Source organism: Glycine max, chromosome 19 (assembly GCF_000004515.6).
Source record: "Glycine max cultivar Williams 82 chromosome 19, Glycine_max_v4.0, whole genome shotgun sequence".
NCBI lineage: Eukaryota > Viridiplantae > Streptophyta > Magnoliopsida > Fabales > Fabaceae > Glycine > Glycine max.
The window spans coordinates 28,898,422-28,970,510 of NC_038255.2; the positions used below are offsets into that span (position 1 = coordinate 28,898,422).

At 35.2% G+C, this 72,089-nt stretch overlaps 2 protein-coding genes and 1 pseudogene across 7 annotated transcripts; 2 read left to right on the top strand and 1 right to left on the bottom strand.

Moving 5' to 3' along the window:
- The first annotated feature begins 2,637 nt into the window (after window positions 1-2,637).
- On the top strand, window positions 2,638-3,204 carry LOC100791289 (elongation factor 1-alpha-like; annotated as a pseudogene).
- A 16,046-nt stretch (window positions 3,205-19,250) lies between these two features.
- LOC100305678 (S-adenosyl-L-methionine-dependent methyltransferases superfamily protein) lies at window positions 19,251-20,795 on the top strand. Its single transcript, NM_001248236.2, has 2 exons — window positions 19,251-19,786; window positions 20,299-20,795. The coding sequence occupies exons 1-2, from the start codon at window positions 19,304-19,306 to the stop codon at window positions 20,614-20,616; spliced, it is 801 nt and encodes a 266-aa protein (NP_001235165.2). The 5' UTR covers window positions 19,251-19,303; the 3' UTR covers window positions 20,617-20,795.
- A 3,030-nt stretch (window positions 20,796-23,825) lies between these two features.
- On the bottom strand, window positions 23,826-46,831 carry LOC100791819 (uncharacterized). Of its 6 annotated transcripts, none has more exons than XM_014771845.3 (8): window positions 46,582-46,807; window positions 33,605-33,687; window positions 33,119-33,471; window positions 31,879-32,073; window positions 30,074-30,163; window positions 29,487-29,545; window positions 27,182-27,332; window positions 23,826-24,282 (listed from the first exon to the last, which is right to left on the bottom strand). In XM_014771845.3, exons 3-8 carry the CDS (start codon window positions 33,437-33,439, stop codon window positions 24,199-24,201), a joined length of 900 nt encoding a protein of 299 aa, XP_014627331.1. In that variant the 5' UTR covers window positions 33,440-33,471; window positions 33,605-33,687; window positions 46,582-46,807; the 3' UTR covers window positions 23,826-24,198. The 6 variants fall into 6 exon arrangements, with proteins under 6 accessions (XP_014627331.1, XP_014627330.1, XP_003555135.1 ...); XM_014771844.3 differs by having other exon boundaries at window positions 46,557-46,807; XM_003555087.5 differs by having other exon boundaries at window positions 46,552-46,807.
- Between the last annotated feature and the right edge of the window lie 25,258 nt (window positions 46,832-72,089).

Consider the following 72,089-nt stretch of genomic DNA (forward strand, 5'->3'; position numbering starts at 1 on the left):
CCCCTCTTGATCTTCTCTAGTGATGGGATGTTAGAAAAGAAAATTGATACATATGACTTGGGGACCATAACTTTTTTTTATAATAGTTAAGTATCCTTTCATGAAGAGTTTATCTTTTCATCCTTATACTTATTCACTAAGAGTTGTAACTATTAAATATTCCTTATTTCTATTTCCCTCATCATAATAACAGAAATAAGACTTATGGTATCTACACATTATATATAATTGACCACACCAAATGAGATGTTATATATCCCATTAAATTTATCCTTATAAATCACTTTAATAAGGACAATCAAATCTTATAGATAACATATAATATATAATTTAATATTATATGTAGACTCACATATTAAAAATATCTAATAGTATATAGTTATAGATATTAAAATAGCTAATATTAGAAGAATGTGAATAATGGAAAATAAAGGCCCAAAGTCTTCTATTATACTTTAATTTGTTTGCATTCTCTCTTTGATAGTACAATTTTTCTCAACCTATCCATTGTTCATTATTTATGTCTAACAATTCCAATAAATAGATTCTTTGTTTTTTTTTTGTACTACTCTTCACTAAATATATCAATCTTGTCCATATATATTCATTTTCTTTGGTTTTTTTTATAATTTTACTACAAACTTCTCTAACTTTTTCTGATTTTTTTTTTAAAAAAATTGGGTTGATTAATATGAATTTTTTTATTGACAAATGCTAGTTTGTTAAATTTTGTTAGAAATGTATGTTAGTTGGAGGATTCAAACCCGTGACTTCTCCCTCTCCCCTTTTCCCTTTTCCCTTCACCCTTTCCCAACCATTAGGTCAACCTTATATCTTCGGTCTAATTTTAGCATGATAGGGCAAGGAATTCGGTAAAAAATAATTCAAAAACTAGAAAAAAAAGTTAGAAAATTTAAATGAAATGATTAAATAGAAAAAATAGGAATTTTTTTTTAATCCAAATCTTATATTTGGCTCCCTCAATATTTCTATTCAAGTTCCGCCACGGCAAGCTTAGACAACTTAAAGAAACCAATTTGGAAAGCATAATGAGCCCAACATTTTACACTCAAGATATATCTATGAAATTTATTTGGATGAATATTTGGGTTGAATAGTTAACTGAGCCCATTGCATTTATTATGTCCGAATATATTCAAAGGATATTGAAGATATCATATGTTTAACATTTATTATTAAGATTTAGAGTTTAGAGTTTATATCATTATGATATGTTTTTATCTTGTCTTTGGATTTGTTTCATTTATTAGAACTCTTATTTTGTTAAGATTTGTTTTCTCTTTTAGGATCAAAATCTTATTTTATCATATCTTTAGTTCATATAAGATTATTGTTTTATCTTATCTTTAGGTTAGACACTATTAAAATTTGTTTTCCGTCACTTGTTTTGTATTTCCCTATAAATAGGAAGCCATGTAATGGAAATGAAAACAAATTGAATAAAATTTGAGGATTTACTCCATGTTCTTGATTAAAAACTTTACAATGTTGATTCTACTAGCATGTCATAGTTAAGGTCACTCTTTTTGATAACTTTAGTTTTATCGATAATCATGTGTTATCTATCATTTGTTTGTTTATCTCATTCAATCTTAAAAAAATGTTTTGGTTGTTGCTTTTGTTATTTATTCTATTGTGTCATCTTTCTTTGTTCTATTTCTTTGAATATGTTCATCTTTCTTCGTTCTATTTCTCTGAGTTTGTTCATCTTTCTTTGTTCTATTTCTTTGAGTATGTTCATCTTTGTTTTCTCTATATCAATTAAACAATGGACTAGTATAGAAAAAAGTTACAAGAGTATTCTTCATTTTCTTTATCTTTTTCTCTCAATTCTTTCTTTTTCATGATCCTTTTCTTTCAACTCTTTTTCTCTTATCTCTTTTTCTTTCTACACTTTTTCTATATAAGTTTTCTCTCGTTTTCTCCCAAATTCTTTTTTCCTTCAATGTTTTTTCTCTCATCTCTTTTTCTTTCAACAATGTAAAGCACCCCCAATCAATCAAACATTTTATTATTTTGTAACATCATTTGCTTTCAGTTTGTTATTTGTTACTGTCTGCCATTGTTTTTCAACTTTCAACTTTTATTGTTTACTTTATCCATTTTTTGTTTTCATCGTATCCAAAATTGCAAACTGTCTTTGGAGTAGTGTGAGGACTCATAGTCAAAAGATAGATTTTCTCTTTTGAAGTCTTTGTTTGAATACTATTTTGAAATTGTGTTGGGGAAAAAGGTTAGCGGAATTCCATTTTGGCTAGAAATTTCATTCATGCAACAACAATTATTTTCCATTACATTTATTTAACTCATGATATGATAGCTTTTACAATATGTTTTTTGGTGTACAATGATCCATTGAGGTTGGAACCTATGACCTCATGCATACTATCCCAAATCCCTCACCACTAGGTTTTTACAATATTGTACTAAAATAATAATAAAAATTTAATTCCCCTCAGACAAAAATGGATAAAGTAAACAAAAAATTTAATATTGTTTTAATACCAGATCAATGAGCCCAAAAAACCCTCAGACAAGCCTCTGAGGCTTCCCTTGCAGGATGTCTACAAGATTGGTGGTATTGGGACTGTGCCAGTCGGATGAGTTGAAACAAGTGTCTTGAAGCCCAGTATGGTGGTGACTTTTGCTCCCACTGGCCTAACTACTGAAGTTAAGTTTGTGGAGATGCACCATGAAGCTCTCCAGGAGGCCCTTCCAGGTGACAATGTAGGATTTAATGTGAAGAATGTTGCAGTCAAGGATCTCAAGCGTGGTTTTGTTGCCTCAAACTCTAAGGATGATCCTGCCAAGGAGGCTGCCAACTTCACATCCCAAGTCATTATAATGAATCATCCTGGTTAAATTGGAAATGGTTATGCTCCTGTTCTTGACTGCCACACTTCTCACATTGCTGTCAAGTTTGCCGAACTTGTGACCAAGATTGACAGGCGATCAGGTAAGGAAATTGAGAAGGAACCCAAATTCTTGAAAAATGGAGATGCAGGTTATGTTAAGATGATTCCCACCAAGCCCATGGTGGTCGAAACTTTTTCCGAGTATCCTCCTCTTGGTCGTTTTTCCGTGAGGGACATGCGTCAAACTGTGGCTGTAGGAGTCATCAAGAGTGTGGAGAAGAAGGACCCCACCGGAGCCAAGGTCACCAAGGCTGCAGAGAAGAAGTGAATGCATTTTTGTGTTTCTTCAAGTACATGCGATCATAGTTACAGTTATGATTACACAAAATAGTGGCTCCTTAGTATTTTATCTTTTGAGAGTCTAGGTGCTTTTACTTGTTATAGTTTTATGTGTCAATCGTTCCATTGCTACCATACCTTTAAAAACTGGGTTCTTAATCGGCGGCGGTGAGTTTTCATTATGTGCTGAGTTTTCATTAGTTTTGCTCCTTTGCTGCCGAGGATTTATAAGTGTTAGCCGTTACATTTTATAGGTTTTGTTCAATCTTTTTGTTCTTTCAAAATTTGGTCAGACATCGTGGGTATAGCTGCATGACTTAGACATTGATTTGATTTTGCTCGATTTTACTTAATCAATTTTTGGTTAGGATAGCTTATGAATATAGTGTATAGTCTAAAATTGGTGAATTTTCACTTTCATTTTTTTAACTCATTTGAACTTTTTTTATAGTAAACTCTTCTCAATAACAACACGATGATTAGAAATCTGGTAACTCCTAATAATAATTGTTTCTAAAAAATTTACCTTAAGGCAATTCAATTTTATTTTCAATGAATTTGAAATACTTCTATCATAATTCAATTGTTTGGATATGGGACTTCAAAGAATTTAAATTTATGTCATTTTTAAAGGAATTTTAATAGACTAAAATCATACAAATTGAAATTTCACCTAAATGGTAAGAATTTCAAATTCACTCCTCTCACACTATAGGTGGCCCATACATTCTAACTCGTTCTCTCTCTCATGCTTGTGTCGTGTTCTTTCTCACGGTGATTGTAGGTTTCTCAACTCCTTCAATCTAGATTCTAGGGGTTGAGCCTCAAAAAACCTATCTATCTTTTTCTCTATTTTCATTCTCTTTCTCTAACTATTTAACCATTCAATAAGGATTTCTCTCCAAAATCATCGTTATCATCATCAACAACAACGCTTCAATGATCAAAATCCCAAGTTGGTTCCTCTTCTTATTCTTCTTTTCATTTTTTTTTCTCATTTAATCTCAAATTGCACCTATGATCTTCTATGCTCTCATTTTTTGGTGAGCGAGATACCGAGCGTTTGGTTTCACATTTTGTGCAATTGTGGAATTAGAATTTGATAATTAGAATTATGCATTTTTGCTTTCGTGTGATTTCGAAATTTTGGGTCTCTTTCGATTGAAGTATGAATAATTGAATATAGTGGATCCTTGAGAGGTAATAGCATAGGACTTGTGTTGGTTTTTGTTTCATTTGACATTGATTGAGTTTTTTTTTGTTAATTTTGAATTGGGTGCATGCAATTATAGGTTTTTATGCATTTATTGCCCTTGGCAACATGTTTGTTATTGCTAGAAAGTGAAAAATTTTCAATATTTGGGAAGAGATAGACATAGCAGTGCATATGCTTATCCTTAGAATAGCTTTGTTTCTTCTTTAATGTTTACTATGTTGATTCATGTAGAAGGGATTTGAGGGGTGTGTGGAGAATTTAAGAAGAGAATAAAGATGAGTGAATCATAATGTGGTCTTGGAAACAATTTCATTAGAGAGCATATTTAGAATTTAATAATTATGGTTTCTGCAAGATAGCTTCATTTAGAGATATGTTTGGAAACACTCATTTTAGTTGAATTAATAAATTTCTTTTCAAACATTTCAGGAAGTTACATTAAAAAAAATTTTGTTCTAAAAACCAATTAAACCACAAAGTATAGAAATATTTAACCTTATTTCAGACTTTTTCTAGCTTAGTCTAAGAGCTTAGTAGTAATTATGAAGTATAGTTTCTTGTGTTATAAATCTAACTAGATTTTAACTACTATTCATGCTTTTGACGAATAGAAAAGAAAGAAATAAAAGATGATAAATGAGCGAACACATGCATGATGTTAACAAGTTGCTATATCTTCTCAAACAAGACTAGTAGTTACCAATAATTCATGTTATTATTGGCTTAGATGAATGAGTCTGACACAACTTTGAAGTTATGGAAAGTAGCAAATCACACATTTGATTTCTAGGTCACTTTTTTAATCCATTTTTTTTGTAATATCATATTCGCAGCTTTTTGTATACTGTGTCATTATACAAAAGGAAAAGAACAAGGTTCAACTTCTTTTGACACACATTCTCACAAGATAAAGATTGGAGAAAAAGAAGGAATAGCAATTTCTTTGAATAAAATGACCAACTCTTTTGATCGAATGGTAGAAAAAATGGATGCTAAAATTGATTATGAAGATATTCAAGAAATGTTACGTGAGGTAGCTTTGATATCAAATTTTAATAGACAACAATGAGCTAAACCTATTAAATGGTTAGCTGATGATTCAAAACAATTAGCTATTAATTGTGAAGCCCTTCCAATTGACTAGGAGATAGATGATGTTTTAACACATATTGCAAAATGAAACTTGGTGAGTAACCTTTTCTCTACATTTTTAGTTTCAACTTTCAAATCAGAAAATTGTGTCTTTTTTATGCCTGGTTGAAGTTATATTTTCACTTTTGTAAACCTTTTATTTATGATGGTTTTACTGTATTTTCTGTAATGAAAGATCACTCTGCTAGGGATCTATTTGCAAGAGTGAGAATAGGTGTGGGGGATTAAAGTTTAGCAACACCTGAGAGCAGTGTGTTTTTGTTATGTGCTTCTCATAGTTGGTTTTTTACATTTATGCACTCTTGCTTATATTATAGAAATTTTATTTTATCACCATGCCTCATTATTTGGGTAGAAACTGTCCTACTCTTATTTTATACTTAGATATTGTGTCAAATAATTTAAACAAGTTTTGTTGCAAAACAAGTTGTTCCTCATATTTATGTTGCCATCAATTTTTAGTCCTCTATTGCTTGCTAAAGAGAACGACACATCTCTTTCGCTCAACTTCAACTCATTTGTAGGCATGAAGTACCAAATCACGTGTAGTGTTTTAAATACTTCAACTTCAAAATTCAGAATGAATTCACTTTGAAAAATTATTTACAAGTCTTATCAAAAGCATTTAGAAATGATGAAATATCCAACATAATGAGTAACTGAAATTGAATGCTTAAACTAACAACATTATGAACATATTTGATAGAAGCATTCTCTTACAAAATGGAATGAATTGCCATATTCTAGAGATTGCAAATGGTTAGATATTTAGATCTTTTTAGTGGTTTCCTTGGTATAATTTGTATTGCCATTTTAGTTAATTTTTTTATTAAATGAATCATATGTCATACTAAGTTATTTGTCCTTCCTGCTATGACTTATATTATTTTGTTTCTTCTATGTCAGACTATTGTGAATAATGAATAGAGGAGTTATATTCTTACAAAGCAAGAAAAAAAATTGATTCTTCCAAAATTGTTTGATTATGTTGTTTGTTTTGGATCCTCTAATTTGCAAAATAGTTCGTGAATGATTGAGTATTATTAGTGAAGTGACATCAATGTGGATGATATATGATTTTAGGTCTTAATATGTATTGAAGTATTTTCTTCTCTTACGAACGATGAAATTAATATCAATATTTGAGTTTTGTATAAGATGATTGTCCTTAAATTAAGTAATTATTTATTTCTAATATATTTATAAAAAATATTGTGAGACTACATAATTGAATGTTTTTTAACAAGGTATTAGATTGAACAAGGAATTACATATCATTCATCTTTAATTTTGCAATATTGTTTAATCCAAGTTTTTTTTGGTGTAAGATTCAAAACTGTTTAATCCAATTATTATTATTTATTTATTTTTATGTTTTTAATTATTAAATATTAAAAAAATAATTATTAAATATTGCCTAGCATTAAAATTATTTTGAATATTTAAGTATTTAAAAAATGACTAATATTTATTTTTATTCAATATTGAAATTTTAATTTTTACATAAATATTTTAAAATGAATATTTGAATTTTATTGAAATTGAATTACTTTATCCAAACCAGAAAATTAAAATATAAGAAATTAAATTTCTTCATCCAAATAAAATATTTACAAAATGAAAAAAATTTAAATCAAAATAATTAAAATGTTGTGTATTTGAATTTCCTACAAATTTTTAAATCCTCCGTCCAAACACTTAGTAAGATAATTGTTTGGGCAATTTTCAAAGTATTGTGTGTGAATGTATGAATACGGGATTTTGATGCTGCCAAAAGTAGAATCAAACAAAGTTGCTTCAACAAACATTCAAAGGTTAAGCATTGCTTCAAGATTAATTCAAGGTCAAGAAAAAGATAAAGCCTCAAAGAATCTCACTGGTTGATCAACTTTTGCCTCAAACAAATTGTTTCCAACAAATCAAGGCACTGGTAGTCGATTACCAGACACTATAATTGATTACCAGAAGATAAGTTTGCAAATCAACTTTTCAAAAGGGTTTTGAAATTTAAATTTTGAATCTTCTAATCGATTACCAGATGGTTGTAATCGATTACCAGTGAGAAAATTTCAGAATAACATTTTGAAAAGACACATGTCTTCAAACCATTTTGAAAAGGTTCGATGGACCTATATATGTGTGTGTATAACTTCAAAAAGCAAGAGAGAGATGTTTTAAGAGAACTTAATTGTCAAATGCTCTCTCAACAACTCTTGGTCAAACACTTGCAAATCTATTGAGAATTCTTCTAAGATCTTCAATTTGTATCATCTACTCTAAAGGAGAGAAATCTTTTTGTTCATCTTGAACTCAGTTGTAATCGAGAGGCTGGTTGTCTCTTGGATTGTGAGAATTGTAATCAAGACATTGGTTGTCTCTTGGAGAATCTTGAACACAAGGGTGAGGGATCCCAAGGTGTGTTCAAAGTCTTTAAAAGATTTACAGAGATAGTGGAAAATCTCAAGTGGATTGCTTGAGGACTGGATGTAGGCACGGGAAGTGGCCGAACCAGTATAAATCGAATTTGCAATTCTCTCTTCCCTTATATTATTTATTTTATTGCAATCAATTTTGTCTTCCACGTTTAAAGAATATTATTAAATTGATTGTTGCTTCTTCTTCTGCATTCTGAGCCTATCATTTAAAAAGGGGGTTAAAAGCTTGTTAGTGGGAAATTTTGTAAGACTTAATTCAACCCCCCCCCCCCTCTTAAGTTATTGAGGCCACTTGTCCAACAAGTGGTAACAGAGTAGGTTTCTTGTTTAAAGTTTAAAAACTTCAAGAATAATTATGGCCTCATCTAACTTTCCATTTCCTGAGGGAATTCTATTAATAGGCCTCTTGTTTTCAATAGCGAGGGTTATCACTATTGGAAAACTCGAATGCAGATCTTTATAGAAGCCATAGATTTAAATATATGGGAAGCCATTGAAATTGGTCCCTTCATTCCTACAATGGTAGTGAGAAATGCAACTATAGAAATACCTAGAGAAGAATAGGATGCTGATGAAAAAAGAAAGGTTCAATATAATTTAAAAGTCAAGAACATAATTACTTTTGCATTGGGCATGGATGAGCATTTTAGAGTCTCAAATTGTAAAAATGCAAAAGAAATGTGGGATACATCACAAGTAACCCATGAAGGCACAACTGATGTTAAGAGATCTAGAATAAACAGTCTCACACATGAATATGAACTGTTTAGAATGAATCAAAATGAGACCATACAAGATATGCAAAAGAGATTTACACATATAGTTAATCATTTTGCATCATTGGGAAAAATATTTCCTAATGAAGATCTCATTAACAAAGTGTTGAGATGTTTAAGCAGGCAATGACAACCAAAGGTAACTGCAATTCCAGAATCGAGAGATCTCACTAACATGACTCTTGCAACTCTTTTTGGAAAGCTTCAGGAACAAGAAATGGAACTTATGAGACTAAACCAACATGAAGAAAATGACAAGAAAAAGAAAGGAATTGCATTTAAAGCCTCATCTTCTATTCAAGAAGAAAGTGACAAAAAGGACTTGATTAACATAGAAGAAGATGATGATTTCAGATTCTTTGTAAAGAGATTCAATAAATTTCTGAGAAACAAAGAAAATCAAAGGAGATTAAAATTCAATGCAAAGAAGAAAGGAGAAGATTCCTCCTTAGCCCCAAAATGCTATGAATGTGATCAACTTGGGCACTTGAGATTTGATTGTCCTGTCTTTAAAAGAAGAATGGAAAAATCCGACAAGAAAAGTTTCAAAGATAAGAAAGAAAAGAAAGCATACATCCCTTGGGAAGATAATGACATGGATTCATTAAGTGATTCAGAAAATGAAATCATAAATCTGGGTCTCATGGCCAAAGACTATGAAAGCGGAGAAGAGGTAATGTCTTCTAACTATGACTTATCTATTTCTTTTGATGAACTCCAAGATGCATTCAATGACTTGCATAAAGAATCTGTCAATCTTGCCAAATTAGTTTTATATTCTAAGAAAACTATTTCAAGTTTAGAAAATGAAAATTTGAAATTAAATGTAGAGTTAGAAAATCTTAAATCTGAAATTAAAATTTTAAAATCAGTAGATAAAAACCAATCTTCTACAAAATGCTTGATACAAGAAAACAATAAAGCATCTCATTCATGCGAATGTTGTGATAAATTCAAAGAAAAAATTGTAGATTTAAAAATTGCTCTTGCCAAATTTACTCTTGGTAAAAATAATTTAAATATTATATTAGAGCAAATAAAGATGTGTTTTTGATAAGGCAGAATTAGGATATAATCCTGAATATCAACAAAAGATGCATAAAAATTTCTTTCCCTCCACTCAAAAGGCTAGTTCTCCCTTGTTAACATGTTTTTACTGTGGTAAGAAAGGTCATAGTGCATCAACATGTTATATTAGAAAAAATGGTAGTAACATTGGAAAAATGGTATGGGTTCCAAAAGAATCTTTAGTCAAAACCAACATTCAAGGACCCAAGAAAATTTGGGTACCAAAATCAAAATATGATAATATGAATGATGGACTCCTTGAAGCAAAGTTGGTACATTGATAGCGGTTGCTCCAAACACATGGCGGGAGATGCATCAAAGTTTATTCATATTTCTTCCAAAAATAGTGAATATGTGACCTATGGAGACAACAACAAAGGTAAAACTGTTGGAGTTGAAAAAATAGGTACGAATCCCTCTACCTCCATAGAAAAATATTTTACTTATTGATGGTCCTAAACATAATTTATCAAGTATTCATCAATTATGTGATAAAGGTCTTTTGCTATCATTTGATTCTCATATTTGCTTTTGATGAAATCAATTTGATGGACCTTGGTGAATAATCTAGGATTGTTTTTTAATGTGTTTGGAGAAGTTTTGATAATTAAGGGTTCTTTTATTAATTGATACACTATTAGAAAATACACTTTCAACATCGATTATTTAGAACATTCTACATCGGTTCTAAAACCGATGTTGAAAGTGCCGATGTTGAATGTATCACTGTTAACATCGGTTTTGTAAAACCAATGTTAACATATATATGACAACGTCGGTTCTCTAAATACCCGATGTTAAACACAATGAACAACAACAAAAAAAGTGTACGCATTATGAACGTTGACATCGGTTTTGTAGTAAAACTGATGCTAATATAACATATTAACATCGGTTTTTCTAGAAAACCAATGTCAACGTTGATGATGCATACACTTATTTGGTGTAGTTCTTTGTGTATAACATCGGTTATGTGTAGATAACCGATGCTAATATACAAATGTTTACATCGGTTATTTATAAATAACCGATGTTAATATACAAGCGTTGACATCGGTTATCTACAGATGACCGATGTTAAAATACAAACGCTGACATCGGTTATACACAAATAACCGATGTTAATATACAAACGTTAACATCGGTTTTCTATTACAACCGATGTTAAGGTTCATGTCGACATCGGTTTTTGTAAATAACCGATGTTGTTTATCATATTAACATCGGTTTTTGTTAATAATTGATGTTGTTTTCAAGTATTTTTTTTATATATACTTTCTGTTTTTACAGTAAACCAAAAATTGTACCTGTCAAATGCAATTTCAAGCCCAATTCACAATAAATAAATATTTTATTCTGCTTTCAAGCAGTTTTAATGATAATAAACATCAAATAATTGATTTATCATAAAGAACAATCATCAAATGAATTCAATGTTCATATTACATAGAAAATGTCAAAAATATTAAACCAAAGTAAACTAAAGCTAAAGATAATGTCCCTAAATCCTAGGCCTGATCTCTAACTCGGAGATAAAACTGTGCCCATTGGATTTGCAATGCCTTTAATCTCTCTGGCTCCAATGGTCTAGGATCGTTAAAATACTACATGATGAAATAAATCATAATAAGTTAATAATGTAATACAAATTATAAATAAATCGATTTTGTTTGAAATAAACTTACCGCTTCCCAATTATTCCTAAAAGTTCCTCAAATGATGGTGGGCATCCAGTGCATCACATAGTAGTCGCACTCAGTACTTCCTTTTTGTCTATTACACTAAATACATAATGAAATTTGGATATTAATTAAACAACTAGTGTACAAACACATAAAGAAATATATATAAGTGGAAGTTTTATGTAAATGACGTACCTTGACGACAATCCACCTAGCAGAAGCCTTTGATTTAGGCTGTGGAGCATCATCAAGACCTTTTAAAGCATTGTTCCAGATGAGTAACAATTAAAAACTGGTGTTGTACGTTGAGGTATTTCATTGAAAATGTATTGAAAAGAACACTAACCTATTAATAATCCCCTTAAGGTAGTTGTTTGGCCTGTTATGCAATGAACAAAACCAGACAACTAGGTGTTCCTTGGGCAGGATGACCCCCATCTGCCAGTGTCCACTGCAGTGGAACCTAAAATGGGTTAGTACATTAGTAAACATTAACTAAATTTAGTTATTTTGTGACTTACCCATTTAGGTAGGCTCCAAGATAGACATCGCGTTGTGAACTCTGCATCCAACTCTTTATGTAACTTTCAGACTCAAACTGCGATTGCCTAGACCTCTGAATGGACTGTGGCTCGAGGAATCCATAGATATAAGAATTCCCCACTCGTATACATGTTTTAGTTAGATGTCTGTTTATGTTAAGTCAAAGTTAAATATTTATGAATTGAAAGCAATAACTTAGGTAATTAAAAGTAACATAAAATGACTTACAGAATCCACAACTGTAACACTGATATGCTGAGACATTGACCACCGTGTGCGATTTCAGAGAGGTCTTTGTGCTTTATGTAGAGGGGGAAATCTAGATTAAAGACCCCGAACACGGTGGCATCCCATCTAACCTGATAAGGCCTCAAGAAAAGCTCTGGGATGGTCAATGCCATCAGATAAAGCGGATCATCAACCTCTGGATCGGACTTTGGAGGTGGTTTTGCCAGAGACACAGCTACCTGTTCATGAAACAAAGTTAAATAGCCTAATTTGAGGCACGCTTAATGAATTAATTTTAAAAGAAGAAATATAAAGTAAGGACAATAAGTACCTGTTGTGATAAAGACTTGACCAGATGTGTCGGCCAAGCAAGGAAGGTGTGAAGTGTCTGCCCCACTAAGAAAACCTCATTAGTGGGTACAGGAACTGGAGCATCTGCATCTGTAACCTCCTCCACACTCACCTTTACTTGGCCAGGCAACAAAGGAGTGTTATGAACAACAGTGGATCCCTCATAAACTCTCCCCATGGCAACTAGGCGGGCAGGATCCTACTTCTATGTACAAGCCGCACCTATTTGAGTCACCCGTCTCAGGATCGTTTCCTGAGGGATCAACACAACTCCCCTTTGTGCTCACTCGAGGACCGGAGGGACCAACCAGAGGGTCAGGAGGCACTACAAGTCCCTGAGATTGCATCTGCAACTGAAGTTGGGACTGCATGTGGCTGAAGGATGCCATGACCTGCCGCGTCACTTTCTCTGTGATGGACTCCTCTAGCTGGTCCCTGATTTGCTGGGTCAGCTGCTACAATTCGTCAGGAGGCAGGGAGCAAGAGCTGCGGGACGTCTGTGGAGCCGATCCAAAGTATTGTTTGATGGTGACACCGGCTCCAGCAGCATGGACCCGTCCAGGATGCTCTGGACGTCCAATAACAGCGACGAGAACATCCTGACGTCCATGGGGGATGAAGGATCCCTGCGCGGCCTGCTCCTCAAAGGAATCCTGCACAGAAAACACACAGTGATACATGGCATTCTTAGAATCATGTCCAGGAATTCTTGCACCCTGCATACAGGAATTCTTAACACAGTAGACAACAAGGTTAAGGAATTCTTGCACCCTGCATACAAAAGCTTCTTAGAATCACTCTGCAATCCTTCATACACAGGGGCGTGTGCTTGCTGGAAAGACTCTTGTCCAAGGTCACGAATCATGTCCTCTAACTGATCTCCCATTTCTACATCAAATGATTCAGATTGGGACCCACTCTGCATGTCTGTGACTTCACCATGCCATATCCACGTCGTGTAATTCTTCTTAATTCCCATCACACAATAGATGATCCCGTATGTCATCGAGTAATTGTCGTCTTCCATTCAAACAGTTGATGCAAGGACAATAATATTTTCCTTCTTCATTCGGTCGACCTCTTTCTGAAGCAAATTGCAAGAACTGTTCGACGCCATCCTCATATTCTAGGCTCATGCGACTTTCATTCATCCAACTTCGATCCATCTAAGCAATTCCATGCATAAAAATCTCACTTTTTTATTTATAGGTGTGGCCCTATCCCATTTAGGAAAACTGTCTTTTATGTTAGCTTCAAACGTCAGGGTTACCATTATTTACAAAAATTTGACTAAATTTCGGCAGCATTTCACATTGGTCTCCAAGTACACAACATGACATCGGTCAAATGAATTTCCCAATAATCAAGTATGCACTCAGAGAAAAATATGAAATGCATTGAACTGAAATTTAATCAAATTAATGAAAATAATAACAACCTTCACGAATGAATCTAACATAAAATTACTAGTATCCCCAAACTGTCCAAACAGACAATTCAAGACTAAATACAATGACTAATGCAAACTGTCCACAAGAGTCATTGCATTCAGTCTCAAATGGGAATCTAAGGTTCACTCAGCATGAACAACAATTATTTATATAGCAAATTACACTAATCACATACAAGAACATACAAAAGGTAAAATTCAATTACAGACAAATATAGACATCAGTAGTTGATTATGTAACTAATTTAAAATGTTGGGTTTGAAGCTAAACTCACTAAATGGAATCAGAAAAACTTATCTATGGCTGGCAGGGTCACCTTGATAAATTCTGTTCTTAATGCTTTACCAATTTATCTCCTATCTTTCTTTAAACTACCTCAAAGAATAGCTGATAGATTGGTCTCTCTACAAAGGAACTTCATGTGGGGAGGGGAGCATGATCAAAAGAAGATCCCTTGGGTCAAATGGGATGTCATCTGCCTCAACAAGAAGGAAGGGGGTCTGGGAATCAAGAATCTGCCCAAGTTTAATGCAGCTCTGATGGGAAGATGGATTTGGGATTTATATTCTAATCAGAACCAGTTTTGGGTTAGGGTTCTAAATTCCAAATATGGGGGGTGGTCAGCCTTGCAGAATGGCAGAGTTCATTGTTGGGATTCTCAATGGTGGAGGGACCTTAGGAAGTTATATCAGCACAATGACTTATTGATTTTTCAGGGCATTCCTTTTGTATCTTCCAAAGTGATGGATGATGCCTTATTCCTAGCTTGGTCCTGTCTAAAGCTAGAGATAAAGATTTTAATATCCCTTTTAATCATTGATCTTCCAACCTTATGGAGGCCTTTGCTTAATTTGGGTTGTTTCTGTCTTTTGGTTGGGCTTTGTGTTGGGTTTTAGTTGTGTTTTTGGGAGGCTGGCAGCATAGCTGCTTTGTATATTTTAATCATCAGTACCCCTGGTACTATCGTTCTTATTAATAATACTATATAATTTCTGCCTTAAAAAAAAACAAGGTAAACATTACATGCATGATTTTCCTTTTTTTTTATCAGCAAAGAAGACAAAATTTATTAATGAGGGGTACAAGGGGTACCCAAACCCATACACAAAATAAAGGAAAGATTCCAAGAACTCCTTACACAACCCAACAGAGGTTACACTGTATTTAGACTCAAAAGAAGCATAAATATTGGGTAACCAAGGCAGCATAAGAAAAATCCAAAAAATCTGCTAAACGACAACCCGCACTCCCCACTTATGAAGCTAACAGGCTTTAACAACTACCAAAACCAGTTGTATGCCATTCCACTTAAGGTGTTGTTGTCATGCATACTTTCCCAAAAACACCTTTTACACTAAATTCCCATTCAATAGACCCAATACCTGAATCAACAGCTATACAGACTTCCAAAATTCACATACAACAAATGTCCCTCCATAAGACACGTCATCAAAACCCGTTTCCTCTTTGGTTAGCCTGAACCATAAACAACGATATACACTATAGTACTAGCTAATAACACATAGATAGACAGATAGTAATCAACCTTGCACAAAACCATACAAATACATATATGCCCAGCTAAATACCTTAAGAATATTACTTCACTTTCTGGCAGATTTTCTTGTTCCATCTCATTGAAAACCTTGATTGCTTCTTGTCCTTGACCATGAAATCCATAAGCAAAAGCAATCGTTGAGTTCCACAACTTAAGGGATTGTGTGGCAGCCTATTATAAGGAAGTTTGAAGCCAAACTTGCAAAATGGAAGCAAAGAAGCCTATTTATGGGGGGCAGAATCACTCTCATTAATTCAGTTTTATCAGCCTTACCTATCTATTTACTATCTATGGAGGGGCAAAATGGAAGCAAAGAAGCCTATCTATTGTGTGGCTGGGGGATAATTTAACTCTACAAGCAAAATATCCTACTTTGTATTTAATAAGCAATCAGCAGACCTTTCTATTTCTATTTTTTACACGTTTAAAACTCAAACATATAAAATATATAACAAACTAACAAAGATAAGGACATAAAAAAGGAAATATAAACTCGCCTCACTTTTTCACTAGAAGGAACAGATTGTACGAAGGCATAAGGATTCAATCTTACTTCTGACGCTGATAGAGGTTGAGATATTCCAGTGGTTGTAACCTATGAACAAAGAAGCTATCTGTAAAGCAATAAATAATTATACCCATTTGAGTTTAGTTTAATTTTTTATGACAATATTGAACACAGCTACAAGTAAAAATGTTATTATCATCACAAATAAATATCAATCAAATTTCGTAACTAACTTAAGCAATTTGGTCTTCAAGTTGGTGTGTATCAGGCAACCAAATTGACTGGCTCAGAACTTTATTTTTCAATATTAAGGATAAATTTACCTAAATATTAATTTCTCAAACTAAATTGAAAATTTTAAAAGTTAATGATTAAATTCATTTTTGTAATATGAAAATGATTTAAATTGATTAATAGAACTAGTATCAAAGCCACCAAATTGATGCAGTGCAGCTTCTAGAACAGCACAACAATCTTATAACCTTCACAAATTTTTGCAGCTTCCTTGACAAGTAAAGACGGGCCAAACATCACCATGGATGCTTTGCATTGTGACTCAAGTTGAGGAAACCAACCAAATGATGAAAATGGTTCCGGTTTTGATTACTACATGCATTCCAAGCATCATCATAGCTCAAACCACCACACTTTTTATCAGACAAGGCACCACACTGGACAGGAGAATGGGACCCCATTTTGAAATCCCTCCAGCATGTCTCATAGCACTTGTAAGCAACTATAATGACTTAGTATCGTCTTAGTCTAATTTAAATCTCCAAATTCACAGTAACATGAACGGGTAACAAAACCTATTGTTTGGAAAAATAATCATATTGCCTAGTCTCAACTTAGTCAAATATCAATCATATTAGTTAGTCTAACTAAGGTTTCGAAACATCACAACAGAGACAGACCATTGAACAATGGATTTTCATCATTAACATACAACAGAGACATACCTTCGATGGCTTCCCTGGGAGTCTTAAAGCCAAGCACAATGGACTTCCAAAATAGATTCTCACCCTTTCCGGGACTCTTTCCTTTCCTAGTTTTCTTTGACCTGCGAAAGTGAGCAAATGTTAAAACGAGGAACGCCTAATGTTAAAACGAAAGGACGTACCTCAATCAATAAGTGGCAGACACGAACTCCACAAAGACGAACTCCACAATGTCGTTGCAGTCACGGAAGTGCAGCCCAGTTTGCGACAAAGACGAACTCAGGCAGAAGGAGAAAGAATAAGAACGCCCTGGGAGTACCCTTTCCGGGACTCTTTCCTTTCCTAGTTTTCTTCGACCTGCGAAAGTGAGCAAATGTTAAAACGAGGAATGCCTAATGTTAAAACAAAAGGACGTACCTCAATCGATAAGTGCCAGAGACGAACTCCACCAAGACGAACTCCACAATGTGGTTGCAGTCACGGAAGCGCAGGCCAGTTTGCGACAAAGACGAACTCAGCAGAAGGAGAAAGAAGAAGAACGATAGGGTTCAAGCGCGCGGGTTGTGCAATTTCAGATTTTTAATATATAATGATAACAACATCGGTTTTTTAAAAATAACCGATGTTAACATCAACTAGGTAACATCGGTTTTCTTAAAATCGATGTTAACATCAACTCAATAACATCGGTTTTTCCCAAACCGATGTTAACAACGAGATACTAACATAGGTTTTTCCAAAACCGGTGTTAACTACTCCATAGTAACATCGGTTATTAAAATTACCGATGTTAATATCGAGAAGTTAACATCGGTTTCGAAAAAACCGATGTTAACTAAGTCTACTTATTTACAAAAATGCCACTGCGCTTTTGTTAACATCGGTTTTGTGAATAACCGATGTTAACCGTTCGATGTTATATCTAAAAATTGTAGTAGTGATATGGGGTCATTTAATTTCAAAGTAGAAAGTTTTTGTAAAAGTGTTATTAATGCACTTATTTTAATTTTAAACATATTTCCAATGTGAATTTAAATAAAAGCTTTCTATTAGGGCACCAATACCTAATTCGACAAGGTCAATAAAAGTTAATCAATTTTAATCAACAATATCATAAATTAAAATTTTATTCTAAAATATTTTTAGAATTAATTAGTTTAAGTGATGATTATATATAATGACATTACTCATAATTTAAGGAATAGCCTTTTCAATCCGCAAGCATGATTTATATTATTAATGTTGAATAAATATGTTCACTTTTATGATAAATGAGTGATGTATTATTAATAGACTTCACAATAAATTAAGGAAATAAAAATAAATTAATAATTAATATGTTTGAAAGTAGTCATACATTTTTTACAATTACAAAAAATACTATAATTTCTTTCTTATATAAAAAAATTTAGTTTGTAATTACTATTTTTATATTGCAAAATAGATTTACCTATTTAGTCTTTTATCTTATTTTTTGGTTCAGTTTAGTCTTTTATTTCTTAAAAAGTTCAATTTGTCCTTTATCTTATTTTTATGGTTCAGTTTAGTCTTTTATGGTTCAATTTGTCCTTTATCATTTATATTATTTTTTTGTTCAATTTTCTCTCCTTCCCTCCACTTCATTTTTTTAAAAAAGTTCCTTCTTAAATGATTAACTGCATTAATTTTAAATGGATCAAAGGACTAAAATGAAAAAAATAAGATAAATGATCAAAATAATTTTTTTAAAAGATAAATGATTAAAATGAATTAAAAAAATTAAGATAAATGATCAAATTGAACTATTGAAAAGATAACTGACCAAATTGAATAAAAAAATAAGATAAATGACTAAATAGATCATTTGGCCTACAAAATATTAGTTTTTGGTAAAATAATTGAACAAGTAGGGGTGTGAAAATGAAAGAAAAAAGGGATATTTTGAGAATATTGAAAAAAAAAGGAGAGTGGAGAGCAAAAGAAGGATGTGAATAGCACGGTCTTTTGCTTTCATTTTAGGCCCTAAAACAGTGGGAAAGCTCCATATACTCTCACAACCATTGGTTAGTTATCCACAAGAATATATGGCTGACTATATGTATTATTAATTGTAAATTGTAAAAAGAAATTAGTTTGCTTCTGTTTGATTATATTCATGTCTGCTTTTGAATTTTAACTCCTGTCTTCAATTTTGCAAACCAATATGCAACCTATCTCAGCACCTCATGTCAGAACTTCAATCAAAATTGTTAGCACATTAAACGAAAGCTACCACACCAATCAACCACCCTTGGCAGGCAAAATAAAACGCCTTGTTCTCACCCAGGAAGGTAGAACAAAGCTCAACATTTACCCAGATAGAGAGTTCTATGCATTTCCACGCTTTGTAAAACATGTAGATGATGGTTTTGTTTCTACACTGACCAATCTTTACAGAGAGAGGTTGAGATCTGACATGGAGATTCTTGACCTCATGAGCTCCTGGGTTAGCCATCTACCAAGTGATGTCAAGTACAAAAAGGTGGTGGGGCATGGGTTGAATGGACAAGAGCTTTCAAAGAATCCAAGGTTGGATTTTTTTGTTGTGAAGGATCTCAACAAGGATCAACAGTTTGAATTTGAGAGTTGCAGTTTTGATGCAGTGTTATGCACAGTTAGCGTGCAGTATCTCCAACAACCAGAGAAGGTTTGATACTCTTGAGTCTTGACCTTTTACTAATTTGAAAGGAGTTTTGGTATAACTTTTAGCCTTTAACATGTTTTTGGTCCCATATGTTAAAGTTTTTTCATTTTTTATTTTTTTAATTTTTTTTAATTTTAATTCTGGTAAGTTTACGTCTGTAATTTTAATTGTTGTAAAATGCTTTGTTAATTTTTAATTTATGTAAATTTGTATTTTTCTAATTCTGATAGTTGTAAGATAAAATAAGTTTATGATTGTCCATGCATGTATTATTTTATTTTATTTTAAAAATTAATAAACTAATCATTCTTAATTAAATGACCGTGTCACTACTTATATTATTTATTCTTTTGTTATTTCACTCATCCAAACAGGCAAAGAAAATCTCATAAAACCCACCATAATTATATCCTAACCTGTGAGGTACAAAAAAAAAAAATACCATAACTTGTATTGGATTGTCGAGTTGATTAATATTAATGAAAATCACTATTTTACTATAAAGAGATATGCAGGTATTTGAAGAGGTGTTCCGGGTACTAAAGCCAGGAGGGGCATTCATTGTGAGTTTTAGCAACAGAATGTTCTATGAGAAAGCCATAAGTGCATGGAGGGAAGGGACTGCTTATAGTAGGGTACAACTTGTGGTTCAGTACTTCCAATCCGTGGAAGGTTTCACAGAGCCAGAGGTAGTTCGAAAGCTGCCAAATGCTCAAGAGAACAACATGTCACCAATTGGTTGGATCATGAGGCTTTTTGGATTGCTTTCAGGGTCAGATCCCTTCTATGCAGTGATTGCTTACAGGAATTATAAGCCCATACATGATGCCTGAATTTGAGGCTTGTTGTTAAAGTGGAAGTAGGCTAACATCTGAAGGTAAAAAAATGTGCTATATTGATATTTATCACTCATGAAGTTGAAATTATATATGTTGACACTTCATAGACTTCCGTTTATTTAATTGTTTTAAGACAAATGGTTATAGAAATTGACATTTTTCTGAAATGCTGCAAGTAAATAACATTGTGGAATCAAATTCAGCCTCACTTGCGTTAAACTCAATATTAATGATTGAAGAGTGTGGAGCATCAAATACAAGGTTAGCAACCTTGAAAAGCACAAGAAACAGCAAATATTAGAAGGATTAATAACTGAAGAGCACAAAACCAAGACTCAATAATGTATTTCAGTTCAATCAAGAGGGTTTGCAGCAAAATATTAGCCTTCCCACACAATAAGGATATAAAGAATGTTGGTATGCACTTCAAGTATGATTATCAAACTCTCGAGTTAACTCCTAGCTCTTGTAAGTTTATGAGTTCGCTTAGAGTTAACTTGTGTGCAAATTTTGGGTAAACTCTATACAAATTTGGTAGACTCTTGAGTTTATCATCGAGTTAAAAAATTTAAAACATTAGACCAAAATACACGTTATTTTAGGTCATTTTTATGTGTGCTTAAGATTCAATGTACCTTTATGTGGTGTGTTTTTAAATTAAAGAACTTTCACATCTAATAACATCAAAACCTTATTTTTTAACAACATCAAACCTTCAATGAGAATGTTCTGTTACTATTATCACCTCCGCAAATTACTATCTAGCAATGATATATTATTAGACTTAATTATTTAAATATTATGAAATTTGTAATTTAATAATTTATTTTATTATGTTGTTGAAATGGTTAATTGATATATTATTTATATATATTTTATTATTATTTTTATATGAATAAGACTTTTACAAAGGTATGAATCGAGTCTACTTGCTCAATCTATAAAACTTTCACAAATTTTGAATTTGATAACCTTCCTTCCTAATATAGATACTTATTACATTCCTCGCTAGAGTCAATTCACAAGCCATTTTCTTTGTTTTTCCTTTTCTATACGAAGCAACAAAAAGACTCGAATTAATGTTTCTGCCACAAAGAATTAACGATGAAAGGAATAAGAAAAATCATATAATAATCAATCTGAGCTCAAGTTGGTTGTATCTACATCCAAGGTAGCTTGACTCGCATGGGTCTCGAAGTTCTATTTTAAAAGACACTTGGTGGATTAAGAGAAGACACTTGATTTCGAATGAATGTGATACTTTTTTGTATTTACTGGAATAATAATAATCGCATCATCCACAAGGTTTTACAGCAATCAAATCTTGTGTTTTATTTCCGTGTCCCTTCATCTGTCACTTTGACAATGCCGAAGGAAAAAGAAAATCTTGATTGTACCTTTTGAGAAGTAGGATTTGAGAAGGTAAGGATAAGTTCTTGCTCAACTTGACTTTAAAACCATAACGTATCTGGTAAAAACCACATTAAATATTTATACAATAATCAATCTGAATCTCAAAATTAATTTAATATCTCTTCTATATTAAAAGATGAATTCATGATATCTTTTGTTCTTTTAACCTTGTAATATTAAGTTTAAAGGAAAATTTCGGGTTTCAGCTGATAGAAAAGTATTAATCAAGCTTGGAGAAAAAATTCTAGAAAGGAAAGAAATAAAGGAAATTTTCTTTGCCTGTTTGGATGAGTGGAATAAATAAATAAATTATATAAAAAAAGTGTTTCAGAAAATCATTTTATCACAATTTAAACTTTTTTACTTTTTAATATAAAATTATATTTATTTACGTTAAAGAATCATTTAATTATTAAAAGTAAAAAGTTTAGTTGCATCTATTTATTTATGTTAAACTTTTTACTTTTTAATATAAAATTATATTTAATCATTTAATCAATTTAAACTTTTTACATTTTTAATATAAATTACATTCCTCTGCTCCATTTCACAGCAACGTTATGAAAACAAATAAATTTTGGTGGGCCCACATTCCTCTCCCTATTTCACTATGTATCAATCAATTATCAAACGACTCAAATCCCACATATTTTTATACTTTCACTCCTTATATTACTCTTTTCGAAATCATGCAAACCAAATAAGCTGTAGGGGTTGAATAATAAGGAACCAACAAGAAAAAATTGATTAATACTGTATTGGATGAGTGGGTGCATAAGGCAAGATAGGATTAACAATATAATCCTTAAAAGTGAAACTAGGGGTAGCCCAATTGCAGATTTAGGCGTATCTGGAAAAGACTGGTACAAGTACAGGGGTAGCCACGACAGTTACATCTATCAAAGCAACTAAAAGGATTATTGAAATTAGTTCAAATGGAAGAAAAAAAAATCTGTTGATAAATCAATTTCAATTTGTTGACCAGTACTCATCGAATTTTGTTCAATAATGTGATTGGGTATTGTAGTCCAAATAATCCCGTGCCATGATGCATCCATGATGCATCTAGAATAATAGTTACCTATTTTTCTACTTGTTATATACCATGATATATTATTGACAATGTTTTGAATTAAGTGTGGGACAAGCATAGAGAATCGACCTTGAACACACATTCGGCCTAACTTGGGACAACATGAAGTCATCTAAGTACAGATCAGAAACTCCGACATTGATGCATTTTACTTTTATGCTTCAGAAAAATAACAGACATAACCCAAAACAAAACTCTATATGCAGAACACCCATAGCATCAGCTAGAAACACAGACGAAAGCTGAGAAGGGCAGGTATCCCACGCAAGTTGATCTCTATGGCTCGCACCGTGCTTTGCAAACCAATCTACGCAACATTGATGCATATAGTAAGTTACTCAGATGCTTATCCTTTCACGCACAGAATCAAGTGTATATTTAGAGAAAATAGTCATTTTTATTTTCCTGAGGAAACTACAAAAAATGATTTCTTAATCAAACTCGCTCCAACTTAAAGAGTTATTAACCTGGCTATCATCATATCTCAAGCTAACCAATCAATGGACTTGGAAGCAAAGTATTAGCCTCGCTCGTTAATATCAGAAAGATCTTAACAAATCACAATGATGAAATGAACATGCACCGAGAGGTTTTGAAGCATTTAGACAAATTAGAACCAAAGGAAATCACAATGTAGATATGTTTTAATTAAGCATTCAGACAAATAAGAAACAAAGGAAAAAGTAAGTAGTAGTTAGAAAATTTGAAGAACTATCATTCTTCTCTAGAAATATATCTATGTCACGTTTTGCTATCATACAAGATGCAATTCTGACTTGAACATACATATCCTAAAACAATCTGGTACGATATATATTTGGTGACTTCTCAAGATATACATGTCAAGAGAAGAAGAAAAAACAATCTATATGCTATATACACTTCAGGTATAAGGGGCATTTTACTCTCAGTCGATGAACTATAGTATCCCTGATGTCGCAAAAGAGGTAAGCATTTTGAAAATCTGTATAAACTCTAAACTTTAGAGTTAGGAAGATCAGAAAAATCTATTTGAGAGCTCTAATGAACTATCATTAAGGCCCGAAGGCTTTCAGAAAGCATTTAGAAAACTAGGCCGCTTGACTACAAGAAAGACTTTTGGCTTTCTCAACAGCTTCAACATAGTAATAGAGTCTCCAGAGTGTAGCATCATCCTGCAGAAAATCAACATGGTAAGAATCTTATAACGCTGATCAAGTTCATAACCGTACAACCCATTAGACTGCAGATATTGATGGGAATCTATCAGGGTCCAATAAATTCAAAGATCCTTTGCAATGAAAGACCAATTGACAAGAACATGCACTAGAAGAAATAAAAAGGTTTTCCAAAGCTTAATCATAGCGGTGAAAACTAAAGAAAATTAAAGTCCAGTCCAAAAATTATCTTAAACAATTTGAAGACAAATTTAGCAAACATGAAGACAATAATTTAAATAACACAATGAGCCCCACGCTTTGTACTCAACATAATTTGAAGAATGAATTAAGGTCCATTTTTATAATTTCATGAATTTTCGTACTTAATTTTTAGAACAAATTACACTTGCAAGTTGCAACCCTTCAATTTTTTTCAAATTACACATTACACCACTCTTTTTTTAATTCCTACATTAATCTTATTTATGTTTTAAAACATAACCCTGGCACTCCTCATTTGTTACACCAACCCCTACAAGGAAGGTGATTGTAATTGTTAAAAAATTAAATAGTGTTTGTGTAATTACATGAAACCTCAAGGGTTATTAGTGTAATTTATTCTAACTTTTATGTAATAAGTTTATGTCTTTTTTATAGTTTCTATTAAAAAAATCTAAGTTTCACATTGTTAAAGATGAGGCCAAGATAGAGTATAAAAGTGAAAGGCAATCCTATGAGCTACCTTTTGGACTTGAGTTAAGTACAAATCTACATTCTAAAATGATACAAGAGCTTATACTAAATCCATACAAAGGATTATCCACCATGCTATCCATGACATCAAACCCAAAATGTGTTGGGAATGAGGGAGTGAAAAAACTCAAGTTTCCCATTGACTAAAGATAAGACCAAGATAGAGTGAGAATATAAGTGAAGAACAATCATCCTGTGAGCTAACTTTTGAGGTTGGGTTAGATTCAAAGTCACATTTTAAGATATAAAAATGTTTAGTGTAATTGTGTGTCTAGGATGACCACACCACACTCATCCTTTACTTTATAATGAGCAAATAGGATTTACATTAGTTACATATGGGCCAAGCTTGTCACAATTGTGATAAACCAAATAGAAACGAAAGATGATTTCAATTGTTGTTGAGCCCAATAAACATGGCTTGGCGACAGCCAACGAAGGCCCGTAGTATTGTCGGGTATTGTTCACCCGTGAACACCTTGAGGCCGAAGGAGAAGCATGCACTGAGGCAGAAAAATAAGAAAAGCGGCAAAGGTCACAATAGTGGTGGCGAGAACTGTGCAACAGCATGCCCAGAGGCGGAATGGAAAAAGGAAAGGTCAAGGCAACCATTACGAAACAACCCAAAGAGGACTGCGCTTTGTGTGCCTTAGTCCGACAAGCTTGGCGCTGCAAATGACAGTCAGATATTGGCTGGATGTGTCGCCACGTGCAGGAACAGGGGCAGTTTGGTTGTTGTTTGGTGCGGCAAAAGGACGTGCGTGAGAGCACAGTTTGGCTGTTGTTTGTGACAGAAAGGTCATTGGAGCTCCGACAGTGGCCAGAAAAGTCATTGGGAAAGCTTAAACAGCTTAAACAGTGGGTCCCCAATGAGACACAATTTTCATGATACCTCAATCAAAAATATCAAGCTTTGATACCATAGAGAAGTTTTTATTATAATTGTGTGTGTAGGATGACCATACTAATCCTTTATTTATAATGAGCAAAAGAGCATCTACATTAATTACATAGAATCAATCTAACATGAGTGATAATGAACAAATCCCTAATTGCTCTCTAATCATAAATAAGAGAATAATATGTAATCTAACAGTTTATAAGTCAGTTTTGATGTCTTTTAAGCTTCCTGAAACCATTGCGACAGTTGTGAAGCATATTGGAAGATTGTGAAGGTTAATGGGAAGTTACTGCTTATTAGGAATTCATTTCCTAATGAGAAGTAAAGGCTTAATGGATTGCTTGTTGGGAATTAATTTCCTAGGGGAAATTAAGTACTAAGTGAAAACTTGGCCTATAAATAAAGAGAACTATTTAATTCAGAGCAATGTTTTTAAAAAGCAGCCATGGCGGTATCATGGTGGACTTCTCATAGGCCGCCATAAAATGGCAATGGCATGGCAAGCTATGGTTGTCGCTTTTTGTGTTGCGGCCATAGCAGAAGCACCCACAATGGTGGAATGAAGGAAGGAAAAGAAAAGATGATGGAACAAAGATGAGTGGCAGAAATCTAATGTGAGAGAAAGAAAAAAAGATGGGTTTTGGGTGTTCTGACCTGATCCAAAGTTAAAAAAACCCTAAAACCCAATACCGTGACTCAACTCATATCCCAAAACATAAAAAAATCTTACCACCCACCTAAAAACCCAAACAGCTCGTAACCTCTCAAACTATTAGAAAACATCCTAGTCCCATATCGCTTAGAGATAAGGTCAAGATAGAGTATATAAGTTGGGGGGGGGAGACAACCCTCACCCTATGAACTAGTTTTTGGGTTTGAGTTATGCCCAAACCCACATTCTAAGATGGTATCAAAGCCCATCCTAGATCCATCAAATGGGTCACCCACTATGTTATCCATGCACCAAACCCAAAGAGTCTTAGCATGAGAAGGTATATTGGGAAAAATCAAGTCCCACATCGCTCAGAGATAAGACCAAGATAGAATATATAAGTGGGAGTCAACCTCACCTTGTGAGCTAGATTTTGGAGTTGAGTTAGACTCAAACTCACATTTTAAGACAAATGTTTGACGACATATCGCAAGCATGTGACAATAAACCTATGACTCATCACTCACCTTCAAGGCGATCTGTCCTATTTCTGTGACATAATAATGCTAATCAATTTTATATAGATATACATCCAATTAGAATATTACCTCTTTTTCCAAATCAACAAATACTTTGTCACAATTTTGTTCTTCTATTGGCCTATTTCGACAAATTAACTCCACTACACGGTCAAGATTTCTTGCCGGTAGCTTCTGAATTAAATTCTGTAGCTTTTGTTTCTCAGCAAGGGTCATGGGCCTGTAAATAGGAATCAGAACGTATACTTTTGTAAGAATATGCCTGATACATACTAAACTCAACGGAGAAAAAGAGTAACAATGTAGGCTAGAGGCTCTTTTTCCAGGTTCTCAACTAGGTAAAGGCTAGGAGCAAAAGCAAACATGCACTTGGCTATAGACTAGAGACACTAGAGAAGCACACTTTATGTTCATTGTCACAAAATTTGTATTAAAAAAATCATGTTCAATTAATTTTATAAAAATATTTCACACCAGAGTAATATATAGAGTAACCATGCTTGTATGCAGGCCATGTTTACAAAACAAAAATTATAATTAAAAGTTATTTTCCATCTTGTATTGCTTCATAAGAATAGCATATTTGAATCATAAAAATAAAGTTTTACTACATTTTCAGCTTCAGCAATTTGTGGCAAGCATTATCAACTTGAAAATATTTCACAACTATAATTAATTTGTTAAAATTCATACTTTGCATTAAGTAATTAAATAATTGTTAAGAAAAGACATCGAGGGAACCATTGTGTATGTGAATTACACACCGAAAGATGTTACCTGTAGACGGGGTCATAATTAAGGATTTGCAAAATATGCCTAATTACTATAATAACATAAAAGCAATCTCCAAATATCCTTTTTAACTCTAAACCTCCCCTTGAAGCCAAAGCATAAAATCATAAGCACCCAGCTTGTTACATAAATAACCAATCCAACAACATCTCAGTTATGTGGTAAAGACACCTACCAATTGATCGTTTGAATTTACAAAGGTATTTGTAATGTCTCCAATAAGATCTTCTCTCAATAAAATGAGAATCTACATCAATGTGTCATGAAATGTCACCTATGAGATATTTCCAAATATCAATTCTTTAAGCCAAGTAAGTTCAAAAGTGGATGAAGCTCTATGCTCAGCATCTGCACTTGATTTTACCACATGTTTCTTTCTCTTCCATGAGATCAAGATATCACCAATAAAAATACAATTCCTAGAAGTAGATTTCTTATCAGTGGGAGAGCATGCCTAATCTATACATCAAAATATCCCAATATGCGAGTCTGACCCTTTTCCTTCATAGAATAAACCTTTTCCTAGAATACAAATAATGCATTTTTCAATGTTCTCCTTGACGAGGTTTACATGACTCAACCCCAAGACTTTGAAGCTAATGATACTTCTCTGATGTGCATAGTGCACACTTCACAAATCAATTTATGGGCTCAAATAGCTTGGTTTGAGAGACTCAAGACTACCTTACAGGAGTTTGGATTTAAAGACCGTAACTGTATAGCTGTTGGTGTATATGGATGATATAACCATCACTGGCATTTCCTCCTCACTAGTTCAGCAGCTCATTACCAAGTTGGATTTTGTCTTCTCCCTTAAGCAGCTTGGTATCCTTGACTATTTGTTAGGGGTTGAAATTCGCCCTTAGTCTAATGGCACTCTCCTGATGACTCAAATAAAATATACCAAAGACTTACTATCGAAAGCCAGTGAAGCCAAGCCTATCTCATCTCCTATGGTTTTAGGTTGCAAGCTATCAAAACCAGGTGTTGATTTACTGCCTGACCCATGACCCATCCTTCTACATATTTGTCGTGTAGGCTTTGCAGTATGTCTGCCCAGAAATAAGCTTCTCTCTTATGTCTGCTCCTCATGAGTCTCATTGGGTTGCAGTTAAAGGATCTTAAGATATCTCAAAGGTACTCTTCAATGTGATCTTCAGCTACCCCCAGCTGCTCTTTCATATCCATTTAGGCTACTACTTACTTGGGACCTAATTTGGTTTCTTCGAGGTCTAGGAACAAAACTGTTGTGGCCAAATCAAGCAGAGGCTGAATATCCCATTGCGTACCTTCTTTGGATTCAAACCTTATTTAACGATTTAGATTCAAATCCTAGTAACTATTACATTTTGGATCAATATTTCGTTTTGAGTTTGATATACATAATTGGAGATTTCAAACCAACATTGGATTTTGTTGAAGAGATATGGAATAAAAACCCACCAATGGCATAAAATTTATTTGTCTTATTATATTAATGCCAACTGGTTTAAATCTGTATAACAAATTATGCAAAACAATAAAGCATGAAACAAGAAGCCATTATTCCTCTAAATATCCACATAAAAGTATCACAAAATACCTGCACTTCAACATTATAGTATCTAGAAGCAACTCAAGTTGTTCTTCCATATACCCTAGCTAAGTAAGAGTCAACATTAAACACCAATTAGATAAACATATTATATCATAAAACAAAGGCTTCAGTATCATTACTTTCTAATAGAAATCATACATTAATTACTATGATTTTGATACACGCATATATGGCATTAAGGGGTGTTTGGTAAGGGGATTCTTTTAAGTTTCTTGGGAATCTTAGATTGGAAATATTAAATTCCCATGTTTGGTACGACAATTGTAAAAATCATTTTTAGACATTTTCAGGAATTGTTTTTTGATTTTCTTACTAATACTTTCCCATGGGAGAGGGTGGAAATCCAAGATTCCCATGAAGAGGGAAAGTTTTTTTTAATAATTTGTCTCTTGTTCCTAGAAATATTTTAGACATACCAAACATATTTGTGACATTTCCAGGAAACATTATTCCCAAGAAATATAATTCTCCGGAATCATGATTCCCAAGGATGGAAAAAGATTCCATATACCAAACACCCCCTAAAGATGATAATCATAGCTTTGAACACAAGAAAAGTTAGAGAAAATTACTGTTCTAGATAGATCATTGGAATATTTCGTCACCATCTCTGCAACCTCCACACTATCCTTCTCTAGTAGGAACTGAACATCATCAGTAGTCTAAAACAAATGGATGAAAGTTAGTTTGCCATTTTGAAGCACATTCCTGCGCACGTAACATTACATGCATTAGGAGTACTAGCACACTTCTAAGCATGTGTTTGAATTATAGTGTACACACCCATCTGGTGTTTTGAATTCAGTCTTCCTTTCATCCTTTATGAATTTGATTAGGCAGTTACTTACCACTACCTAGATCAATTTTGGAAAACATAGACACCAATCAATTGATCAAGTATTACTTCTGAACGAAGAATAAGTTAAACTAAAATGATTTTATTGATGACTACTGGCTAGGTTGTCCACACACAATCTCCAAGAACCATCCTTTTTTGGAGCAAGGAATGTTTGGCAAGCACAAGCATTGGTCCCTTCTTCTCGAAACCACATTTTGAAGTTTCAAACTAATAATATAGGAGATCCAAATGATTAAACTGATGGTGAGACCAATGCATTTGGGACAAAGATGTCGGGATTAGTGCACGTAGGACAGATGGGGCAAGTGCATCTGGGACATAGACAAAGACCAGGGCATCTAGGACAAAGACGAGACCAGTGCATCTAGGACAAAGTGAGGCCAATGCATCAAGGACAAGTTGTCAGGACTAGTGCACCTAGGGCATAGACAAGGGCCAGCATAGTTGGGACATAGGCCAAGGCATCTAGGACAAAGACGAGGCCAGTGCATCTAGGACTATGCGAGGCTGGTGGAAGCCATTGTCAAGAGAGACAAGAACCAAAAACGCAAACCAAACAGTACCCTAAAAAGTGCAGAAAATAAGGACCAATAAATGAAACAGTCCTAGAATGACCCAAAACTGACTGGGCTTTGTGTGCCTCAGTCCGACGAGTCTATCATTGAAGACAATGACGGGAAAGACAGTCGAACACGCCACCATGCGCTAGGAACAAGGGCTGTTGTTTGGCCAGTCAAGAACACACGCATGAGAATGCGTGAGTGCGTCTTTAGGGACGGGATCTGGCTTCTCTGCTGTCCCTTTCCAAGCTATCCCTTGAAAATGACATTGTTTTGAAAGTTGTGTTAATATTTAGTTGTGAAAATAATTACCACAACTTTCAAAACGACGTCGTGTTGAAGGGACAGCACGGGGACAACATGGAAAGGAACAGCAGAGAAGCCAATTTCTTAGGGATGCGTCTGGTGCAGATGAAAAGACCAGGGGGAAAGCACACCTCGAGGAGGTATTGGCCGAAAAAAACTCGTCAAAAAAAGGTCGGTGAATAGTGGGTGTTGAAAAAGTGATGGCGGCCGACAGCAGAGGTCAGAAAAGTCATCGAAAAAAACTAAAAAATATCATCCTAAAAGGGTCTGACAAGGATAGATGTTTATATAGGTTAATAAAATATTATGTTTCTATAAACCACTATTATTAACACAATCAGAATATTAATTTTGATTTTCAACCATAACTTAACAAAAATGTGTTAAACATGTGGTATAATATTATGAAGTTCATGTAATTATAATTATATGTGTGTGTAAACAAACTATTTGTGAGTTATAGATGTCCAACTTGTAAATCTTAGACTTTGTCTCATTTAAATTATCCAGCCAAATCTCAATCTTAAATTTATTTATTTAATTAAACAAATAAATTTGATACAACATTTAATGGATCTGAGTTTGAATAGCTCACAAATAGCTTAGGTCATTTACACCTCTAATCAAATCAATTACTTGATAAAATGTATACCTTCCTACTGCATTGGGGATTGACATTAGTAGTTCGTTCAAGAAACCTGGCTGAAGTTGAAGATGAGGAGATCTTTAGCTTTTTACAAGGAACTTGCATTACATTGTCAGATGCAGTCGCTGTATCATTCAATGATTGTGATTTACTTTTTAGCTTGGATTGCAAATGATATGCCGCAAAAACAGGGTCTACCACCTGCTTTTACATTTAAATAATCACTAAAATGTCCTAATACCATAAATAAATCCTGAAGACAGCAAGCATATCACGTACCAACTGAAGCAGGCAAACCACATGCATAAATTTTGAAATGGAAGCCATGAGAATAGATTTAATATAAATAATAAAACATTCACATTTAAAATTTCCTAAACTAAATCCTCAATTAGTATCATGTAATAATTTGATATTTGGAGGTGAAGGGACCTGTCTAGGTGAAGGGGACAGGTGGCCTGGATGATGATTCAACTTTCAACATAATTGCACCCCAATCTCAAATACTGGGGTGCCAATTGAGCTATATCACTTATTAATCAATATCATTTGATTTGCATATAAAAAATATCTGATGATATCAATAACAACAACAAAGCTTTATCCTACTTAGTAAGGTCGGCTACATCAATCACAATGCCATTCAGTATGGTTAAAAACTAAAGTTTAAAAAATATAATTAAGTCTAAAATCTTCCTTGATGATATTCCTCCAGCGTCCTTATCCTAGAATATTTTAGAGTACTCTACATGATCTCTTAGGATTTATGGTCCTTTTATATTTTATGATTTGATTTCTTATTTAATTTAATTAGGATCTTTGTAATTACAGGAATATCTAACAGAGAGATTTTTTTAAAGCATTTAGAATAAGATTTATTAGAATCTGATTTACAGGCATCTCATATCTCATATCATGTATATAGAAATAAAATTTCCTATAACTATTTAGATTTATTGCAATCAACTTATATAAAACAGCATGATTTCAGGATCTCTTGCATCTATTTTTCTCTATTTCATTTCAACAAAATCTTATGAAAAAACCCATCTTAATAAATGATCGAATGGGAAATAAAGCAAAAAAAAAAAAAAGAATAAAAGGAATATCATCAAGATTGCTGAAGTGTACAAAAGTCAAACCCATGAGTTCTATTTTACTAATGAAGAAAGTAGTTATGGCTTTGAGCCAATGACAGCTCCAACATTGACTAATAACAAGAACAGGTTCAAGATGCTTAACATACCTCATCAACTTCGGACGAAAGAGCAATGACACTCTGTCTGAGCAGTGATTTAAATCTGTCCTTTTTAAACTCTGAAAGGCCAGCTCCAACAGCATTACTATACAACGGACCAGAACAGTTATCAGTCTGATTGACTAAATTCTTCTTTCCTCCCTCTTCATATTTGGTTTCAGGTAGCTCAGGTGTTTGGGTAGAAACAGGAAAAACATCCTCATCTTGTGACAATAAATTTACTACTTCAGAAGAGTAATACCCAAAGTAATCAGGTCCTACTCTTTCATATTTATCAGATGCAAAGGAACTTTTTGAGACATTTGACATGACAGAAAATAGTGAAGCACAGCAAGTATCAACTACATTAACCACAAAAAAACTTGAAATTAATAGAATTATAAATAGATACTGGCCAATGAAATGAAAGGGCTCGAAAATGCTCATCCAATAAGAAACTAAACTAAATCTGGATAAGAGAGAACAGAGGTTTACATAGTTGCAGCAAGAAAAACTCAGAGATTATTATGCTCCGCCGTAAACCTCTGCTCTGAGCATGTTCAGGCAGTCACCTCAGTCTGGGTCAAACACCAAATCATTTGCCAGTCAAATTAAAACACTCAAAATGCAAATCTTTTTTTTTTGTGAACATAACAAGAATTATTTTACACAACCAGGGAAGAATATGAAAAAATGTTGAGTATAAATAAAAAAATAAAAGGCACCCATATGGTGACCTTCACATAATAAGAAAGCTAAATGATACCTATGGTTTTTCCTATTTCAACTTAAAAAAGAATACATAAATGTGTTTGATAGAACACATTATTTAAGAATTCTGGGGTTAAACATACACCTGTCAAATGCCATGAAGCATAATTTCCATTTTCCTGTTGCTATTCATTCCTCTATTTTCTTATATGCTTTTCCATCTCTTCATATTCCTTTTTCCCACCCCTTTTAGGTTGCAAGTTGTAATTCCAATCATAATAAACCTGATCCAAACTAGTAACCTCTAAGTAGACTTTTTCTAGTGATTTTCAATTGTTCATTTGCTCTATCTAAGCTATTTCTACAAACAGATATGATGTGAAGATCAATTAAGCCTAAGATCCAGTTCAGAGCTGATAGCCTTTTGACTATTATTCCTTTTGACAGCAAAGGCCATAAATTGTTTTCCATTTTTTTTTTTTTCTGAAGTTGCTTCTTCAATTGCTTCTGAAAAGCCACAAATGCTTTTAAGTTTTAACATACATTTTGGTACATTGTTTTCAAAGCTGCTGTCAGTGTTGAAGATATGAAATACAAAAGAAACCTTCAGCCTCCCTAAAATATAATCCTATTATTAGAGTTTGAGCAATGAAAAAATTAGAGAAAATTGTGAGAGAATTTTCAAATAAATTTGATGTTATTGATGAGAAAATACTGACTTAGGTTGTAATTTGAAGATATATGTTTACACAATTCTCCAACAGAGCTATCTGCCAGGATGCTATAACAGAAAACTAACAGCTGGCATTGCTACTCTACAGCAGATTTTATGATACGAATGAGTAAACAAGTGCAAGTTACAATTATAGTGTAGTATGCTGATATTTTTCTGCCTAAAAGCCTGTTAATGTTTTAGTGCATAACCCTAGTATGCTGATAGGCAGAAAGGATGATCAGGCTTTGGAGTGGAATATCATAGTGTAGTAACCCTTTTAGGTATCCATACCATCCCGGTTGGCATACTCATCATTGTCTTAGCCTCTTTGTTCTTTCACACTTAGGATGTCGGTGACCGATGATCAGCTCAACATCAAAACAATCCTCTATTTGGTAGGCCATCTCTTATCTCACCTCCAAGGTCACGTCACACAGCTGATATAACCACTTTGGGTGTATTTTTGAAGATCTTGGGATAACAGTTAAAACGACAATATGGGAAAAACCACCCCTGCAATATCAGAGAAGCTTTGGGCACAAGAGGGAATATGAAATTCATTGATTATGCTAAGAAAACACACACTTCGAGTGATTCTGGCCAAGTCTCAGAACCCTAGAGGAAACCTATACCGGAACAGTATCTTAAAACCTCTTAACTACTTCCCAATATCTTAAACCCTAGTGGTGGTAGCATATTGCAAAGCCCCTTACAATGGATTTCAACTGAGCAGGAATTTCCACGTAATCAACCCAACACTTGGAGAGCTTGCACTCCCCAAGCACAAAAGTGTAAAAGTTTCAGCCTCAATCATGTGAGCCTTGTTTAGTATCAGAAATAATAGGCTTGGGATAATAACCATATTTAGATACCCGGCTTCAATAGTCAAGAAGTAGTCTAATTCTCCAAGTTAAGTGCAGAGTTGGAATTGTTTCAGAATAGGGTTTCCTCAATTAGGCTTAAAGGTTGCCTAACAAGAGCATCAAGTGTATTCTGCCTTTACCCTCTTAACCTAACATGCTTTATATAGACCCTGTTAAGCCATAATATTATTATATCTTAATCCCATAATCAGTGGGTATAAGATATGAGTAGATATAACAAAATACGTTTAGGATATGATAAAAATGTTAAGATATGATAGGAATGTCATGAAGGGTGGAGCTAAGCTATCTTTAAAGGAAGAGGATACATTAGCAAGCTTGCAAAATGGGTCGGTCAAACTCCGAGTATCGACCAGATTGAAGAACAGTTGGTCATGAGCTGACCTAAGGTACATAACCCCTCAATCTCGAAGGCAAAGCTTGGAGAGACTAAAAGGTGTAAATGACTCAGTATTTATATAATCGAAGGATACACAATCCCTCAGTCTCAAAGGCAAAGCCTATAGAGACGAAAAGGTGCAAATGACTTGGTATTTAGACAACCGGAGGGTATATAGCCCCTCAGTCATGAAGGCAAAGTCTGAAGAGATTAAAGTGTAAAGAATTGGTATTTAGACAACTGGAAGGTACACAGCCCATCAGTCTTGAAGGGGAAGTTTGAAGAGATTAAAGTGTAAATGACTTGGTATTTAGACAACTGAAAGGTACATAGCCCCTTGATTTTGAAGGTGAAGCCTAAAGAGATTAAAAGGTGCAAATAGCTCTAGTATTTAGATGACCGGTACACAGCCCCTCAATTTTGAAGGCAAAGCTTGAAGAGATGAAAAGGTGTACATGACTCAGTATTTAGACAACATGAGGGTTCACAACCCCTTGATCTTGAAGGCTTAGCCTGGAGAGATTATAAGGTGTAAATGACTCAATCTTAAGGCAAAGTCTGAAGAGATTACATAACTTGATATTTAGACGACCAAAGGGTATAGAACTCAATTTGGCAAAATGAGCTGCTAGATTAAGGTCAGAGAATTCCCTGTTATTATGATATCATGTTATTCACTTCATTTCCTTTCAAACCAAATGTCATGTTAAAATAAAAAAATTTACATATCAACCAACCCATTGAAATGGAGAATTCAAGCAAGCCTTTATTGCATTTTTGGTCCTCCTAACAACTGGGCAACTTTGGTCCCCTTAATTTTTTTATATTCTTCATTTTGGTCGAGACATTTTTAAAACAAGCAATTTTAGATCAGATTTAGTAGTCATCCAATTCTTAAACAAGTTGATGATGTGGCATTCGCACCAAGGGTGATAAAAAATGTTCCAACATAGGCAAATCAATCCACATCAGCATTGTAACACTTGTTTGCTTTAGGATCAACAACTATTCCCACAAAGCAACAGAAGATTTTCCAAGGTGTTCTATCCTCACACGCTTTCTAGGAAATTCCTTAAAGGTCAGCTATTCCAAAATTATTCAAAGTCAAACACACTTAACTATGGAGTTCTTAAGTGATGGGTTAGCAAAAGTAGATGCATTGAATAGGTAGTTCTTAGAATTTGGGATTAAAGCTTAACTCAACCCTACAAAATCAGCTTTGTAAGGTGAGAACTATTCAAGCTTTCTAAGTTCTATTCAAGCCATATCGCTAGGTGATGTGGGACTACACACCTCTCTTGAGGCCGCAGTTAAGGTAGCCACTAAATAAGCAGCAACTAAGGGAAGCTAGGAATGACCACAATTAAGACGACTTTTCAACCTTCACCGCCACAGCTACCGGCCTAGAGCGTGTTAATGCAAATGGCCCATCTACTGGCCTAGAGCATGGTAATGCAAATGGCCCAACATTGGAACTAGGATAGACTTTGATACCATTTTAGAGCGTAATCAACCCCACAAAATCGATTTCTAAGGTGAGAACTATCCAAACTTTATAAGTTCTATTTATTTAAGTTGTATATGTCACCAACTGATATGAGACTGAATACAACCCTTGAGGCTACAATTAAGGAGAGCTAAGAGTGACCTTAATTAAGGTACCTTTCTAACAATAGTATTAATCAATTCCATTGAGTTGTCCTCAACTATATAGTCTCATTTCTTTTGCACTATACATTACCCCTCATCAATGGCCTGGATGCTAAAACAGTCCCCATGAGCTTAGATTGGCCAATTTAGTATCGTTATGCAGCAATTTGCTATGATTTGCAGTGAAGTCGACTACTCTGTCTTCTATTGTCATTCACCTCAAGGATGCATCTATCTCATTGCCTATGTGGATGACAATACAACGGTGATCACCATGGTATTATCAGCTTGAAATAGTACCATCATGCAGCAATTTGCTATGATTCGCAGTGAAGTCGACTACCCTGTCTTCTATTGTCATTCACCTCAAGGATGGATCTATCTCATTGTCTATGTGGATGACAATACAACGGAGATCACCGTGGTATTATCAGCTTGAAATAATACTTCTCATGCCAGTTCCAGACTAACACCTTCATAATTTTCAATATTTCCTAGGTATCGAAGTTGAGTCCAAGGACAGTGTAGTAATCTTTTAAAGGAAGTATGCTTTTGACATCCTAGAAGAGACTAGCCTATTGAATGTTAAACCAATGGACACTCCTATGGATCCTGGTATCAAATTGCTACCTAATCAAAAGGAGCCCTTATCAGATTATGGGAGATAAAAGAAATTGATTGGAAAGTTAAACTATCTAACAATCACTATATTGCCTTTGTGGTAAGTACATTAAATCAATTCTTGAACTCTCCCTGCCAGGATCATGGGGATGCAGTTATTTGAATCCTGAAAAACATTAAGGGTATGTTTGATTTAAAGGAATGAAAGGGGTGTGAAAGTCAAAAGAGAAGAAAAAATTGAATTAAAGTAAAGTATAAAGATGTAGGACCCACACCAATTTTTAAAAATTTCATCTCAAATACACCCAAGATGAAAGTAACTGAACACTATCTAAGAGGATGTATTGGATTAGAATTTTAAAAGACTATTTTGACATAAAAGTATTTGTGAAAGACTTTGTAAGAATGTAATGACTTTTAAATAAAAAACTTCGTACCCCATTGCCCAGAGGCTCTTCGCTATGCGAAGGTATGGGGGAGGGATATTGTACGCAGCCTTACCCTTGCATATGCAAAGAGGCTGTTTCCGGATTCGAACCCATGACCAACAAGTCACCAAGGCACAACTTTACCGCTGCATCAGGGTTCGCCCTCTAATGTAATGACTTTTAAATATTTAAAAAAAAATTATGATTAGGATTTCGTAGTTTGAATTTTAATAACATACGAATGCATAAGATATGAATACAAGATTTTAAAGGACTTCATGACTTTTTAGAAAACATTCAAATTTTAACAAATAAATGATAAGTTTTAGATAAAGAAAAGTAAAATCACTATATCAGTTTTAACAAATAAACATTCTAATTTTTTAATAACTAATTAATTCTAATTCCATATCCTCCTTCTATAAGGATGCCTATATAATATGAAACTTATATAAGCAAAATTTGTGCCTATATAAGATAATGAGAAGTTTGTAATAATAGGAATAAAGGAATTAAAAAAATAAATAGGATTAATTCTGTTAGTTGTTATTTTTGTTTAGAAAGCAAGTTGTTTGGATTCTGATATTATAAATAGGAATGATTGTACAGAATTTGGGTTATGAATAATACAATCAGATTATTGTATATCCTCTACAATTCTCTTGTGAGGTTGAGAATGAGTGTGTTGGAGGTGTGAGTTCCACCTTTGACATTAGTATCAGTTAGCTTGGGACGTTTGGGACGATGGTGACAACGAAGGAACTTGAGATCCGCCTGGAATCATTTGAGCAGACATTTACAGAGGCACAAGAATCAACCAAAAAAACATTAGATTCGCTGCAGAAAACGTTGGAGAGTCTCGTTTCATCCATGGCATCCTTGAATGGCAAAAGGAAAATCTTGACCGATGAAGACGGCGATATAGATACTCCAGATTCTGGTCGATCAATAGTAGAACGCCCGCAAATTCAATTCCCTACGTTTGATGGAGCAAACTTTCGAGATAGGAGAGCAAAAGCGGAGCAATTTTTTGAATTAGAGGCTACACTAATAGCACAACGTGGGCAACTACTACTTTTATCCATGGATGACAAAGCCTTCTCATGGCAAAGACATTACATACAACAACCTAGCTTCAAGGACAAATCGTGGAAACAAATTTTACAAGATGTGGCATATCGATTTGATGACAATGCATTTGATGATCCTGTAGCGGAGTTATCGAGATTGAAACAAGGAGATTTGGGTGAATATTTGGAAGCATTTGATTCTCTGTTAGCTCGTGTAGGGGTGTCTGAATCCATGGCATTGAGTTTTTTTTGTTGGGACTGAAAACAGAGTTGGAAAATCAGTAAGGGTCCACAAACCGCAGTCTCTACAAGAAGTCGTACATATTGCAAGATTGCAAGAAGAAATTCTAAAAGAATTGGAAAAGAAGATGCAGCAAAAAAGAGAGGGCAGTCTGGAAACTAAAACAAGATTCGCAGGGGTTGTGGTCAGTACCTATTAATTCACAGAGGAGCCAGTTCATCACAAGTTTGCAGCAGAATTCTCATACGGATTCAACGTCGTCACCAGCAATGGCAAATTCTAAGGGTAACACATCAACTGCTATTTCTAGGAAGGAAGTTACTGACAACATTGCTAAAGGATTGTGTAGGTTCTGTGGGGATAAGTGGGATAAAAATCTTAGGACGAAATGTAAAGTTTGGGGTAAGCTAAATGCTATTTTCTCTGCTCAAGAAGAAATAGATGATGAGATGATGCAGAAAAATGATTGTGAAGACGAACAAGCAATAATAGATAGCAATATAGATATGATTCAAGGTGCAGATGTCCACATCTCCCTTAATGCTTTACAAGGAATAGCAAGTGGCAGTACCTTGAAACTTAAAGGATTGATCAAAAAGCAGAAAGTGTCGTTTTTGATGGACACAGGGAGTACGCATAATTTTATTAGTGACAAGTGGGTAAAGTTGCTTGGGCTGAAAACTCAGTTTGTCAAGGATTTTCCGGTAACGGTTGCTTCAGATAAAAAAACTGCTGATTACTAGGAAGTGTGAGTAAATAACATGGAAATTCAATGACTGTGCATTCACAGCGGACTTCTTAATATTGCCTAGCAACAACTTTGGGATCATCTTAGGCATGCAGTGGTTCAGGACACTTGGCGAAATATGCTGGAATTGTGCAACTCTTACAATGAGATTTCAACATCATGGCCAGGAACTGACATTGCAAGGAGAGAAACCTTGTGCAGAAGTTCACGAATTGACTGAGAAGCTCAAGTTGGTACAAGGTAATTGCATGTTGTTTGTTTTGCATGGTTTAGTTTTGCTTAGTGTTACAAATATAGTGGAGCAGGAGGCATTAACAATAGAACAACTACACGAGCTCAACAATTCTACAGCAACTTCAACAGTTATTTGTGGAACCTACACACCTGCCACCTAAGAGGAAATGTGATCAAAAGATCAATCTAATCAATGACACACCAGTCTGCTCGAAAGCCTATAGATATCCAAATGTCCAAAAAGAAGAAATTGAAAAACAAGTGCAGGATTTATTGGCAACAGGATTTATAAGGGAAAGTACTAGTTCTTATGCTTCTTCGTTGGTGTTCGTAAAAAAGAAGGATGACTCTTGGAGGTGTTGCACAGATTTCAGGAAACTTAATGCATTTTCCATCAAAAATAAGTTTCCTATGCCACTAATAGAGGAATTGTTGGATGAATTAAATGGGGCATGTTATTTTTCTAAACTGGATCTTAGAAGTGGTTATAACCAAGTAAGAATGGCCGACGAGGATATACATAAGACAACATTTAGAATGCACAGTGGACATTATGAGTGGGTTGTGTTGCCCTTTGGTTTGTGTAATGCCCCGGCCACATTCCAATCACTCATGAATGGCTTGGTGGTCAACTATAAAAAATGCAGTTTTGGGAAAAAGAAAATAGCATATTTGAGCCATGTGATTTCAATTCAAGGGGTACAACCAGAGAAAGACAAAATTTCAGCAATTCAACAGTGGCCAACACCAACAACAGCTAAAGAACTAAGGATTTCTTGGACTCTCTGGATATTACAGAAGGTTCATATGGAATTATGGAAAGATTGCAGCCCCACTAACAGAATTGCTTAAAAAGAGAAGGCGTTCAAGTGGACTGAAGCAACGGCAACTGTATTTCAGAGCCTTAAACAGGCGCTCATGTCTGCACCAGTGTTGAGGTTGTCAGACTTCAGCATAGAATATAAAAAAGGGAAGGAGAATTTGGTGGCAGATGCATTGTCGAGGGTTGGACATAATGCAAGTTTAGCGGCAATATTACACTTTTCATCTCATTTAATGACTAAAGCTATTGAGTCTTGGAAGGCAGATTCAAAATTACAGAAATTGGCAGATAAGATAAGACTTACCCAGCAACCCCAAAAGCATTTCACTTTTGATGGTACGTTATTGAAAAGAAAAGGTAAAGTGGTCATAGGGGCTCAACAGGACTTAAGAAACAAAATATTAAGTCATTTTCATGATTCACCTATTGGAGGACATTCGGGAACTGAACTCACTTACCGAAGGATTAAGGAGCAATTTTTTTATTGGAAAGGATTACAAAGGGAGGTGAAGAAGTGGATTAGGGAATGCACCACTTGTCAAAGATTCAAATCAATAAATCAGTTACCTACAGGGCTTCATCAACCTCTACCTATACCGGATAGAGCATGAAAGTCAATCTCCATGGATTTCATCACAGGTTTGCCGAAGTCTCATGGGATGAGTGTCATATTAGTAGTGGTAGATAGATTTACTAAATATGCCCATTTCATAGCTTTAGGACATCCACTCAGTGCACTAGCAGAATTATTCATGAACACAGTTGTGAGATTGCATGGATGGCCAGAGGAAATCATTCCAGACAGAGATACAATTTTTTTAAGCACTTTCTGGACAGGTTTAATGCAGTCACATGGTGTTAAATTGTTAAGATCCACAGCCTTCCATCCACAAATTGATGGACAGACTAAGAATCTCAACAAATCCCTAGAAGCTTATTTGAGATGTGCTACAAGAAATATGCCCAAACAGTGGACAAATCATTTAGCAATGGCAGAACTATGGTATAATACCAAGTTTCATATAGCCACCCAAATGACACCTTTTGAGACCTTATATGGGTATGTCCCCACAAGTCCTAATTTGATAGACAAGGGAGAAACTCTAATTGAGGCAATAGATTACACTGTGAAAACAAGAGAGCAAATTCAAAGAATGTTGCAAGAAAATCTCAGTAAAGCTCAAGAAAGAATGAAGATGTATGCAGACAAGAAGAGGATAGACAAAGAGTTTAATTCTGGAGATCTTGTGTACTTGAAGATTCAACCATACAAGCAACACTCCTTGGCAAATACATACTTTCACAAGCTATCGGCGAGGTATTATGGTCCCTACAAGGTTATTGAAAGGATAGGGAATGTAGCATACAGATTGAACCTTCCGACAGGCATCAAGATTCACAATGTATTCCATGTGTCATTATTAAAAAAGCATCATGGTGACCATGTAGTTTCAGAATAATTACCAAGATTCAATGAAGATGGAGACTTAATGATCAGACCAATGGCCATATTGGATAGAAGAGTGAAAAAGAAGAACAATAAAGTCATTATTGAAGTATTACTGCAGTGGGAACAAACCAACCCCTAGGATGCAACATGGAAAGAATTACATGAGGTGCAAAGAAATATCCAGATTTTGAGTGGAGAGCCGTGTAAAGGACTTAGGGACAAGTCCTAGTTTGACGGGGAGGGGAATTGTAATAATAAGAATAAAGGAATTAAAAAAATAAATAGGATTAATTCTGTTAGTTGTTATTTTTGTTCTGTTAGTTGTTATTTTTGTTTAGAAAGCAAGTTATTTGGATTTTGATATTATAAATAGAAATGATAATACAAAATTTGGGTTATGAATAATACAATCAGATTATTGTGTATCCTCTACAATTCTCTTGAGAGATTGAGAGTGAATGTGTTGGAGGTGTGAGTTCCACCTTTGAAAAAGTTACAAAAATATATATACCAATCTCGAAACCCCCTAAAACATATAAATTTATATTGCAGCACCAGTCCAAAGTGTTAAAACGTGAAAGAACATACAATTCTCTATGATATTTCATTTGTTGCTATTCAAAAAAGAAAAATACAAGTCACTTGCCTAGTGTTGTGTCTTGCGGTTATTGTTCAACCACGGCTTTTTTATGAATAGCATCGTATGTTGGGAAGCGGATTAGAGAGCACAATGTTGTGTGTATGTTTTTTATTTGATCTCGTTTAAAATCGTGGAGTATAGAGCGACAAGGGTTTTACGATTTTTGTTGGGTTTATGATTTAAAAAAAAAACAATAAAAGTATGGTGGCGGGATAATTTGATGGGTGAAATATTAATATTTTCTACTAAAAAATCCAATAAAATTCATCCAAGAAAAAAATTCATCAAAATTTGTATACTTTTGAATACTAAAAGACCTTTCATAAGTTGTAAAAAATCTTAATTGAATACCATTGAATTTTATTGCACTCTTAAAAAAATTTAATAGTCTTGATTGAATATCACAAGATTAATTTTTATCATTTAAAAGTTTTGATTGAATACTACGAAACTTTTTATAAAAAAAAAAAAGTCTTTTAAAGTTCTTTGAAATCCTAATTGGATACATGCATATAAGAATGCTCTAGGCAAAGGCCTCATTTATGCTGATAGGGGACATACTTGGCTAGTTGGCTACTCAGATACTGATTAGGCTGGCTCACCCAGGGATTGGAGATCCACATCTAGGTATTATGTATTGATTGGAGGAATCTTAGTATCTTATAAAAGCAAGAAGCAAAACATAGGGCCATGACTTTAGTAACTTGTCAGCATATGGCTCAAACAACTCCTCAAAGAGCTCAAGTTTGAGGAAACTACACAAATGACAATTATATGTGACAATCAACCAACTTTACATTCTGTCTCTAATCAAATCTTTCATGAGAGGACCATATATATTGAGGTTGATTGTCATTTCGTTAGAGAGAAGTTCAAGTCAAGGGACAATACCACATGTTTTGTCAACTCTAGTGATCAGTCGGCAGATATCTACCCTAAGCCTATAAGGGGATCGAGAATTGATTATATTTGTAATAAGCTAGACAATACAAGTACCTTATTACCCAATTCTGCCCACAATAAAATAACAACAACCACCACCTAAGATATAGATCACGATCCTTGACTCACCAAACAAAAACTAATCATGTTTTGTAAAATATTTTTGGATAAGATTTAAATTTTTGGGATGTTTTATGGGAACTTTTCAAAATGTTTTTGGAATGTTTTATGATTTGTTTTATGAATAATGAAATTTTAGTGTAATTATTATAATATTTTTTAATTAATATTATTTATGTCATATTTATATTTAGTTTGGTTATGGGAACTTTTCAAAATGTGGATGTGAATATGGAAAGTACTATAATACCTTATTCAATGCATATCGATTGTCAATCCTGACAATTCCCATCCCAACCAGGTACCCATAAACATGGGTACCATGATATCTATCCTCATTCCACTTATCATACATACAACTAGAGAAAATCCATTTAAATTACAAGTGGCTACCCATTTAATAATTCTATTTTAATTTGTTATTAATACATATGCTTGTCATCTCTAATTGTGAGAGACTACCCTTTTGCTAAACTTAACTACACAAAACTAACCAACTCCAAAATAAGTTAACTTAGTTTGATTCTATTATTTTTGTCACAATTTTGAGAATATAATAAGAAATTTAAATTAATTTATTTAAGAGAATAATCATGTGAATCAGACGTTCAATACAAATATCGATATGTACAAAAGAACATCTATTTGATCCACATATGTTAGGTAAAAAAAAAAAAAACCACATCGCACTTTTTTTTCTCCAACTTATTAATTTTTCACAAACAATTAATTTGATACATTTTCTCCTTAACTATTAACTTTTATTTGAGGTAAAATTTGTAAAAAAAAAAGTAAAAAATTGAAGGTAAAATTAGGCAAAAAAATTAAAGGCAAAATTAGCTAAAAAATAAAAGATTGAAGATAAAAACGTTATTTTAACGTGTCACCTTAGCACAAGGACACAAGATAAAGTTTACAAGTATTAAAAAGTTTGAAGTAAAATATGTCAAATTTTGATAAAATCCATAAAATATAAAAAAAAATGGAAAATAAAAAATGCAATAAAACCAAAAAAATATTCTTTTGTTAGAATAATAGAAAAGGAAAATATTCACTTGAAACATGAAAATGTGATTGAATTGATCTAGTTACTCTTTGAAATGAAATAGTAAAAAAAATTAAATCAAATTAGAAAATAGATCAATGACTTAAAAAAATTGAAGGATAAGTCATCAAAAAGATCAAAGATAAAATTTGAAGGTTTAATAAAATATTGGGAGTGAAAAATGTCAAAATTTAGAATAAAATATGTAAAAATATAAAAAATTAGAAATAAATAAATACAACTAAACCAAAAAATATATTTTTTGGATAAATATTAAAAAAGAAAAATTAAATTAAACATAAAAATATAACTAAATTGATCATAGTAAAAAGATTGTCAAATCAAACTAGAAAACATATCAATAACTTTAAAAAAAATAAAAAAATACATGCAATAAAAATCTTATATATAATAAATGAATCTTTTTTTTTAATTCATCCCTAACTATATTCAAATTCAAAAAAGAAATGTATAAATGATTTTTAATAAATAAAAAATAAAAATCTAAATTTAAAAAAGTGTATGGATGAAGATATAAGAGAGAAAGAATGAGATTTTGGGTGATTGAGGATTTGAATTTATTGTACCGAATGATTTCAAATGTTTATGCAGGCAAATAACAAAACAATTTCAGATCTTCAAATCAAAACTAAAAATAAAAATAAAACCTTATTTGATCCATTTGAATCTTAACACAGATTAAAAATCAAAACTTTTTAAACCAGATCCAACAAATGATACCTAACTCTTCAATAGCAAATGGGGCTTTACTTTGACGGTGCATTGCGTCACCAAATCGCCAGTGCCGAACGTTGATGAAGATTGCTGCGATGCCGCACGTGTGTGCAGAAACTGAGAGCGAAGATAGGAAACACTGTCGTGAGAGAGTGAGGACGCAGATCTGTGAAAGGGGGTGGAGACACTAAACGGTGAGCTCATCAAACAAACAAATAATCAAATTAAAAGGGAATGGATGAGAGAAAAGAACTAGAAGAATCTAGAAGGTGTACACATGATTTTATATCAAATTATTAATTTATTTTATATTTTTAAAGAATAAATATTTATTTATAGAACCTGTTAATATTCATCTTATTGGTATGTATTAATATTTAATACTAAAAATTTTGGATTAAAAAATTATTAGTTCTTTTTTTATCTCAACATTTAATTTAAAAATATCATTATCCTTTATTATTTAATTTCAAAAAAAATCTCTTTCTTTTTATTATTTTTTTCTTTCTTATCTCATCTATCCAATATAATTTCTCTAATTTATCAAGTATAAAAAAAAATTAATAACATATAAAATAATTTTTATTTATAAAACAAAATATTTGAAAAAAATAAATTTTCTTTTATTCTAAATTCTAAAGCACAATGAACAATTATAATTTATTATTTTGAATAAATTCATTCAAGCTAAATAATAATATATTATCACTTTTAAATTTTAACAGATGAAACGTATCATGAATAAAACTTTTAACAAATTTTAATGGATAAATTATAACAAATGTTTGCTAATAATGAGAGGATGAGATGTAAAAAAGGAAGTTGTATCGATCCATAGAAAAGAGGAAAAAAGATAATAAGGTGATAAAATATGATCATATTCATATATTAAATTTTAAGAAACAACAAAATTGATAAATTTTTAGTCTAAATATTTTAGTGCTAATGCACACTAACCGTGAATATTAACCATTCTTTTATTTATGTAATATTTAACATAAAGAGTTGGACATATATTTAAATTAATGATAAAATGGTATTTAAATTGACATATTGTTCAATTTTTTATTTTATTTTGATTTTAAATATTTAAAAATTTTATAATATTTGATGCGATTTGAGCTTTTTATTTCAGTTTTGATTTTAAATATTTAAAGATTTACCAATATTTGATGTGATTAAAAAAATTACCAAAGGCTTTTCACATTGTGAGGGAAGATAGATCCAACTTTATATATATATATATTTAGAGACTTCCAACTTTTTATACAAAAAGATATTTAATATTTTAGTTTATATATTTTATTTATTACTTTTTAGAGTCAAACTCTAGTAAGAACACTTGACTTATATAAGAACATGAGAATAACTAATAATAATCATTAGATCAAGATTAAAAAAATAAACCATTGAGATTAAAATACCTAAAAATTAAAATAAAATATCACATAGCCATCAAATTTCTCAAGTTGTCATTAACTCATCACCATCACGACTATGACTATTGTCGTTATTGCGTCACCATTATCACCACAATTGTTATCATTACCATGATCGTCATTATCATCGTCGTCACAGCCACGGTTACCAATGTCGGTGTAACACCTCATTTTTCGTAAAATAAATAAAAAGAGTTTTATTTAAAAAATTAATAGAGTTTTTAGAAATTAAATAAATGAGAGAAAATAGTTTTTGCTAATTAAAATAAGAATTTCATAGTATTAGAAAATAAATAAATGTTTTAATTTATTATTTATTTAATAAAAGAGTAAAATAGAGTTCCTTTTTATAAAATAAAAAATAAAAAATAGAATAAATAATAGACTCAGAGTACCCTAACTATAAATAGAGACATATTAAGTCAATTTTTATTTACGATGTTTCTATGCTCTTTCTTCCTCTCAAATTCGTTCTCCATTTTCCCTCTCCCAAAACACTCTTTTTCCCGCATAAACACAAACATGTCCCAGTAAAACTATGATTCTGTTAACTGTTAAATCGTCCTGAAATTTGGGCATCACCTTTGGAACTCATTTTCGCACATTCCCACCGTTGGAATTTGTGAAATAATGTCTGTAGAGAGAGATATGCCCCTTGCACAGAGGCAGTGAAATTGACGCTTTAATCTCTTCTCCTTCTCTTTAATGCTTGGAAACCCTAGCTGAGGAACTCGGGCAAAAGCTTGAGGAATCTTAGGAAACCGCTAGATATGTCGTTATCGTTGCCGGACTACACACTTGAACCTACTTAAAGGTAAGAGATGTGTTTATCGCAATTGAAGTTAGAATGATCATGTGTAGGAATCCTTAGAGAATCAAATTGGGGTTTATTTTGGGATGATTATTATATTGTAATTCTGGTTTTATGATTATAATCACGGGATTGTTATGTTTGACGGGCCAATGCCCTGATGCAAGTTGGTTGATAAAATTGAGTGCTCTTGATGTTTTTCTGTTTTTGAACTTATGATTTTGATTCCTTTGATTTTGATATGATTAGGTGAAATTGTTTGAGGCGTTTTACTCCCCATGTTGTGAGAAGCATATATGTATGATTCGTTTGTGTTTTGGACAAGATTTACTATATTAGCATGAGAATTAGATTGTTGGAAACGTTCTTTTTCATGTTTTGGTCTCATAAGTTTATTACGTGTTGATGATTATAACATATATATGTATATGAATTGTTAAAATATATTAGGAATTAATAGTTCAAATAATAAAATTAAATTGAAGGAAATTAATATATTAAGATTCAACGATAAATACTTTCAATGTATTTTTAGTTTAATTATTTATTAACTCTTTTTAATTGAAAATAATATAGTTTGATTTAATATATACATGCATGGTGCCATGTAAACATTAATATTGTGTGATGTTTATATGATTTATGAGGTGTGATAACATGTTGCGTTGGGATTGTAACATTATGATTGAGATTGGGTGCATGTGATAAATTGAGTACGTGTTGAATTGTAAAATACATGTGTATTAAGATTTTGTATGCATTGAGTTGTGAGCTATAAACTGTACAATCACACAACTGTAAGATCCTTTAAGGGTGACAAGTGTTGTGATGGGATCCATTGTGGGAACCCGACAAGTTGAATCACCTTAAGGTGTGATGAGTTAAAATGATTTTGAAAACAATTGAGTAGTTGTGTGTATTGCATAGTTCAAACTCTAGTGGCACATATATGATTTTAAATGCATGTTTTAATGAGATGAATAGTCATATGAACATAACGTAGTATTGTTATTACTGTGTAGCATGTATATGATGCATGAGGATTGATAATGTGATGTCGTGGGATTATGAAAATGTGATGAATTGTGTGTAAGTGACAAGTTGAGTATGTGTTAAATGATGAGATCACGCATGTATGGAGATATTGTGTGCATTGAATTGTGAGCTATGAACTGTATAATCATACGACTGTAAGACCCTTTAAGGGTGGTGAGTTAATGCGCGACGAATATTATGATGGGATCCACTGTGGGAACCCAGCGAGTTGAATCACTTTAAGGCACAACGAGTTAAAATTATTTTGAGAACAATTGAGGAGTCATGTGTTTTGTATAGTTCATAGATAGAGTTTGCATGTTAAAATGTTTTCAGGGTTGGACCTAAATCAGGAGGGAGAGACCCTGACGGACTCTTCAGAGTCTAGGCCTTGGGGGTAAATACACCTAGTTTGAGTGCTCTTTTAAGTTTGTGCCGATCCCGCATGGTTGGAGCATTCTTGCAAAACAACGTGACCCTGACTAGTATCCCTATGATTTTACCTAGTGAGAGTGACCTGACTTACCAGTGTGTGGTCTATCTTGTCATGTACTCCTAGGAGCCCGACGAGGCTTCTCACTAACATGGTACCACATTGCATATAGGATTGAGTCTTAGTGTATCTGTTGCATAACACCTGTGTAATGATCATTATGACTTGTTACGTGATGGTGGGTAATGAATTGCATGAGTGTGAGATGTTATGTTGTACTTGAGATGTGTTGTTTTGAACACGTGATTAATGTGAAGGTGTTGAATGTGATTTTGTGATTAAATCTTTTCAACAAGTGATGTTACGCAATGAGTGGTAAAATGATGCAAATTATGCTAAGTTGAGCTTGTTGTACTTATATTATATATATGTGCTTTCATTTATCTCTACCTATTTAGGAATGTGATAACTCACTTCCTGTGTGCTATTTGTGTTTAGATCTTGTGATGATCTCGAACCTTGTGTTCTTGGGAGTAGATGGTTAGGTGAATGCCTTTAAAGAACCTTGTGCTAAAGGACTCTAGGACACAATGCTTTGATAGAGTGTGACATTGGGACATGGGTTTCTGTATTAATTGTATGAGGTTCTAGACATGTAGATTTTGTCATTCTTGTTTCAAATGCCGAATCTTTAGTTCATTCTCTGGAGTTTTGGACGACCTTGTTTTGAGCCAAAAATATTTTCATATCCTTAATTGATAAGTTTTTAATTTGGTGATTAATGCGAATGTGAATATTTTACCCATATGAACTCTTTTATGTTTATTGAATAAAATCATTTTATGTAATTCCACATTTCCATGTGTTTTATTATATAAATATGTATATCAGGGTAGAGGGTGTCACATTTAGTGGTATCACAGCAGGTCGAATCTTTCGGCCAGTGTATTATGTGCTTGCCATATTCTAGTGTGCGCTCTGTGAGATTACTTATGAGTACTTCTATTGAGCATGCTTGAATTATTATTTGTATTTTCTTTTGCATGATTAAATGAGACTAAATGATGCTTGTGATGTGCCATGCATCCTTAATGTATGCTATATCATAATTCCACTATTGAGTCACAAGTTATGAGACCGACCATATCTATAATTCGTGAAGTGTGGTAGGATGTCATGGCAAGCCGTTAGGTGATACAAGTGGTCTTAACAACTTGATGTGTATATTAAAGTCATCAAGAACCTTGAACCTGCAAGTGTGTTGGGAATGAATGTGTTTAATTGATGTGTTAACATGTGTCGATTAACCCCTTCTTTTCTTTGTGTGTGATCATAAATGTGGTTGTTGAAACTTGTGATTCCTTAATACATCCTTAGTGATTGTTTAAGTCTTGCTTCTTATAGGTGCGTTATATACTCGTTATATGAACCTATAGGTCTATGTATGCTTGTAGTGTGGTGCTCTGCCTTGATTGCATAGATAGTATGATTTTTTTTTTTGTGATTCCTTGTTCGTAGTGATGCTAATGCCTTATAGTTTGATGACTCATATCAAGATATATTTCATAAGAAATACTATTTTGATCATACCTTTCAATTCTGGTACGATCTATTTCTTTGTGTCCCATACTAAAGTCAAGTGATTTGATTTTACTTGTAAGTCCTAGCATAATTCATTCCCTATGCTATGTGGTTGTGCTAAACAATTCGCCCTCCTGATGATTCTGTCACAATCAAGTGATTATCAACATCTCCATATGTGTGTACAATATAGTCATGTTTTCATCTCTAAATTTCATTTGAATATTTGTTGTTGATTTCAAATGGATAATCCTTCTTGATTTACATTATTGCTTCCTAGCTAATCGGGTATTAGCCTTATTATGGGTCGATTATCTTCCAACCATGCCTTGTTAAACTGTTTGGTAAAATTATCATGTCATTGTTTTGTCACTAGTAGAGAAAGACTTTCGCCTTTATCAATCACGTTAAGGTGTTTCGAGAGGAAATACCCGAGTATGCACGATCCTTCTTACCCGTAGACAAAAGTTAAGCTTAGTAAGTCTTGTACCTGGGTTCCTTGAGGATGTGCTTAGTTTATCACCTAAGTGCGAGATTGAAAATCTAGTAGGTCTAGTACCCATAGAAAACTGTAACTGTAACTCTTGAGGATGTATGGTTTAAAGTTGTGAGTAGTAGTTAGGAGGCTTAGTGTGAATTCTTGTTGATGGATTGTCAAGTGCACTAATTCGCCCCAAGTAGTAAAGTTAAAACGGGAGTTCGAGTGTCGAATCCATAGGGACTTTGTTTGTACTTAGGTAGATGAATATTTAATTAAGAAAAGGATTTGGAAAGGCTGTAGAAAATAGTAAATTAAATTGTTGAAAATTAAATCAAACAAGAAAAAGAATTAGACATGAATTTAAATTAATTAATTAAAGACATAAAAGATGAGAAAATTCAATAATATTGTAGAAGGAAATTCAGAAGATGAGAATGTTGGGAACTTAGCCTACTAGAGCTACTCTTTGATGTAATGTTAATGATTTTTCTCTATTTATTATTATTCCAATTTACACTTGCATCTACTAGTATACTCTAACTTTGGTCCCCCGCATGAAAGAGCCTAATTTATCTATTTTCTCTCCCAAATCCCTTTGCAGAGCTAAAATAGTAAATTGCATTAAGAACATAGATGTATAACAGACTAAAAAAATGTCAAACTATCCCTAGTGATGACTTTATTTAGATACCCTTTCTTAGTTCTACTAGAAAATAAATTTTCTCAATGCTACCTCTAAAACTTACTATGCAAACGGGTGATCAAGCCACAAGAAATAATATTAAGCACAAGAAAGGATAATGCAAATGTAATATTATAAATAGATAGGAAGAGAAATTACATCAAGAGTAGTTGGCTGCTAAGTTCCCAACAAAGGGGGTTTAGCCTCTCATGGTCATGGAGACTTTACAATTGCAAGAGGGAATATTTAGTAAAGGGGGAAAAGATAAGAAAAAGAATGGAGGGAAGGAATGACTTCCATTGCTTGTTTCTCATTCTTCTAACCTTTGCCTTTTATAAGGAATTGTATTCTGTTGGAATTTTTGTGTGTCTTTGCCTTCTTCTCTCTTCTTTTTTTATAGGTGCAGATTAGTGAGCTTCTAAATTAGTCTAATTTCCTTAATTAGTCATTCTTTCCTTAATTATTATGTTTTCCTTAATTAGCCCTACTTTTCTCAATTAATCTTATTTCCTTAGTTAACCATCTTTCCTCAATTAGTCTTCTTTCCTTAATTAGTCATTCTTTCCTCAATTAGCTTCTTTCCTTAATTGCTTCTTTCCTCAATTAGTCCTTTCTGGGCTTTATTTCCATCACTTTTAATATTCTCTACACAAAAAATTAAATGATGTTAATTTAACAATTATTTGCTCAAAAAGGAAAAATTAGAAGAAAAAATTATAAATTCCTATATAATTTAATCCCAACATATACTCATAATTAGCAGTTATCAATCCTTAAGGGGAGTGCAAGGTTGTAAGTAGGGCATTATTAGTTGTGTATAGAGAGGCTCGAGAGTAAGTGTTCTTGCATAAGGTAGATGACCTAAAGGATTAGTGATGATAGTCATATGTTTAATGAGATAGATCTAAGTTTTCCTTACCTGTAGATCTAGGCAAAGTCCGAGGATGCTCTAAGGACTACCTTAGGACTCATTTTAATCTCTATGTGTACTTGATCCTGTTTTGACATGATTGATGCCCTGTGTGTTCATGGGATGCATGGATAGGATCTCCCACCCTGAGTTAGATGTGGTGGTGAGCCTTGTGTTACATGTCGTAGTGTGTTCCAAGTTAGGTTGAAGTATGTGGAGTATCTTAAGGATGTTGTAAACTCTTGTGGATCAGCTTTTGTGCTAGGCATCTTAGTACGTGTTTTAGTTAGATAATGATAGCCCTTAGAGTATGCTACATCTAGATGAGAGGTAGTTATAGATCCTTCTTGGGTAGAAGTTGCTTTGGGATGAGAGGAAATGTAAGATTAAGATTAAACGCCCCTAACTAGTAGCCAAACTAGGAAGTTGTTCTAGGATTCCTTGAGTTAACCTTAACCCTTGTTAGAGATGACTAGAGTGAGTTGAAACTTTGGTGAGGTCCTTGCAGGGAGTAAACTCTGAGTTTCATAGAGAAGTTAGTCACTATAACCAGTTGAGTGATACGTTAGCCGAGTAGGTCCTTGTTGGAGTAGTAAAATATTCAAAGTTTTAAGTTTAGAAGAGTCCTTGTAAGAGGCCAAGTAGCGACCTATGTTTTCTCGACAACTCAAGACTCATGAAAGGATTTATGCTACCCATGATCTAGAGTTGGTAGCTATGGTGTTCACCTTGACGTTTTGGAGGCATTACCGTTAGTCTAATACATTGTGAGAACCTTAGGAGTTGAATCTGTGGTAGTGGAGATGGGTAGAATTATTAAGAATCTTGTTGTGAGTTTAGTTTTGTTGGATCAAATGGCCTCGGAATAATTAAGAAGGGGGGATTGAATTAATTATGAACGCGTCTTAACTAATTAAAAATCTATCCTTCTAAATGTTACTAGATTCAAATAGGCTTTTACTACTAAGTTAAGAAAGTAAAGAACAAAAATAGAAACTTAACCAAAAGTAAAAGCGATAACTAAAAGTACACAGCGGAAATTAAAGAGTGTAGGGAAGAAGAAGACAAACACAAGATTTATACTGGTTCGGCCACAAACCGTGCCTACATCCAGTCCCCAAGCAACTTGCGGTTCTTGAAATTTCTTTAAACCTTGTAAAATCCTTTACAAGCCAAAGATCCACAAGGGATGTACCCTCCCTTGTTCTTTTTGAAAAACCAAGTGGATGTACCCTCCACTTGAACTGATCCACAAGAGATGTACCCTCTCTTGTTCTCAGTATAACAATCCCCAAGTAGATGTACCCTCTACTTGTACCACAAAGGATGCACCCTCCAATGTGTTGGGACAAAGAATTCTCAGGCGGTTAGTCCTTTGAATCTTTGTAAGGGGAAACAAAAGATATCTTAGGCGGTTAGTCCTTTGAAATCTTTTGCTTAAGGGGAAGGGAAGAATCAAAAGAATTCTCAGAAGGTTAGTCCCTTGAATCTTTTGTAAGGGAGAAGAGAGACATAAAAGAATTCAGACGGTTAGTCCTTCGTTCTTTTGGCAAAGGGAGAAGAGAATGAAAAAGATGAATAGCACAAGTTTTTGAACAAAGAACTTTTCTTGAAAGAGAAAGTGTTGATAAAAAACTTTTAGAAAGATGAAGAGAAATGAATCAGAAAATTCTGTAGAAAGATATTGAAAGATTGATTGAAAGACGTTTGAGAGATGATGTTGAAAAAAGATTGAAAGATAGATGATTCAAAGATGATTGATGATTCTCATGGTCACATATTTATAATCTCTTGATGACTCAAGTCAAAGCTTGTGACTCTTGGCAATTTCTTTAAAACTAGTCACTTAAAAAGTTGACTTTTGAAAAAATCTTCAGAAACAAGTCACTTGAAGAATTGTGACTTTTGGAAATGTACTTTTTGAAATCAGTCACTGGTAATCGATTACCATTAAGGTGTAATCGATTACACATCAACAGATGTGACTCTTCATTTTAAATTTTGAAAATCAAAACATTTAGGAGCTCTAGTAATCCATTACAAGTATTGTGTAATCGATTACACATGTTTAAAATGATTTGAAAATGTTTAAACACAAGTTGTAACTCTTGAAATTTGAAATCTTAATGATCGAGGCCGTACCCGAATCAAATAAACATGAAAATGTAGTAACTAGGAAGTGATCCTAGGTCGTTTCCCAACGAGTAGTGACAAACCAAATGTTCATAATATACTTGCAGTAACAGTAACGATTGGGGGGGGGGGGGGTTTGTTTGTTTTGTGATTAAAGAGCAGAACAAGTAAACTGGAATACGAAATTACTAATATTAAAAACGGGTTGTTTCCTTTGATTCAGAAGCCATTCTCTTATCCTGGGTTATGGAGAAATTGTCCCTAACAGTCAACCACTTAATCCAACCCTATTTCAATTTACTAAGCGAAAATCAACTTAGGGTTTTCAATACGTGATTAGGCACCACATACACCAGTTAGCCCTTCGTCCATTAAGCATGAACGCAAGTTAGGCTCAGAGGCAATTAATCGAACACTAAGCGTGCACTGATTAATATTCACGAATTTGGGATAACTGGGGAAGGGAAAACTGCCAGGAAACCACATTACAAGCGAAACCTCAAAGAGAGTTGGGCTTCGTCCTCAAAAGGAAACAACACCAGAAAATCTAGCCTTCCATGGATTCAAACAGAAAACGCAAATGAAACATGAAGCAGAAACGTAAATGAACAGAAACGTAAATGAACAAAAACGTAAATGAACAAAAACGTAAATGAACAGAAATGTAGATGAAACAGAAACGTAAATGAGAGTAGAAGAAGAAGCAAGAACGAAATTGTAGTTAGAAACAGAAAACGTAAAATTGCATTACGTGAACAGTAGCATTCAGCAGAAAAACGAAAACCCTAAAACAAAAGCTCTGAATAATGAATAGCATAACAGAATGCCCTGCACGAATCCCAAGGCTGTTGTTTTAAAAAAAGAGTCACTCAAAGTCACTGGGCCCTCTTACAATACTCTGGCCCAAAACGAAATAAACACTGAACAACATGAAATAAAATTGCGAAATTTCCTAATTAACTAAGGTAAGCGCTGCTTAATTTGCCCCCTTCAAGTCCATAACCAAAATCCAAATTAAGCCCAATGTTTCATTAATTCCTGAAATTAGATAAAAAAAACATCAAATTAGCTAAATGAGCCCAAATAATAAAACTGCCTAATTAATTGACAATTAAGACCAATCAGTAATTAAAATGGTGTAAAAAGGGTTTAGAAAATAGAAGAAAATGATGGCACATCAAAACCCCCCATACTTAGCCTTTTGCACTCCTGGGCAAAATGAAGCAAAGAACAAAATCCAAGGGTATCAAAGAGGGACAAACGAAAACATTCACATATTTCTCAATGAACATCAAGGAATGAAAGTAATGGGTAACATCTAACATAAGGAGATCTGAAAAGTCAAGACATTCATGAAAATCATCCAAGCAACCCAATTATGGCAAAATAGTTGATCAGCTCAAGAATGAAAAGTGATAAAGCCTCACAAGATATACACTCTATCTCTCAAGTGTCTAGGCTACTATTTACCCTCAAAGCACCCATGAAAACAAACACTACATAAACTTGGCAAGATTCTAAAATTGACAATCAACCCATAAACACAAGCACATGAGGATCAAAAGGTCTTTTAAGGTTGTAATGGGGCCAAGGACAAGGTATGGAAAAATATGGAATAAGTGGCTAAAATCCCAAAGGAATAGAGGAGCAATGGGGAATAAGTGCATAATAATAAAAAATAAGAAAATAAAAAGAAGTAAAGATAAAATTTAAACATAAAGAGTAGAACCAAGAGTCTCATCATTCTTTTACCATTTAAGATCTTATTCACTCAACTTTATTGCTTTTCTTTTTTTATTTTCGATTTTTTTTTACTCTATATCCTTTGAGAAACAGCATTTCATTCAGCATGTCCAACATTTAACCAATATACAATGTACATCAAGTATGGCCCAAAATACATCATGAAGTATAGCCAACAAAACAAGTTATCCAATGAAACAAAAACCCCCCACACTTATTCCCAAAACAATTCCAAAGCTCCAAAATTCCTTAAGGATATGGTGATATCATGGTTTTTCACTTAAGGCTTGTAGTGAGCTTCAAAACAAGGAAAGGGAAACAAGGCTCAAAAGGGCTATCAAAGGAATTAATTCAAGGTAAGTCCATTTGGCTAGAAGCTTATAAGAACAAAATTGCCTCAATCATTTCCAAATATGCATGTGAATTAGGACGCATCAACAAGAATCAAGCCAAGGCTATTGTGCAAGCAATCAATGGGGCAAAACACACCAAATGATTATGATGATGGATGGCTCAAATTCTCACAAAGGTAAACTCATCACTTTCAAATTGAGCTTTCAAAACTATCATGACATGTAGAGGAGAATCAAGGATTTCAAGTCACAAAATGTCAAAAATTTTTATTTTCAAAACAATTACCCATTTCTTGAACATATCCTATAATTCAAAGAAAAATATGCAAAGTCGTACATGCACACAAAATTGACCCAAAATATTAAACTAACAATCCGACAACATTAACAAATTAACAAAACCAACAAAACTAGCAAAACCAAAGAACACCCCCCCCCCCATACTTAAACAACACATTGTCCTCAATGTAGCACAATTAAAAACAATTAAATCATCAAATAGAATTGGACAAGTGTAGTAAAAGCAAAGAAGGAGATAGGAAAAGAAAAACTCCCTAAGTCATGGTGGAGGAAGAGTAGGGTGGAGTAAGGAAGTCTCTTCCACCACTACGTCCACTAGAGAAGGGTTCGTGAGGAATGGCTTAAGTCGATGTCCGTTGACCTTGAAGCTCTTGTTTGTGGAGTCTGTTAGTGCTTAGCTCTACTGAGCTTTAAAAGATTGGCTAAGATTTTGTTAAAACATAAGCACTTAGACAATGAAGGAAAGCTGGAGTTGCTGCACATGATGTCCAACGTTATGTCAAAGAATAAGATCGGGCTGCACAATGCACAAGGCAAGATGAAATGTCAAATGAAGAATTGAAGCTGCAGGATCCACGATGTCGGATACAATGTCCAGGACATCCTGCCTGAAAATACTGGAATTGCTAAAAGCATTGAAGTTGCAGGATCCACGATGTCGGATACAATGTCCAGGACATCCTGCCCGAAAATACTGGAGTTGCTAAAAGCATTGAAGTTGCAGGATCCACGATGTCGGACACGATGTCCTGACATCCGGCCCGAAAATACTGGACACATAAATCTGTTATCTCTTTAACAGATTATTGTGCAGTTAGCAAGAGATAAGATGATCTATCTTTAGGAACGAATTAAAAGATAATTAAAGTTCGAATTTCAAAGTAGAAGAGTTCGTTCAGGGATTAAAGATTAAAGATAAAAACTAAAAGATCAAACTGTATCTTTTAGATCTTTAAGTGCAGATTTTCAGGAAGAATGATAGATCTCATCCAGCACAAGTTGTTGCAGCCCAGATGCACACACTGCTATAAAAACATGGAGGCTGCACGAGTTCTGTACCAAGTCCGGGATTGAAGAGTTATTTTGTGAGTTTTGGGACTTGAGTGTTTTGTGAGCCACCTTGATGGTACCCTAACATCAAGTGTTGGACCTGAGTGTGTAGAGTTGATCTCTAGTGTGTAGAGTTGATCTCTAGTGTGTAGAGTTGATCTCTAGTGTGTAGGGTTGATCCCTTTTGTTCAGAGAGAAATCTCTGGTGTGTCTTTGATTGATTTGTAAACACGGGAGTGTGGTTGAGAGGGAGTGAGCGGGGTTCTCATATCTAAGAGTGGCTCTTAGGTAGAGATTGCACGGGTAGTGGTTAGGTGAGAAGGTTGTAGACAGTGGCTGTTAGACCTTGAACTAACACTATTTTAGTGGATTTCCTCCCTGGCTTGGTAGCCCCCAGATGTAGGTGAGGTTGCACCGAACTGGGTTAACAATTCTCTTGTGTTATTTACTTGTTTAATCTGTTCATACGGACACATATAATCTGCATGTTCTGAAGCGTGATGTCGTGACATCCTGTACGACATCTGTCCCCAGTATCAGAATTTCAATTGGTATCAGAGCAGGCACTCGAAATCACTGAGTGAGATCTAGGGAGATAAATTCTGATGAACATGGAGAAAGAAGGAGGACCAGTGAACAGACCACCAATTCTTGATGTAACCAACTATGAATACTGGAAAGCAAGAATGGTGGCCTTCCTCAAATCACTGGATAGCAGAACCTGGAAAGCTGTCATCAAAGGCTGGGAACATCCCAAGATGCTGGACACAGAAGGAAAGCCCACTGATGAATTGAAGCTAGAAGAAGACTGGACAAAAGAAGAAGACGAATTGGCACTTGGAAACTCCAAAGCCTTGAATGCTATATTCAATGGAGTTGACAAGAATATCTTCAGACTGATCAACACTTGCACAGTGGCCAAGGATGCATGGGAGATCCTGAAAACCACTCATGAAGGAACCTCCAAAGTGAAGATGTCCAGATTGCAACTATTGGCCACAAAATTCGAAAATCTGAAGATGAAGGAGGAAGAGTGTATTCATGACTTCCACATGAACATTCTTGAAATTGCCAATGCTTGCACTGCCTTGGGAGAAAGAATGACAGATGAAAAGCTGGTGAGAAAGATCCTCAGATCCTTGCCTAAGAGATTTGACATGAAAGTCACTGCAATAGAGGAGGCCCAAGACATTTGCAACATGAGAGTAGATGAACTCATTGGCTCCCTTCAAACCTTTGAGCTAGGACTCTCGGATAGGGCTGAAAAGAAGAGCAAGAATCTGGCTTTCGTGTCCAATGATGAAGGAGAAGAAGAGGAGTATGACCTGGATACTGATGAAGGTCTGACTAATGCAGTTGTGCTCCTTGGAAAACAGTTCAACAAAGTGATGAACAGAATGGACAGGAGGCAGAAACCACATGTCCGGAACATCCCTTTCGACATCAGGAAAGGCAGTGAACACCAGAAAAGGTCAGATGAAAAGCCCAGTCACAGCAAAGGAATTCAATGCCGTGGGTGTGAAGGCTTTGGACACATCAAAGCTGAATGTCCCACTCATCTCAAGAAGCAGAGGAAAGGACTTTCTGTATGTCGGTCTGATACAGAGAGTGAACAAGAAAGTGATTCTGACAGAGATGTGAATGCACTCACTGGGAGATTTGAATCTGCTGAAGATTCAAGTGATACAGACAGTGAAATCACTTTTGATGAGCTTGCTACATCCTATAGAAAACTATGCATCAAAAGTGAGAAGATTCTTCAGCAAGAAGCACAACTGAAGAAGGTCATTGCAAATCTGGAGGCTGAAAAGGAGGCACATGAAGAGGAGATCTCTGAGCTTAAAGGAGAAGTTGGCTTTCTGAACTCGAAATTGGAAAACATGACAAAATCAATAAAGATGCTGCATAAAGGCTCAGATACGCTTGATGAGGTGCTACAGCTTGGAAAGAATGTTGGAAACCAGAGAGGACTTGGATTTAATCCTAAGTCTGCTGGCAGAACAACCATGACAGAATTTGTTCCTGCCAAAAACAGCACTGGAGCCACGATGTCACAACATCGGTCTCGACATCATGGAACGCAGCAGAAAAGGAGCAAAAGAAAGAAGTGGAGGTGTCACTACTGTGGCAAGTATGGTCACATAAAGCCCTTTTGCTATCATTTACATGGCCATCCACATCATGGAACTCAAAGTAGCAGCAGTGGAAGGAAGATGGTGTGGGTTCCAAAACACAAGACTGTTAGTCTTGTTGTTCATACCTCACTTAAAGCATCAGCTAAGGAAGATTGGTACCTAGATAGCGGCTGTTCCAGACACATGACAGGAGTCAAAGAATTCCTGGTGAACATTGAACCTTGCTCCACTAGCTATGTCACATTTGGAGATGGCTCTAAAGGAAAGATCACTGGAATGGGAAAGCTAGTCCATGATGGACTTCCTAGTCTGGACAAAGTACTGCTGGTGAAGGGGCTGACTGCAAACTTGATCAGCATCAGTCAGCTGTGTGATGAAGGATTCAATGTAAACTTCACAAAGTCAGAATGCTTGGTGACAAATGAGAAGAGTGAAGTTCTAATGAAGGGCAGCAGATCAAAGGACAACTGCTACCTATGGACACCTCAAGAAACCAGTTACTCCTCCACATGTCTATCCTCCAAAGAAGATGAAGTCAGAATATGGCATCAAAGATTTGGACATCTGCACTTAAGAGGCATGAAGAAAATCATTGACAAAGGTGCTGTTAGAGGCATTCCCAATCTGAAAATAGAAGAAGGCAGAATCTGTGGTGAATGTCAGATTGGAAAGCAAGTCAAGATGTCCCACCAGAAGCTTCAACATCAGACCACTTCCAGGGTGCTAGAACTACTTCACATGGACTTGATGGGGCCTATGCAAGTTGAAAGCCTTGGAGGAAAAAGGTATGCCTATGTTGTTGTGGATGATTTCTCCAGATTTACCTGGGTCAACTTTATCAGAGAAAAATCAGACACCTTTGAAGTATTCAAGGAGTTGAGTCTAAGACTTCAAAGAGAAAAAGACTGTGTCATCAAGAGAATCAGGAGTGACCATGGCAGAGAGTTTGAAAACAGCAGGTTCACTGAATTCTGCACATCTGAAGGCATCACTCATGAGTTCTCTGCAGCCATTACACCACAACAAAATGGTATAGTTGAAAGGAAAAACAGGACTTTGCAAGAAGCTGCTAGGGTCATGCTCCATGCCAAAGAACTTCCCTATAATCTCTGGGCTGAAGCCATGAACACAGCATGCTACATCCACAACAGAGTCACACTGAGAAGAGGGACTCCAACCACTCTGTATGAAATCTGGAAAGGGAGGAAGCCAACTGTCAAGCACTTCTACATCTTTGGAAGTCCATGTTACATTTTGGCAGATAGAGAGCAAAGGAGAAAGATGGATCCCAAGAGTGATGCAGGAATATTCCTGGGATACTCTACAAACAGCAGAGCATATAGAGTATTCAATTCCAGAACCAGAACTGTGATGGAATCCATCAATGTGGTTGTTGATGATCTAACTCCAGCAAGAAAGAAGGATGTCGAAGAAGATGTCAAAACATCGAGAGACAATGTAGCAGATACAGCTAAAAGTGCAGAAAATGCAGAAAACTCTGATTCTGCTACAGATGAACCAAACATCAACCAACCTGACAAGAGACCCTCCATTAGAATCCAGAAGATGCACCCCAAGGAGCTGATCATAGGAGATCCAAACAGAGGGGTCACTACAAGATCAAGGGAGATTGAGATTGTCTCCAATTCATGCTTTTTCTCCAAAATTGAGCCCAAGAATGTGAAAGAGGCACTGACTGATGAGTTCTGGATCAATGCTATGCAAGAAGAATTGGAGCAATTCAAAAGGAATGAAGTCTGGGAGCTAGTTCCGAGACCCGAGGGAACTAATGTAATTGGCACCAAGTGGATCTTCAAGAACAAAACCAATGCAGAAGGTGTTATAACCAGAAACAAGGCCAGACTTGTTGCTCAAGGCTACACTCAGATTGAAGGTGTAGACTTTGATGAAACGTTCGCCCCAGTTGCTAGACTTGAGTCCATCAGATTGTTACTTGGTGTAGCTTGCATCCTCAAATTCAAGCTGTACCAAATGGATGTGAAGAGCGCGTTTCTGAATGGATACCTGAATGAAGAAGCCTACGTGGAGCAGCCAAAGGGATTTGTAGATCCAACTCATCCAGATCATGTATACAGGCTCAAGAAGGCTCTCTATGGATTGAAGCAAGCTCCAAGAGCTTGGTATGAAAGGCTAACAGAGTTCCTTACTCAGCAAGGGTATAGGAAGGGAGGAACTGACAAGACTCTCTTTGTCAAGCAAGATGTTGAAAACTTGATGATAGCACAGATATATGTTGATGACATTGTGTTTGGAGGGATGTCGAATGAGATGCTTCGACATTTTGTCCAACAGATGCAATCTGAATTTGAGATGAGTCTTGTTGGAGAGCTGACTTATTTTCTGGGACTCCAAGTAAAGCAGATGGAAGACTCCATATTCCTCTCACAAAGCAAGTATGCAAAGAACATTGTCAAGAAGTTTGGAATGGAAAATGCCAGCCATAAAAGAACACCTGCACCTACTCACTTGAAGCTGTCAAAAGATGAAGCTGGCACCAGTGTTGATCAAAGCCTGTACAGAAGCATGATAGGGAGCTTACTATATTTAACAGCTAGCAGACCTGACATCACCTATGCAGTGGGTGTTTGTGCAAGATATCAAGCCAATCCCAAGATAAGTCACTTGACTCAAGTAAAGAGAATTCTGAAATATGTAAATGGCACCAGTGACTATGGGATTATGTACTGCCATTGTTCAGATTCAATGCTGGTTGGGTATTGTGATGCTGATTGGGCTGGAAGTGCAGATGACAGAAAAAGCACTTCTGGTGGATGTTTCTATTTGGGAACCAATCTTATTTCATGGTTCAGCAAGAAGCAGAACTGTGTGTCCCTATCTACCGCAGAAGCAGAGTATATTGCAGCAGGAAGCAGCTGTTCACAACTAGTTTGGATGAAGCAGATGCTCAAGGAGTACAATGTCGAACAAGATGTCATGACATTATACTGTGACAACTTGAGTGCTATTAATATTTCTAAAAATCCTGTGCAACACAGCAGAACCAAGCACATTGACATTAGACATCACTATATCAGAGAGCTTGTTGATGATAAAGTTATCACACTGGAGCATGTTGACACTGAGGAACAAATAGCAGATATTTTTACAAAGGCATTGGATGCAAATCAGTTTGAAAAACTGAGGGGCAAGCTGGGCATTTGTCTGCTAGAGGAATTATAGCAGCTACTGCAATTTGAACGTGCTCAAACGTCTCACTTAACATTAATAGCACGTTCACTACAAAGCAAATTCGACCGTTGCTTCACACGTCCCTCTACATTCCTCATTCAAACTTATATTTTCGTGGTAATCTCGTTTTCAGCATTCCCCAACAGCTCTCAGAAATTTACGAAACCATTTCAAAAGCTCTGTTTTTCTCCATGGCTACCTCACCAAAAGATACTTCATCACCTGGTTCACCCGCTGTACCATCATCTCCATCATCCACCAAAGCACCATCAATCCAGGAACAACCTGATTTCCATATCCAACCCATACAGATGATTCCTGGTCAAGCCCCTGTTCCTGAAAAACTGGTTCCCAAACGACAACAGGGTGTGAAGATTTCTGAAAACCCTAGCCTTGCAACAAGTCCTAGGGAAGTAGACACAGAGATGGATAAGAAGATCCGCAGTATTGTAAGTAACATTCTGAAAAATGCCTCTGTTCCTGATGCTGAGAAAGATGTTCCAACATCCTCCACCCCGAATGTTTCTGTGCCTGATGTTGATAAAGATGTTCCAACATCTTCCGCTCCAAATGCTGAAGCCCTCCCTTCACCCAGTGAAGAGGAATCAACAGAAGAAGAAGATCAAGCCACAGAGAAGACCCCTTCACCAAGGGCACCAGAACCTGCTCCAGGTGACCTCATTGACCTTGAAGAGGTAGAATCTGATGAAGAACCCATTGCCAACAGGTTGGCACCTGGCATTGCAGAAAGGTTACAAAGCAGAAAGGGAAAAACCCCCATTAAGAGGTCTGGACGAATCAAGACTATGGCACAGAAGAAGAGCACTCCAATCACTCCTACCTCATCCAGACGAAGCAAAGTGGCAATCCCTTCCAAGAAGAGGAAAGAAATTTCCTCATCTAATTCTGATGATGATGTCGAACTAGATGTCTCGACATCAAAGAGGGCCAAGAAATCAGGGAAAAAGGTGTCTGAAAATGTCCCTGATGCACCATTGGACAACATCTCATTCCACTCCATTGGCAATGCTGAAAGGTGGAAGTTCGTGTATCAACGGAGACTTGCCTTGGAAAGAGAACTGGGAAGAGCTGCCTTGGATTGCAAGGAGATCATGGACCTCATCAAGGCTGCTGGACTGCTGAAGACTGTCACCAAGTTGGGAGACTGTTATGAAAGCCTAGTCAGGGAATTCATTGTCAACATTCCCTCTGACATAACAAACAGAAAAAGTGATGATTATCAAAGAGTGTTTGTCAGAGGAAAGTGTGTTAGACTCTCCCCTGCTGTAATCAACAAATACCTTGACAGACCAACAGATGGAGTGGTGGATATTGCGGTTTCTGAGCATCAAATTGCCAAGGAAATCACTGCGAAACAAGTCCAGCATTGGCCAAAGAAAGGGAAGCTTTCTGCAGGGAAGCTGAGTGTGAAGTATGCAATCCTGCATAGGATTGGAGCTGCAAACTGGGTACCCACTAATCATACATCCACTGTTGCCACAGGTTTGGGTAAATTTCTGTATGCTGTTGGAACCAAGTCCAAATTTAATTTTGGAAACTATATATTTGATCAAACTGTTAAGCATTCAGAATCTTTTGCTGTCAAATTACCCATTGCCTTCCCAACTGTATTGTGTGGCATTATGTTGAGTCAACACCCCAATATCTTAAACAACATTGACTCTGTGATGAAGAGAGAATCTCTTCTATCCCTGCATTACAAACTGTTTGAGGGGACACATGTCCCAGACATTGTCTCGACATCAGGGAAAGCTGCTGCTTCAGGTGCTGTGTCCAAGGATGCTCTGATTGCTGAACTCAAGGACACATGCAAGGTGCTAGAAGCAACCATCAAAGCCACCACAGAGAAGAAGATAGAGCTGGAACGGCTGATCAAAAGGCTCTCAGAAAGTGGCATTGATGATGGAGAAGCAGCTGAGCAAGAAGATGAAGCAGCTGAGGAAGAGGTAGAAGCAGCCGAGGAAGAAGAAGAAGCTGCTGAGGAAGAGGAAGATGCAGCAGAGGATACTGAATCAGATGATGATTCTGAAGCCACCCCATGATCATCAGACCTTTATAATTTTTTTGCTTTTTACTAGCTATAGGGGCATGTCCCTTTGAACAATTGTTTACTATGGGTCTGTAATATTTGCACCTTAAGTTCATGCATTCTACTTTTGTCAAATTCTATCTAAAAAGGGGGAGTAATAGTATTATGCTTGCTATTATGCATGATTTTGAGTAGTAGGATACTATGTATGCAATAGTCGTATTATGCATGATTGATACGATGTATGGCAGTAGGAAACGATGTATGCATGATTCATGATTTTGAGGGGGAGTTGTATGTACACGATTTTGAGGGGGAGACTGCTGCTGCTGATGATGACTGATGGAAGCTACTAGAAGATGCTGCAGTAAGAGCATGGAGACAGGGGGAGCAGATAGCTGATGTCACATGAGATGTCTTGACATCCTGGAAAAGACTAGTAGCTGATAGAAGATGCTGCAGTAAGAGCATGAAGACAGGGGGAGCAGAAAGCTGATGTCACGTGAGATGTCTTGACATCCTGGAAACGACTTGCAACTTGAAGAATTTCCGCTGTGCTTGATTACTCTGATAATGAAAGTTGCTGATCCCACTTGCATAACTGCTCGTACCTGCTCAGGAAGTGTCTAAGTATGTTTTAGACAAAATTTGCCAAAGGGGGGAGATTGTTAGTGCTTAGCTCTACTGAGCTTTAAAAGATTGGCTAAGATTTTGTTAAAACATAAGCACTTAGACAATGAAGGAAAGCTGGAGTTGCTGCACATGATGTCCAACGTTATGTCAAAGAATAAGATCGGGCTGCACAATGCACAAGGCAAGATGAAATGTCAAATGAAGAATTGAAGCTGCAGGATCCACGATGTCGGATACAATGTCCAGGACATCCTGCCTGAAAATACTGGAATTGCTAAAAGCATTGAAGTTGCAGGATCCACGATGTCGGATACAATGTCCAGGACATCCTGCCCGAAAATACTGGAGTTGCTAAAAGCATTGAAGTTGCAGGATCCACGATGTCGGACACGATGTCCTGACATCCGGCCCGAAAATACTGGACACATAAATCTGTTATCTCTTTAACAGATTATTGTGCAGTTAGCAAGAGATAAGATGATCTATCTTTAGGAACGAATTAAAAGATAATTAAAGTTCGAATTTCAAAGTAGAAGAGTTCGTTCAGGGATTAAAGATTAAAGATAAAAACTAAAAGATCAAACTGTATCTTTTAGATCTTTAAGTGCAGATTTTCAGGAAGAATGATAGATCTCATCCAGCACAAGTTGTTGCAGCCCAGATGCACACACTGCTATAAAAACATGGAGGCTGCACGAGTTCTGTACCAAGTCCGGGATTGAAGAGTTATTTTGTGAGTTTTGGGACTTGAGTGTTTTGTGAGCCACCTTGATGGTACCCTAACATCAAGTGTTGGACCTGAGTGTGTAGAGTTGATCTCTAGTGTGTAGAGTTGATCTCTAGTGTGTAGGGTTGATCCCTTTTGTTCAGAGAGAAATCTCTGGTGTGTCTTTGATTGATTTGTAAACACGGGAGTGTGGTTGAGAGGGAGTGAGCGGGGTTCTCATATCTAAGAGTGGCTCTTAGGTAGAGATTGCACGGGTAGTGGTTAGGTGAGAAGGTTGTAGACAGTGGCTGTTAGACCTTGAACTAACACTATTTTAGTGGATTTCCTCCCTGGCTTGGTAGCCCCCAGATGTAGGTGAGGTTGCACCAAACTAGGTTAACAATTCTCTTGTGTTATTTACTTGTTTAATCTGTTCATACGGACACATATAATCTGCATGTTCTGAAGCGTGATGTCGTGACATCCTGTACGACATCTGTCCCCAGTATCAGAATTTCAGAGTCACTTTTGATCTCAACTGTACCATAAGGAAAAACATTAGTAACAACAAAAGGACCAATCCACTTAGACCTCAACTTACCACTCATGAGTCCAAGCCTAGAATTATACAATAACACTTTTTGCCCAACCATGAAGTCCTTTTTAACTATCATGCTATCATGGAACTTCTTGGTCTTTTCTTTGTAGAACTTGGCATTCTCGTAGGCTTCTAGGCGGATTTCATCTAACTCACTCAGTTGCAACTTCCTTTCCTCGCCAGCTTGATCCATAGAGAAGTTGCAAGTCTTCACTGCCCAGTATGCTTTGTGCTCAATTTCCACTGGAAGATGACATGCCTTTCCAAAGACAACCCGATAAGGAGACATTCCTATGGGTGCTTTGTAGGCAGTCCGATGTGCCCAGAGAGCATCATCAAGCCTGGTACTCCAATCTTTCCTGCTTGGCTGCACAATCTTCTCTAGAATTCTCTTGATTTCCCTGTTAGAAATTTCTGCCTGTCCATTAGTCTGGGGGTGGTATGGTGTGGATACCCTGTGTACCACCCCGTACTTTTTAAGCAGGGCATGCATTGTCCTGTTGCAAAAATGGGTTCCTTGATCACTAACAATTGCTTTAGGTACTCCAAACCTGCAAAACATATTAGACCTGACAAAGTCTGCGACAACTTTAGCATCATTAGTTCTAGTGGGCTTGGCTTCCACCCATTTTGAAACATAGTCAACTGCAAGGAGAATGTAAACATAACCAAAAGAGACAGGAAAAGGACCCATGAAATCTATACCCCAGACATCAAACACCTCATAGAATAGCATAGGTTGCTGAGGCATTTGTTGTCGCCATGTAAGTGTATTTCCTGCTCTCTGACACTGCTCACAAGTGCTGCAGATCTACCACGCATCTTTAAAGATGGTGGGCCAATAAAAACCACAATCAAGTACTTTGCGAGCTGGCCTTTGAACACCCAGATGACCTCCCGGTGCGGAAGAATGACAGAACTGCAGGACTGAGTCAGTCTCATGATCTGGAATGCACCGTCTAATGACCTGATCACTGCACAATTTCCACAAGTAGGGGTCATCCCAAATAAAATGCTTAGCATCACTTTTAATTTTATCTTTCTGGGCTTTAGATGCTAAGGGAGGAAAAACAGAAGCAACTAAATAATTGACAATGTTAGCAAACCAGGGAGTAGAAAGAGAGTCAGAAATACTATACAGTATATACAAATGATCATCCGGGAAATCATCCCGAATAGGTGAATCTGCATCAGATACACGTTCGATCCGACTCAAATGATCAGCAACTAGATTTTGTGCTCCGCTCCTATCACGGATCTCCAAGTCAAACTCTTGGAGCCAGAGCATCCATCGGATCAACCTAGGCTTAGAATCAACCTTTTTCAACAAGTACTTTAGAGCTGCATGGTCAGTGTAAACAATAATGCGGGTACCAAGCAAATAAGATCGAAATTTTTCAAGAGCAAAAACTATGGCTAGAAACTCTTTCTCAGTAGTAGTATAATTCGCTTGGGCAGCATCTAAAGTCCTAGAAGCATAATATATCACCCTGGGCAATTTATCAATTTTCTGAGCAAGGACAACCCCCAATGCATAATTTGATGCATCACACATAAGCTCAAAAGGGACTGTCCAGTCGGGTGCCTGGATGATGGGGGTGGTAGTCAGTGCTCTTTTGAGGCAATCAAAAGCCTCTTTGCATCTGTCATTAAAGTCAAACTCCACCTCCTTTTGCAACAAGTTGGACAATGGAAGGGCTACTTTGCTAAAATCTCTTATAAAGCGCCTGTAGAATCCTGCATGACCAAGAAAAGATCGCACCTCTCGCACACAAGAGGGGTAAGGCAATTGTGAAATAACAGAAATTTTTGCAGGATCTACTTCAATACCCTTATTGGAAATAATGTGCCCCAAAACTATACCTTGCTCAACCATAAAATGACATTTTTCAAAATTTAGAACAAGGTTAGTTTCAATGCATCTATTCAAAACTTTTTCCAAACTATTCAAACAACCATCAAAAGAGGATCCATATACAGTGAAATTATCCATAAACACCTCTATGCAGTTTTCTAAAAAATCACTAAAAATACTAATCATGCACCGCTGGAAGGTACCAGGGGCATTGCACAGGCCGAAAGGCATCCTCCTATAGGCAAAAGTGCCGAAGGGGCAGGTGAATGTGGTCTTTTCCTGATCCTCAGGAGCAATAGTAATTTGCATATAACCAGAAAAACCATCAAGGAAATAGTAGTGAGATTTACCTGTCAGGCGTTCAAGCATCTGATCAATGAATGGCAAGGGAAAATGGTCCTTTTTGGTAACCTGGTTCAGCCTCCTATAGTCAATGCAGACTCTCCAACTGTTCTGCACCCGAGTAGGAATTAGCTCCTCCTTCTCATTTTTGATCACTGTGAGGCCGGTCTTCTTCGGGACTACCTGGACGGGACTCACCCATTGGCTGTCGGAGATAGGATAAATGATTCCAGCTTGCAAAAGCTTGGTTATCTCCTTCTTCACTACGTCAAGAATCACCGGGTTGAGTCTTCGCTGTGGTTGTCTTACTGGTTTAGCTCCATCCTCTAAATTTATTCGATGCATACATGGGGATGGGCTAATACCAGGAATGTCCGCCAAGGTCCAGCCTATAGCCTTCTTATGTTTCTTGAGAACTGACAACAACTTCTCCTCTTGCTCATCAGCAAGGGAGGCATATATGATCACTGGAAAACTCTTGCTATCATCCAAGTAAGCGTATTTTAAATTTGATGGCAAAGGCTTCAACTCTGGTGTGGTCGGCTGGACAGTGGTAGAAGGAAATGGTTTCTCAGCCTTTACCTCATAAAGAAAGTCAGATGTATGTGTACTTCCTGAAACATGGTTAGTCCTATCTGACTCTATAAAATCAATCTCAAGAGGTAAAACACCACCACCAGGCATGCAATCAATATCACTCTCAGATTCACTCTCAGCATCAAATTCAGACATATGATCAAGTACAATTTCAGACTCAATGCATGAAAAGTGAGAGGCATGCAAATTAGAATAAAGATCAGTCATGTATTCATCAACAACATGGTCAATTATTTCAGCACGAAATACAGAAAGATCTTCAGATGGGTATTTCATAGCATCCAGAATATTAAAATGAACAGTTATATCACCAAACTCCATGGACAGTGTGCCTGCACAAACATCTATCTTAGTTCTAGCAGTTTTCATAAAGGGTCTGCCTAGAATGATGGGAACTGATCCTTGAGAAAATCCATCTTCCATATTCAAAATATAAAAATCAACCAGGAAAATCAGTTCACCAACTC

Bases quoted from the DNA above. Each gene is read 5' to 3' on its own strand.
- LOC100791819 (XM_041012433.1), bottom strand. From the start codon at position 46,594: ATGCACCGTCAAAGTAAAGCCCCATTTGCTATTGAAGAGTTAG. The intron at 30,164-31,878 runs GTATACATTTTA...CATTTGTTTTAG, and splicing joins ATCCCCAATGCAGTAGGAAG to ACTACTGATGATGTTCAGTT. The intron at 24,283-27,181 runs GTAATATTCTAA...GATTTTCTGCAG, and splicing joins TTGTTGATTTGGAAAAAGAG to GATGATGCTACACTCTGGAG.
- LOC100305678 (NM_001248236.2), top strand. From the start codon at position 19,304: ATGCAACCTATCTCAGCACCTCATGTCAGAACTTCAATCAAAATTGTT. The intron at 19,787-20,298 runs GTTTGATACTCT...AGAGATATGCAG, and splicing joins ATCTCCAACAACCAGAGAAG to GTATTTGAAGAGGTGTTCCG.